This window comes from Giraffa tippelskirchi, chromosome 4, assembly GCF_054371585.1.
Source record: "Giraffa tippelskirchi isolate mGirTip1 chromosome 4, T2T-mGirTip1v1.2.pri, whole genome shotgun sequence".
Lineage (NCBI taxonomy): Eukaryota > Metazoa > Chordata > Mammalia > Artiodactyla > Giraffidae > Giraffa > Giraffa tippelskirchi.
This window is the reverse complement of record NC_137278.1, coordinates 92,571,372-92,643,460: the sequence shown is the minus strand read 5'-3', so window position 1 is coordinate 92,643,460 and position 72,089 is coordinate 92,571,372.

Below are 72,089 nucleotides of genomic sequence, written 5' to 3'. Positions count from 1 at the left end.
AACTGGGGACTTCATTTACATAAAAATTTGTAGACTGAAGAAACTCAAACTTGTGACCAAAACAACATGTTACACAAGTTAAGCAAAGTAGGAAGGAAACCAGGGAAATCTAATTTCACAGCACCGTTTTGTTAAACCAATCCAGCCCTGAGTTCTGTTTACCTCTGCTCTGCCTTCTCCTTGGCATCTCAGCGATGGGTTGTTTCGTGGGTTTGCACCCTCCTGAAGAATTCACGTTCCAGTCCAGCCTGGCCTCGGCTGTCAGGTCCAACCCGAGTGCTGGCGGTCTCCACCCTACCCACTGCCCAGTCTGAGGGGCAAGGCGCCCACCCCTTCCCACAGCACCGAGAAACCACTCCTTGTTGGTTCAGACAAATGTATCAATAGCCATCACACTCATAGCAAAAGGAAGGATTTTCTTTTTCACCCTGCTCTGTACACAGGCCAAGATTCAACACAAATCTCCATCTCACGGTCCCGTGTGAGTCCTGTCTCTTCTGAACAGTGTTCACTCTTAGGAGATTGAGATTAATGTGTACACACTGCTATACATAATGGGTAACTTCTAAGGACCTGCTGTATAGCACAGGGAACTCTACTCAACACTCTGTAACAACCTATACGGGATAAGAATCTGAAAAAGAATGCATATATATATATATATATATATATATATATATATATATGTATAACTGAATCACTTTGCTGTACACCTGAGACACAACATTGTACCTCAACTATACTCTAATAAAATTTTTTAAAAGAAAGCTATAAGAAAATTATATCAGTAATTCACCTGCACCTACTATGTGCCAAGCACTGAGAATGTAAAGATTTTCCCTTACCTCAGCTTTAGAATATTTGCTGAATAGCTTTAAAAAATATACACCAACAATTAACATTGAAAAAAACAGTATACACTCTTTCAAACAAACAAACAAAAAGCCCCAGCCGAATAAATGCACACTGTATTGGGTTGGCCAAAAATTTGTTTCTGATTTTTCCAGAACAACCCAATGAACTTTTTGGCCAACCCAATATATATTCATATAAAATGCACCATCACAATGGTGAATGTAACTTTTCATATTAGCCTGATCAGGTAAAGAGCAGGTGATCAGAGGGACTCAAAAATATCAGGGCATCTGTATAAGTAGCAAGTATAGCATCTTATGACAAGGGGCAGTGCTCCTCAATTCAACTACCCTATCTAACTCTATTACCAGCATCTTTTCTGCCATGGATTATTGGGAAGCACTGTAAATTTTTTAAAAAGAAGAAGAAGAAAGAAAAAAGAAAAAAAAAGATGTCATTTTTGATTCCTATTTAAATGTCAAGAGCAAATTCTTAGGCAAAGCCAATGGCATGGACCCAGAGTTGGTGTCCAAGCATGAGTGAGACTAAAAGGAGGTCTCCGTGTGGCAGAAAGCATGGCTCCCTAGTTCCTGGGGATGCATTGTCATCCTGCATGCGACAGGGAAGCTGGGACTCCTGGGGCCAAGGGGTGCAAATTAATCACCAAATGAACAATATTAGTTCAATAAACATTTAAAAATAATGAAAAAATAAAAAATAAGAATGCTGTTTATAAAATAATTGCAAACTGCATTTAATTTTTTCATATTTATATTTATAGACTTTTAAGTTCATTTTAGTACTCCAGAGTAATTTCCCAAAGGAAACATGTCCTGAAGGTCTAGTCTCCTGACATCACCCAAAAGTCACTCCTAGAACCAAAACTGACAAATGAAAAGTTCTATCGCGTCTCTTGTTATGAAGATGATGTGCGTGTGTTTAGTTGCTAAGCTGTATCCGACGTTTTGTGATGCCATGGTCTGTAACATGCCAGGCTCCTCTGCCCATGGAATTTTCCAGGCAAGAATACTGGAGTGGGTTGCCATTTCCTCCTCCAGGGGATCTCCCCTACCTAGGGATCAAATAGGCACCTCCTGCATTGGCAGGTGGCTTCTTTACTGCTGACCCACCAGGGCCTCCAAAATGAGATTCTGTCCATTGGTCATTAACGGTCAAGGTGTGATGAAATAAAAACTCCTCTGTCTTACTGCAGAGAATGTAAATTTAGGACAAACTTCCTGGAACTCAGATTGGCACATGGATCAAGATTCTTACAAATGTTCTGATCCTTTGACCTAATAATTACACTTCTTGGAATTTATCCCAAGGAAATTATCAGAGAAACAAAGAATTATGTACAAGGATGTTCACTGCGATGCTATTTATAATAGCAAAAAATTGTCACTGCCTAATTAACCAACAATAGAGACTGAGTTAAGGAAATTATACTAAATACATAGAATAGAATGCTATTCCACCATTAAAAGCCACGTGTTCAGAGAATATGAAATAGCTCAGGGAAATGCTGATAAGATAATATTGAGTTAAAAAGCAGGCTATAGCACATTCACTGCAATGTGACCCCTCTTTTGTAAATATGTACACATGTATATCATATGCAATATGCACACGTAAAAATTGGAAGAAATGATAAAAATAGCAGACTGAGTTTCCTAAGTGCCAAAGAACGCAATAAAACTTTGAAGGAATTATTTTAGTCATGAAAATAAGTCACAGGAGGGATGCTATTCTGCTTTTTATTTCAACAATGATGAAAGTCTAGCAAAGAGAGATTCAGTTGTCTAGCATCACACGGCTAAAGAGCAGTCAGTGTTGAATCCTAGGCAATCTAAGTCCTACATAACCTTCCCCACCCTGTATTCTAGTGCTGATTTTTTCCTTTCTATTATTTTTGTATCTGTCCAAATTTTCTCAATAAACATTTTACTTTTGTAACTAGATTTCAAAAGGTTTATAATGGTGTATAGAGAGTAATTGACAAAATGATTGAAATTAGGGCTTCCCAGGTAACACTAGTGGTAAAGAATCCACCTGCCAATGCAGGGGATGCAAAGAGTTGGACATGACTTAGCAACTGAACAACAACCAGTCACCAAGCAGACAGGGAAGTAGATGCAGTGAACACTGGGCCCTAATCCCACAGAGGGCAGACCTAGCCTCCTCCTCTCCTGAGTGCTATAACTTCAATCAAAATTTCTGGTGAAATATTTATTTTATTTCACTTTTAAACATTTTATTTTATATTGAGGTATATAACCTCTACCTCAATAGGACCCCACTGAGCGACTGATCTGAATTGAACTGATATAACCTATTAACAGTGTAGTGATAGTTTCAGGGGAACAGTGAAGGAACTCAACCATGCATATACATGTATCCATTCCCCCCAAACTCCCTTCCCATTCAGGCTGAAAATTTCTGGCAAAATATTTAAATCTAAAAACTTAGTTTTATTTCCCCGCAACCATTTCTTTAATCTGTTTTCTCCACAATCAGATCTTAACCAACCTGTAGCCAAGACAGTAGTGAAGATTTCCCAGGGGAGGAATTTCACAGAGCATCTTTTTTACCTAGGGCTTAAGGAGCTAACTCATTGGAAAAGACCATGATGCTTGGAAAGATTGAGGGCAGGAGGACAAGGAGGCAGCAGAGGATGAGATAGTTGGATGGCATCACTGACTCAATGGATATGAGTTTCAGCAGACTCCAGGGGATGGTGAAGGACAGGGAAGCCTAGTGTGCTGCAGTCCATGAGCTGCAAAGAGTCAGACACAGCTTAGCAACTGAACAACAACAAAAGCGTACAGATCCACACCCCTAACTACTCCATTCCAGCATCCTCCAGCTACTCTTGGGGAGGCTATTTAAACACAGGATATTTTCTAGAGAGCTACACTCTTAATGTGGGTCCTTCATCGTATTCATTACAGCCCATTTACACTCATGTAAACTGATGCTCCCAGAGTAACCAAACTTTAAAATGTTAATATAAACATGATACCTCTTTTAATTGCAATAGACACATTCTTAAGTCATTAAATCCACAGGACCCATTACCAGTAAACAAAAAGCACATTTCTGGCTGCTTCCCTGTAGAGTACAAAGGAAGGAGGAAAGTAAACGGTCTCCCCAGTGAGTGGCCTTGTCCCCTCTGTGTTTTGAGGGGAGATTTGTAGATGTAAACTCTAGTTCCAGGCCAGTGGCATAGGAGATGGAGAAATTCAGGTAAGTGTGTGAACTGGGCTAACTTCAGGCTTGTGGGTGAGGTGTGGGGAGGCACAAAGAAGCCCTTCTCCACATCATCGAGGTGTGGGAAAGACGCTTACTGAACTCGTGGCCCAGATAGCAAGCACCCAGGTAGCTTGCAGTGGAGCCAGCCCAGCAGGTAAATCCATCATCCTCCCGGCCCCCGGGGACCACCAAGCTTAGACTGAGCTGACTGCTGCTCGTTTGGAGGGCTTAAATAATGTGCAGTTTCAAGGGAATTTGTTTTTATTAACTAGCTGGATAATTTGATGTGACGGGACTGTGTTCACACATAGAAAACTGAGAGGCATTCTTGCCGTCCATTGAAGAGGCTGTGTGACTTTTTATTGCAATGGATTTCCTTTCTCGAAAGCTAAAAATCTTTTCAACGTACTCCTGTGTCTACATGATTCAATTTAGGTTTTAGTAAACTAATTACCAGACAGTTACCATTAAATTGGTTTCTTCCTTTCCAATCTTGGTAGAATTGTCATTCTCCACCCCCCTCCCCGCCCAGCCCACCCAGACTGTGATGTTGGCACAGGACACAGATCTTGAAAAATACAGGGCTTGATTAATATCATTTTTAAACTTTTAGTGGAGTATGATTGCTTTACAATGTTGTGTTACTTTCTGCTGTACAGCTAAGCAAATCAGTTACACTTATACATATATCCCCTCTTTTTTAAGGATTTCCTTCTGGTTTCCATGACCACAGAGCATTAGAGTTCCCTGAGCTATACAGCAGGTTCTCATTAGTTATTTATTTTATACATAGTATCAATAGTGTATATGTGTCAATTCCAATCTCCCAATTCATTCCACCCACCCCCTTCCCCTTTGATATCTATATATTTGTTCTCTATATCTGTGCATCTAATTCTGCTTTGCAAATAAGTTGATCTGTACCATTTGTCTAGATTTCACATAAATGTTTAACATATGATATTTGTTTTTCTCTTTCTGACTAATTTCACTCTGTATGACAGTCTCTAGGTCCATCCACGTCTCTGCCAATGGCACTATTTCCTTCCTTTTTATGGCTAAGTAATATTCCATGTAACTCTCATAATATGTGTACCACTTGGAGATCTGTATGCTTCCACCAGCACCTGGTTTCTGAGAGCAGGTTCACTTTCAGTTCTGGGGTGCTGGCTTTGGTTAATTTGTGTGTCCTCATTCTATTTCCAAATCCATCTCAGGAAGGCTCTCTTCTGCCCCAATAATGGATCAAATTCAATGATTGTCAGTATGACATTCACATCATTGCATTGAGTGACACTGAGCATAAACGAGGTTTGAACCTGCCTCTAAGCTTTGAGAAAAGAACAGCAAAAACTGTAAGCCATGATCCTATGGCTTTGGTGTTTCCAAAGTGTTCTTCCATCAACACTCTATGACAGCATATCTCGGTAGATGGGCAGGCTCCATTAAAATATAATTTTTAATGTCATACTAACTACAAAATTGAAAATGTTAATATAAAATGGCTTGTATATAAAATATAAACATTTTTAAAAGGATGCAAACTTTAAAGAGGGAAAATTCTAGCCAGCCTTTATGAAATTCATCAGATTACACAATCATATTGCCTCACTGAAGTATAAATCTTGTAAAAGCAGAGAGAGACATAGCAATAATGTCAGGGAGGGATTTAACAGAGAAGTAGTGCAGAGACAGGCAAGGCGTCGCTAGAATTTGTAACCATATATCCCTGAGGTTGCTCCAATGTTCTGGTGTTTGCCAAGAAGTGATTTTGTGATGAGGCAAAAACTAAGATCCAATCCCAAGTAATTCTCAGTCCAGAGAGCCATAGGAGCTAGTGAGAAGCAATGTGGAGATCCCTGAGTTCAAGCTCAGAAAACTGGTGTTCAGTTCCAATTGTCCATGTGGTGAATCCAACTCCTTCATCTCAACAAGTTGATACCGACTTAATAGCAAGAATTGGCGCTCAGACATAGACAGTCATCACGAGCAAGGAAGCTGAACCTCAGGCTCCTTGGCTGAGTCCTTGAAGCGCTACAAGCCCCTCGCTCAGTCCAACAGGCAGAGCGTAGTGGGAGGGCTCAGGGCTGTAAAAAAGAGGGTGACCTTAAAGGAACCAGATGGAGTGAGGAGACCCCTTTAGATCTTGAAGGAGATGCAAAGTTGATGGAAGAATTAGATACTGAAAATAAGGAGAGAAAACCTCCTTCAAAATCCAGGACCTTAGTGTCACCAAGCATCTCCGTGGTGAGAAAAACTTCCAGCAAAACAGTGGAAATCAAGACAGAACTCCTGACCTCGCTTTGTTGCCGTCTGCTAAGTGTCTGTATTTAAATATCCTTTGTGGTTGGTAATGATGACTTCAGTCCCTGTCAGTTTTCCTTATCCACAATCCATTCTCTTTAAGGGTGACTGTGAGAACAAATTTCACTATATCCATTAGCATTTGGACTTCCCTGGTGGTCCAGTGGTTAGGAGTCCACGTGCCATTGCAGGGGACACAGTTTCGATCCCTGGTCTGTGAAGATTCCACACACCAAATCTAAGATTTGTGTGCCCCAGCTCCCGAACCAAAGCACCCTAGAGCTTGTGTTAGGCAACAAGAGAAGCCCCGGCACTGCAACTAGAGAAAGCGTGCTCACAGCAAGGAAGATGCAGTGTAGCCAAAAATAAAGTAAGAGATTTAAATTCACCTGTATATTTTAATATACTATAGTAAAAATTACATTTTACATTTAAACATAATAACAGCAGGTGCTTATTGAGCACTTGCTATGTCCCAGGAATTGCTTTCAAAGCTTTCCAGGTATTCATCCTCACAACCCTATGTGTGAGCTCTCTCTCTAACCTCATCATGCAGAAGCACAGAGAGGGTCCGTAACTTGCCCAGCATTGCCCAACTGGTGAGTGAAAGAATCAAGATACAAACAGAAGCAGCTGGACCCTAGAGACTGAATTTGTTCACAACTACTTTGTTGTTTATTTTTTTTATAAGGTTGTGTTAGTTTCTGCCGTACAACAAAGTGAATCAGCTATATGTATACATACATCCCCTCCCTCTTGCGCCTCCCTCCCACCCCACCGCTCCCCCATCCCACCCCTCTAGGTTATCACAAAGCACTGAGCTGAACTCCCTGTGCTGTAGAGCAGCTTGCCACCAGCTATCTACTTTACACATGGTTCAGCTACATCCTTGCCACACATACCTGCTAATATTTGCTTTCTAACTGAATCCTGGGTGCAAGGAAAACTTTAACATCTGCAGATACTTTTGAATAATGCAAGAATTAAAAACATAGAACTTCACCTGTGAATCGATCCAGAAAAAAAAAAATGAGGAAGAAGTAAAGTACGTTTTTAAATGTGCTATGTGCTAAATTTGAAATCAAAGACATTTCTAAGAATGCTTTCCAAGGATATCACTCAGAATACAGGTAACCAAAGGTGATCAGCTGTTTCTTGAAGCCCATTGATTCTGGGCTTCTGGTGTGATTAGGTGTAAGTAGCAAAGACTTAGAGATTGAACTATATATAGCTCTTCAACCCATGGTGGTGTCTTGGTGCCATTTTTCATTAGCTTCTTGCAGTATCACGAGGTGTGCACTATAAAACACATACCAGAGCTCCCTCTAAAAGAACCACTTCTACAATTACAGAGTTTAATATTTTTTAAATAGCACTAGGTTACTGTCAGTAGTAGGCTTCATTGATGGTTCAGATGGTAAAGAATCTGCCTGCAATGCAGAAGACCTGTGTTCGATCTGTGGGTCGGGAAGATCCCCTGGAGGAGGGCATGGCAACCCACTTCAGTACTCTCTTGTGTGGAGAATCCCCATGAACAGAGAATCCTGGCAGGCTACAGTCCTTGGGATCTCAAAGAATCAGACACGGCTGAGCAACTAAAACTTCATTTCACTGTCAGTAGTAAGGCATGCACCATTTCCTGAAATGATATACAAAAGTATTTCATTCAGATGAATAGTTTTTCTTTTCCTTATCTATCACATAGTAGGCACTCAATAAAAATTGAATAAATTGAATTGATTTGAAAAGCAAATCCTAAGTCAAATACGAGGAATGATGGATTTCCTATAGGAATTATTACCCACAGACTTCAACGGAAATGTTTTTAAATGTTTTTCTATGGGATTAATTTTTTTCTTCTGTTTTCCAAAATTGTTATCTATGACTGATTATTCATAGGTATAACTCGAAGTATATCAAATTATAGAGATTTGGGGAGTAGCTCTTGGCAATTCAAGCCTACATTTTCAGCCCCTGAGAAAACTTTAGTTTATCTGCAAGTTTATAATCACCTCGTTCATTTTCAGGTCCACAAGAACCCTATAGGGAGGAACAAGGAAATATGCTTATTGAATAGGTGGCATCCTGAAAATAAAGAATGTTTGCTACCAATCCCGAAAAAGAACTTGACTAAAATGGTGGGTGTTGAACAAAGGTTACGCAGAACTAAGCAGATCAGAAATGGAATGCAGGAGAAAAGCTGAACCGCCCCCCTAGGAATTCCCATTGGTTAGAATGTTCCTTAGCTTAGCATCCCTCTGTATGGTCTCCAGAGTTAATGTACCATATTCTCCATGGTTTGATGAAGACTCCAGAGCCCTTAAGATATGAATTGCTATAATTCCTAAATCAAACAGCATTCAATTCAGTTCCAGACCACTGCAGGGTAATAAGACCGGTATTTCTTATTTTAATTAGTCATTTTCTACTTCTAACAATTTCTTTGACAATCTTGGATTACTTGTTTGTTTATATGTGATAAAAGCCATGTTTGGCTAAAAATATGAATGCCACATTTGAATGTCCATTTACATTTTAGTAGTTATAGAAATAAACTTTCTAGGCCTTTAGATTATAGCTTTTTATAGACACTGAATACAATCACCTCATCTATTTTAATATTATCCCTTTCAGCTGCCTCATGAGTATCTCCTAACACAGCAGAGAGATCAAGTTGATAATATAAATTCAAGACAAAATGCCTGAACACTCATCAGAAACTGTCTTTTAGTTTGCAGAGAAATTTGCTTGTGACATTTGGAATTTTCAAGACAAATTAAAAAGTCATGTGGCTACATAAAAGTATTGTGTGTTTTTACTGGATTGTATGCTCCTTAAGTGTGAAGACTATCTCAGATTCCTGAATCCTGTCTCCTGCTCAATAGATATTTATTGAAGGAAGGAAGGGAGTTCATACCATGTTTCTCAAAGAGTATATGCCAAATAGTGAGAGCACCCCTCAAGCACACAAAGCAGCTGCAACTGTCCGTCTGTATCCACAGAGCGTTGGTTCCAGGACTGGTGGCAGATACCAAACTCCACCTATGTTCTTGTTCCGTAGCCCACCCTCAGTTCTTGTGGTTCTGCATCCCACAGAACCTCATCATGGCCTTCAGGGGATGAGACGTTTTTGCCTTCACAGGACTTTTCCTCCAGAAAAATAAGACTAAAAAATTGCATTTTCCAACAGTTTTTTAATATAAAAACAAATATGCATGCATGCTAAGTCACTACAGTCGTGTCTGACTCTTTAGGATCCCATGGACTGCAGCCCGCCAGGTTCCTCTGTTTATGGGATACTCTAGGCAAGAATACTGGAGTGGATTGTCATGCCCTCCTCCAGAGGATCTTCCCAACCCAGGGATCTAACCCACATCTCCTGCATTGCAGGCAGATTCTTAACCCATTGAGACACCTGAGAAGCCCAAAAACAAATATATTAATATTGTATAGCCAAATACATTATTTGACTCAAAAGCTCATCATTTTTTCTTCTGAACTACCTTAAGAACTGAAAACATTTTTGTGAGCTCCTGAAAGCCCTGTGAGCCGTAGGCACAACTCCCCTTCCACACCCTCATCTCCACGTGCCTAGTGGGGTCCTCAGGCCTGGCCTCAGGAGGTTCCCGCTCTGGCCATATTCCCCATGGCTCTCGGCTGCTGTGTTTCCGTCCTCAAAACTGATAACTGATCGCAGGCATGCCATATGTAAGCTCAAAGAATAAAAACTTCCATTACTTCTCTATGATGTCAGAGAATTCTCAAACCTATAGCCATGATTTTAATCTCCCTGCTTTTTGTCACACATCCAACAGTTGAACTGTCACCAAATATGTTTGTATCACAAAATATCTTTAAATCAGCTGAGCTCACCCTTCCAGCTGTTGCAATAAATGAACAAACTGAAGGAAAACCAAAACCCCAAGTGATGAAGAATGATTGATTTCTATTTCTCTTTCCTCCTCCCTGCGTTTGGCTGCATATACTCCATTGCCTCCCCGGTGTTTTTGGACCTTGAGTAAGAGCGCACCCTTGCCAACGTGGAGAAATTGAGCTCCATTTTCATGCCTTGGAATGAAAAGTACTATGGGTACTATGTACTCAGCCCCCAAGCCTTCTGAGCTTCAGCCATAATTAGTTGCAATGTGTTTATGGGACTAGGAGAATTTAGAACATGCAAGACATGAGTCCAGAAATGATGATATCAAAATCCTTGTTTATTCTGGGTTTTAGTCTAATCTCATTGGGTTTTCAAATACATCATTGTTTTTCTTGAATATTAGCGACACAGGGAGGAAAAAATTCCCCACACAATTGATTCACTCAGGCCCGGTACCCAAATGAATCAGATTTAAAAGGGGAGGAGTTGATGTTGCTTTAAATTCACACCCTGGATGTGGGCTCAGCCCTGAAAGGCCCTGTTTTGTTTTCCTTCCATTTGGCGAATAACCTGGTAAATATTTGCTCTCATGACCAAAAATTGTCTTGAAATGTATGTAAGCACACTGAATGCCAACAAGAACAGGCATCCTTTGAAAAAGTGTGATGTCAGAAGCAAGTGTGACATCAAGAAGCTGGCTTCACTCTCTGCAGCCCTTAGAGCAGGCTGGCATGAACTCTGCACACAGCAGTCCTCAATCCATGCTTGTTTCAATGACCCCTTGTAAATTCTTCCATTTTCCATACCTCACAAATTCTATGAACTTTTTTCTGAAAACTAAGCCAGGGTTGGTTTCAGAAAGCAGCAAAATAAACCACTAATTCCACAGTGTAATTTGTGAACCTCCAAAAAACATACCCTTTCCCCAGGAGAGGCCATCCCACACTCCCCAAGTCTCCATCCCTCAGATTTAGCACCAGGTCAAGATTTCATCATTTAGTACATTACTCAATCTTAAAAAAGAATTCAATTCGGACATAGGCTACAACACAAATGAACCTTGAAGACATTATGTGTGTGTGCTAAGTTGCTTTCAGTTGTGTTCGACTCTTTGTGACCCTATAGACCATATCCTGCCAGGCTCCTCTGTCCATGGGATTCTCTAGACAGAATACTGGAGTGGGTTGCCGTGCCCTTCTCCAGGGGGAATCTTCCTGACCCAGGGATCGAACCTGAATCTTTTATGTCTCCAGCATTGGCAGGCAGGTTCTTTACCACTAGCACCACCTGGGAAGACATTATACTCAGTAAAATAAGCAAGTCATAAAAAGACAAATGCTGTAGAATTCCACTTATAGGAGGTCCCTAGAGCAGTCAGATTCACCCAGACAGAAGGAGAATGATGGTTATGAGGAAAAGAGAAGGCCTGGGGTTGTTGTCTAGCGGGGACGGAGTTTCAGTCTGGGAAGATGCAAATATTCTGGAGATGGATGGTGGTGATGTGACCAACAGTGTGAATATACTTAATTCTTTAGAACTGTATACTTAATCGTCATGAAGGTCAGTTTTATGATATATATATTTTGTTGTTGCTGTTTAGTCGATAAGCTGTGTCCAACTCTTTGCGACCCCATGGACTGTAGCCCAGCAGGCTCCTTTGTCCATGGGATTTCCCAGGCAAGAATACTGGCATGGGTTGCCATTTCCTTCACCAGGGGATCTTCCCAACACAGGAATTGAACCTGCACATCCTTCATTGGCAGGTGGATTCTTTACCACTGAGCCACCAGGGAAGCCCAATGTATATTTTACGGCAGTTTAAAAAAAGAAGAAAAAAAAGATTCCAGCATTGATGAAATCCAGAGCCCACATCAGTCATCAGTTTGTGCCTTGATCCACTTAATAAACGCAGAGACAGCAGGGCTGTCAAACACTGTCAGCTTGACACTGAATTCCTCTTCATACCCTAACAATATCCAACAAGCTTTTACAATTAACTAATTAAACAGCTAACACATAACACTGAAAACTATTAAAACAAGAATGAGCAATAGACAGCAAATAGCTATGTTGAAGAGGAAAGTCTTGGTTTTCTTATCCTGAGTGTCAATAGTAGCAGGTCTTTCTGGAAGCTCAGTTTCACTCAAATCTTTGGGGAAAAGCTCCAGGTTATTTCATTGGCAAAGTCACACTTCAAGATTAGAACGTGTACTGACATGTTTCAAGCTAGAATGCAAAAGATACGTGGATTTTTATGTTTTGTAGCTATTCGTTACATAAATTATATTGTGAAAATTTTTAAACATAAGCAAAAGTAGAGAGGCTTGCAATATAATAAATCCCTGTATATCCTTACCAGACTCGACTATTATCAAGACGTCTGGGGACTTGCCTGGTGGTCATTGTGGTTAAGACTCTGCATTTCTAATGCATGGGGTGCAGTTCAGTCCCTGGTCAGGGAAATAAGATCCCACATGCTGCTTTGCTTGGCCAAAATTTGTTAAAAATTAAGACGTTTCTATCATTTATTTCTTTCTCTCTTTCTTCCTCCTTTCCTGACTCCCTTTCTTCTTTTTTTAATTGGTAAAGAATTTCAAAATAAATTTCAATCCTTTTGTCATTTCATTCCTGCTCAGTTGCTCAGTTGTGTCCAACTCTTTGCAATCCCTTACACTATAGTCCACCAGGCTCCTCTGTCCATGGGATTCTCCAGGCAAGAATACTGGAGTGGGTTACCATTCCTTCGTCCAGGAGATCTTCCTGACCTGGGAATCGAACCCGGATCTTTTATGTCTCCTGCACTGGCATGCAGATCCTTTTACCACTACACAGTTAGCATACATCTGTTTTTAAAAAAAGGAAAACAGACACATCTTACGTAACTACCATGCCATTACCACAACCTCAAAAATTAAAAAGAATTTCTTGGTGTCATGAAACAATCCATACTCTGTCTCTCGGAGTGTCTCGGGTGTCTTTTGCCACGTGGCCTGTGTGAACCAGGGTTCCCGCAAGATCTGTACACAGCGTGACTCAGAGTCCTTCCAGTCTCTTTCCATTTAGAACTGCCCCTCATCTTTCTCTGTGGTTGGCTCTGTGAAGATCAGCCAGGTCTGTATGTTGTAGAAGTCTCTCTCTCCAAATTCACTTCATTTCTTCCCGTCTTTGAACTTGCAATTTCAGGGCTGTGTTTTCTCTGACTCAGAAACGGGCTCCAAAGAACTCTTCAGGTTCAGGTTCAACTCTGAACCTTTTTTTTTTTCTTAATGCAGTAAGATTTTATTAAACATCAGTGATAGAACCAGACAACCCTCCAAATATTTCTGAGCTCCTTAGAATTTTCGCTTATTTCTTTTTTTTTAACTTTTTATTTTGTACTGGGTTATAACCTGGTGGCTCAGTGGTAAAGAACCCATCGCAATGAAGGAGACCAAGAGAAACAGGTTTGATCCCTGGGTCAGGAAGATCCCCGGGAGGAGGAAGTGGCAACCCACTCCAGTAATTTTGCCTGGAGAATCCCATAGACAGAGGAGCCTGGCAGGCTACAGTCCATGGGGTTGCAAAGAGTTGGACACAACTGAAGCAACTTAGCACAGACATAACCGAATAACAGACAATGTTATGATAGTTTCAGGTGAACAGCAAAGGGACTCAGCCATACATATACACGTATCCATTCTCCCCTAGACTCCCCTCCCATCCAGGTCAACTCCGAATCTTTTGCATTTTCCATTTTTCACGGGAACATTTCATGGGTTGTTTCCTTCTTGTTGCCTCACACCTAGTTGCCTCCCACTCAATGATGTTCAGATGGTGACAGTCTGCTCTTTCTAGAGTGAAAATTCCTACCCAACTTTCATGTACATATTGATTTCCTCCTTGATAATCTGTGCCTGAACTGGATATTTCACGATAGACCACAAAACAGTGAGTTTCCAATTATGTTATTGCTACTGCATAACAAACATCCCCAAACTTAGTGGCCTTAAAACTGCAACCATTTTGTTTGCTCACATTGATATGAATGACGGTTTGGATGAGCTCAGGCAGGCAGTTTTTCCTGATCATTCTCGTGGCACTGGCTGGGGTCATTCATCCTACTGGATTCAGCTGGGCTGGGCTGGAGAGGTCAACACGCTGCTAGGGTCCTAGCTCTCATGCAGCTGGTGTCTCCTTCCACATGCCTGGCTTGGGCTTCCTATGGCACCCTGGTCTCTGGGGAGACTTACAAGTCTCCTGGTTTTACAAGACTACTGGTTTGGAAGACGGAGGGTTCCAGCTGACAAAGAAGCTGCAGGTCTCTGAAGGGTCAATATCAGAAGCCACATAGCATGACTGTCACCTCATCTATTGGTCAGCACCAGTCCTAAGCCCAGTCTAGATCAACAGGGTTGGAAAGAGCTTCTCTCACAAGGCCACACTGCCAAAGAGGCTGGGTGATGTTATTGCGGCCACCCTTGGAAGCACAATCTGTCACAGAAGTGTGTGGGTGGACCAGGTGGTGACAGCCTAATCCTTCCAGCATCAAGTTCCCATCACACTTTGACCGAGTGGTTTCCTCCACGGATGACCTTGGCCTGAGTCACATCATTCATTATACACTGCAAAATGGTGACATTCTAATTCAGGCCAGTATTCCACACTTTTTGTAGAGTGTTCCTCCATCCACAAAAGCCACTACATTTGTGCACGAAAAGCAGGATACGTGCATGATTCTTTTTCTTTAGTTGCCAGTGCTCAGATAGACGACTTAACTGGATAGACTAACTACCTGGAACGCTTACCAAGAAACTGTTGTGTTTTGTTGAACACGTATGCTTTTTCTTTTGTTCTGTTCTGTTGCTGTTTTTGGCTCCCACCCCTGTATTTAATATCACTGACAATTAACTCATTTTCATATTCCCTGTATGAATATATTTCCTGTCACCATTTTTGGATACTCCAACGGCTGTATCTTGGATCAGTGGTGCCCTTTCACAATATCTAGTGTGTCATTTTGCCATGAGTCCAGTAGTCTTCAAAAGCTTTCTTCCTGGCACACCAAAATGTCCTGCCTCGTTGGTGTACTCTCTGTCCCAGAACTGGTTCCTTCTGATGGGAAATCTCACTTTGAGACCACCATCTAGAGAAGCCTTTGCTTCTAGGCAGAGCCAGTCATTTTTCTTCTTTTTTCTAGTTGAATATATTTGACCTATAGAAAAGTGAAAGTGTTAGGTGCTCAGTCGTGTCCAACTCTTTGCGACCCCATGGACTATACATCCCGCCAGGTTCCTCTGTCCATGGGCTTCTCCAGGCAAGAATACTGGAGTGGGTTGCCATGCCCCTCTCCAGGTCATCTTCCAAACCCAGGGATTACAATAACCCAGGGTTATTTACAAGACATTGACTACAGTTCCCTGTGCCATGCTGTAACCCTTTGTGGGTTTTTGAGATGACACCAAGTGTCCTCCTCTGGCCAAGCCAGCACACCAACGAGGTTCTGCGCAAAAGTCTGAGAAACTGCCATAGACTCTGTTAAGCTACTACAGCTGACAACCAGGCTCAGCTCTTGGGCACTTGGCAATCTTTTGATTTCAGGAGCTGAAAACTCCACCCTTGGATCATGCTAACTGTTCCTGCTTTTTAACATGCTGAAGCCCAGTGACTAGCAGGAGTAGAGCCCTAGGATCATCGGCAGAAAGAATGTGTCATGGTTGTCCTTTCTGTTCCACAGGAAAGAGGTGTCATATTCAGGTGACCTGGAGCCCAGGGAGATGGAGGGGAACATTTAGGCCGGAAAAGGAAAGAACATGGATACGACTGTCATCACCTTGTCCATTTCCAGCCCTACACATGAGCCCACGATTCCTAAAGAGGCAGACGAACCTAGAGCCTATTGTATGGAGAAATAAGTCATAAAGAGAAAGACAAATATTGTATATTAACGCATGTGTATGGAATCTAGGGGCTTCCCTGGTGGCTCAAACAGTAAAGAATCCACCTGCAATGCAGGATACCCAGGTTCAATCCCTGGGTTGGGAAGACCCCCTGGAGAAGGGAATGGCAACCCACTCCAGTATTCTTGCCTGGAGAATCCCATGGACAGAGGGGCCGCGGGCTACAGTCCTTAGGGTTGCAAAGAGTCAGACACAATTGAGCAACTAAGCACGCATGCATCTAGAAAGGTGGTACTGATGAATCTATTTGCAGGACAGCAAAGGAGACGCAGACATGGAGAACAGACTTGTGGACATGGTGTGGGAAGGAGAGGGTGGAGTGAATGGAGAGAGTAGCATGGAAACATACATTACCAAGTGTGGAATAGATAGCCAGTGGAAATTTGCTGTGTGACTCAGGGAACTCAACCTAGTGCTCTGTGACAACCTAGAGGGGTGGGATGGGGTGGGAGATGGGATGGAGGTTCAAGAGGGAGGGGACATATGTGTATCTGCGGCTGATTCATTATTCTGTATGGCAGAAACTAGAACAATATTGTAATGTAAATATCTTGCAATAAAATGTTTTAAAAAAGAAATGAAATCACAAGACACAGGTTTGTACTGTGGTTCAAAATCCACGAAGCACTTTCACAGTTTTGCTCACGCCAAGGAGATGAGTGTGAGGGAGGCATGTGTAAAGGACACACAGGCAGGGTCTTCTCTGGCAGTCCAGGGGTTAGGAGCTCCCCTCTCAGTGCAGGGAGTGTGGGTTCAGGCCCGAGTTCGGGAGCTAAGATCCCACATGCCTTGCAGCCAAAACACAAAACAGAAGCAATATTGTAACAAATTCAATAAACACTTAAAAAAATTAGTTTGGATTATGGGGAAAGGGAGTAAATGTTTAAGGGGAAAAAATAAAGGATGCAGGGGACGATCAGAAAACCAAGGCCGGGGAAGTGTAATGAGGCCAGACATGACTACAGACACACCGGCCCACACTTAGAAGGACCCACGCTTGGTTCAGGACTCTGCTGTTTTGTTTTTGAGATTTTTTATTTTTGGAAAAAAAAGGCTCTACATTTCATTTTGCGCAAAGCCCCACCACAGAACCAGACCCATCCAAACTCCATGTTTTTTCTCCTAAGAATTAAAGTACCAAATCAAGATGTCCTGAAGCAAGATTTCTTGAACATACTTTGTTTCAAATACAATCGATAATTTAGTTCTGTTTAAAGACAATGGCCAGATTCCTTGAAAACCCTGACACCCACCCCAGGGAACTATGACTGTTTCTCCAAATTTAGCCCCCAGCACTGGGCCATGAGCAGGTGGGTACCTGATGATCCCCTTAGATAATATTCTTCAGTGTCTAAAACATACGGGAAATAGCTCCTTTGTAACTTAAATCAGGTCAGAAGACTTTTAAAAAACAACCAAGCCTAGTACAGGGTTTGTTTTAAAAAAAAAAAAGGAAAAAGGAAAATGTTTATTTGCCTGGAATTTTATTAACTTGGGTATTAATATGTAGCCTATGATACGGAGCTTCCCAGGTGGCATTAGTGGTAAAGAACCCACCTGCCAGTGCAGGAGACGCAAGAGACATGCGTTCGATCCCTGGGTGGGAAAGATCCCCTGGAGGAGGAAATGGCAACCCACTCCAGTATTCTTGCCTGGAGAATCTCCATGGGGTCGCAGAGTTGGACACAACTATGAGACTGAGCACAGACCATCATCAGTTCAGTTCAGTCACTCAGTCGTGTCCGGTTCTTTGCGACCCATGGACTGCAGCATGCCAGGCCTCCCTGTCCATCACCAGCTGCCAGAGTTTACCCAAACTCATGTGCATTGGTGATGCCATCCAACCATCTCATCCTCTATCGTCCCCTTCTCCTCCTGCCTTCAATCTTTCCCAGAATCAGGGTCTTTTCCAGTCAGTTCTTCGCATCATGTGGCAAAAGTATTAGAGTTTCAGCTTCAACATCAGTCCTTCCAATGAACACTCAGGACTGATCTCCTTTAGGACAGACTGGTTGGATCTCCTTGCAGTCCAAGGGACTCTCAACAGTATTCTCCAACACCACAGTTCAAAAGCATCAATTCTTCAGCGCTCAGCTTTCTTTATAGTCCAACTCTCACATCCATACATGACTCTGGAAAAACCATAGCCTTGACTAGATGGACCTTTGTTGGCAAAGTAATGTCTCTGCTTTTTAATATGCTGTCTAGGTTGGTCATAACTTTCCTTCCAAGGAATAAGAATCTTTTAATTTCATGGATGCACTCACCATCTTCAGTGATTTTGGAGCCCCCAAAAATAAAATCAGCCACTGTTTCCATTGTTTCCCCATCTATTTGCCATGAAGTGATGGGACCAGATGCCATGATCTTAAATTTCTGAATGCTGAGCGTTAAGCCAACTTTTTCACTCTCCTCTTTCACTTTCATCAAGAGGCTCTTTAGTTCTTCTTCACTTTCTGCCATAAGGGTGGTGTCATCTGCATATCTGAGGTTATTGATATTTCTCCCAGCAATCTTGATTCCAGCTTGTGCTTCATCCAGCCCAGTGTTTCTCATGATGTACCCTGCGTATAAGTTAAATAAGCAAGGTGACAATAAACAGCCTTAATGTACTCCTTTTCCTATTTGGAACCAGTCTGTTGTTCCATGTCCAGTTCTAACTGTTGCTTCCTGACCTGCATACAGATTTCTCAAGAGACAGGTCAGATGGTCTGGTATTCCCATCTCTTTCAGAATTTTCCACAGTTTATTGGGATCCACACAGTCAAAGGCTTTGGCATAATCAATAAAGCAGAAATAGATGTTTTTCTGGACCTCTCTTGCTTTTTCGATGATCCAGCAGATGTTGGCAGTTTGATCTCTGGTTCCTCTGCCTTTTCTAAAACCAGCTTGAACATCTGGACATTCACGGTTCACGTAGTGTTGAAGTCTGGCTTGGAGAATTTTGAGGATTACTTTGCTAGGATGTGACATGAGTACAATTGTGCAGTAGTTTGAGCATTCTTTGGCATTGCCTTTGTTTGGGATTGGAGTGAAAACTGACCTTTTCCAGTCCTGTGGCCACTGTTTCAAATTTGCTGGCATATTGAGTGCAGCACTTTCACAGCATCATCTTTTATTTGAAATAGCTCAACTGGAACTCCATCACCTTCACTAGCTTTGTTCCTAGTGACGCTTCCTAAGGCCCAGTTGACTTCATATTCCAGGATATCTGGCTCTAGGTGAGTGATCACACCATCGTGATTATCTGGGTCATGAAGATCTTTTCTGTAGCGTTCTTCTGTGTATTCTTGCCACTTCTTCTTAATATTTTCTGCTTCTGTTAGGTCCATACCATTTCTGTCCTTTATTGAGCCCATCTTTGCATGAATTGTTCCCTTGGTATTTCTAATTTTTTTGAAGAGATCTCTAGTCTTTCCCATTCTATTGTTTTCCTCTATTTCTTTGCGTTGATTGCTGAGGAAGGCTTTCTTATCTCTCCTTGCTATTCTTTGGAACTCTGCATTCAAATGGGCATAGCTTTCCTTTTCTCCTTTGCTTTTTGCTTCTCTTCTTTTCACAGGTATTTGTAAGGCCTCCTCAGACAGCCATTATGCTCTTTGCATTTCTTTTTCTTGGGGATGGTCTTGATCCCTCTCTCCTGTACAATGTCACGAACCTCCATCCATAGTTCATCAGGCACTTTGTCTATCAGATCTAGTCCCTTAAATCTATTTCTCACTTTCACTGTATATTCATAAGGGATTTGATTTAGGTCATACCTGAATGGTCTAGTGGTTTTCCATACTTTCTTCTATTTAAGTCTGAATTTGGCAATAAGGAGTTCACGATTTGAGCCACAGTCAGCTCCCGGTCTTGTTTTTGCTCACTATATAGAGCTTCTCCATCTTTGGCTGTAAAGAATATAATCAGTCTGATTTCGGTGTTGACCATCTGGTGATGTCCATGTGTAGAGTCTTCTCTTGTGTTGTTGGAACAGAATGATCTCCGTTCGTTTCCAAGGCAAACCATTCAATATCACGGTAATCCAAGTCTATGCCCCAACCAGTAATGCTGAAGAAGGTGAATTTGAATAGTTCTATAAAGACCTACAAGACCTTTTAAAACTAACACCCCAAAAAGATGTCTTTTTCATTATAGGGGACTCGAATGCAAAAGCAGGAAGTCAGGAAACATCTGGAGTAACAGGCAAATTTGGCCTTGGAGTACAGAATGAAGCAAGGCAAAGGCTAATAGAGTTTTGCCAAGAAAATGCACTGGCCATAGCAAAACGCTCTTCCAACAACACAAGAGAAGACTCTACACACAGGCAGATCATCATATGGAGCTCTAAAATCTTTTTTTAATAGAGAACCATATATGACAGCCATGTTTGTATTCATAAGATTTAATTAGCCACCCCTCAGCACCCCCCTCCCCCCACCTTGCCAGTGAGCTAGGAGAGTCCTTGCCACTTTGAAAGCTACCTGACATGACAGGGAGACCTAGAGAAGTCTGACTGTCATTTTAAGATCATAAAAACTTTCCACTTAGAGTGTAGCTCTAATTTTTCTCCAAAAATGTGTATAGGTTGCAATCTGACATTTGAAATTTCACTGAGTAATTAATTTAAAGATGGCAAGAGGAAAAAAAGAGAGAAAATGAACAGCATCAGCTAAAGATTTTAAAAGCCCAATCAATGGGTCAACTTAAAAAATAGTCGCAACCTACAAGCTGAGAGTTAGGCTCCAGGACTTCAAGGACAGGACACAGCATCTCAAGTGACCCTGAGAGGAGGTGAGGGGAGGAGCCAGGTTATATGGAAGTTTTGCAATAAACGGCAGGTAGTCTGAACATCAAAAAATTATTGTTATTTAAAGAAAACCAGAATTCCCAACTTAACGAGAATTTAGCTGTTTTCTATGTGTGGGAAGATGCAAGAGTCTGGGCTCACTGAAGTCATTCTTTTGACATGCACCTCAACTATCCTGGGCCAGTATCCCTTGTTTTTTTTACATCCTCACCTCCCTTGGGGCTCACTGTAGGGAGTGGCTGCAGTCTGATGGCTGCTAGATGACAGGTATTCCTCTCCTTCCTGAGTGCCCTTAGAGCTCACTCGCTCTCCGTGGAGGGCTGAAATAGCTGATGCCTGTGACATCCTTGTTTACTGATATGGCAGGAAATACACCATTTCTCAGATGTGTAGTTGCTTATTCCAAAAACATTTTGTATATTCTAGACCCTTAACTAAACACTGACATTCAGAAAGAAATAATATCAGTATAAAATATTTCCTAGTAAATATAATTGAATGGGTCCTAACAACCTACGGAATATATCAAGCGTCCATTTTTTTTCCTTTGCTATCCTGGGCGATATGCTAAAACAGTGTATAAATTTGAAAAGAGAGGAAAGGGCTTGCTAACAGCCATGAGTTGAAACAGTGTGATGACCAATTCAACCAGTTTCTTAAGTCGATTAGAGAAGATCTTTAAGATATCCAATTTGATGTATTATTCACTTGGGAATTAACAGAGAATGGATCTTGATATAAATTCCTCTAGGTTTTATTATATTGACATTTTGGTGGATAGATAATTTATAGAACCCCTGGGTATGTTACTATCAAGGATGCTATTGATCCTATCCAGCAGTATTAGCTTGCAATTTTCCCTCATAACTATTTATGCAGCGCACCATGATTTGTAATTCAGCAGGAATCATTGTCTGTGGCTGCTGCAATTTGCTTTCCATAGAGTACGGAGAATGTGTCCCGAAACGAGGCTTGATTTTAAGCCCAAAGATTTGGGGGTTTGTTTTAGGAAATCAGAGAGTTGATCAAGGAAGTTTTAGAATTAGAAGTCATCCTTAAGGATGAGAAGGAAACATTAGTTTTTTATTAGTTTTGTGAGATGGATCAGAGATAAGCAGTGGTAAAGTGGGAGAACACAGATAAAATCAGATCGTTTCCATGAGGGCAGAGTAAGAGGAAATGAGCAGCAACCTGATGCTTAAACAAAGTTGCCTCTTACTTTTCCTTGATCTCAAGGCTGCTGGCTCCTCTGGGAGCTGCTGCTGCGTTTTTGCAGATGAGGACACAGGGCCGGAATCTGGGAGCCAGGTTGAGGGAGAGGGTTGGCTTTCCAGGCTTAGTTAAAGGACGGCAACATTAAGGTGATGACACAAAACATGCTCGGTGACTTTTCTCTATCTCTGGTGAGGACAAATGAAAGGAAATGGGCTTAGAAGGATATTGAAGCTCCGAGTGATGCAGAATGGGAGAGGTGTGTTCACAGTTCAAGGTCCATGCCTAGGAAGCTTCATTAGGCTCTAGGGTAGGGGTCCCCAACCTCCAGGATCTAACACTTGATGATCTGAGGTGGGACTAATGTAATAATAATAGAGATGAAAGTGAAAGTGAAAGTGAAGTCGCTCAGTCGTGTCCGACTCTTTGCGACCCCATGGACTGTAGCCTACCAGGCTCCTCCGTCCATGGGATTCTCCAGGCAAGAATACTGGAGTGGGTTGCCATTTCCTTCTCCAGGGGATCTTCCCAACCCAGGGATCGAACCCGGGTCTAATAGAGAGATGAAGTGCACCATAAACGTACATGCTTGTATCATCCCCAAACCATCTTCTCCCCAACCCCGGTCTGTGGAAAAATTGTCTTCCGTTAAACCAGTCCTTGCTGCCAACAAGGTTGGGGACCAGTCCTCTTGGGGATTGGACAGGAATGCACTGACTTAGGTCTTCACGACTGAGGATAGCAAAAATCCCAGAGCTGTAACTCATGTTTTTGCTGGAAGTTCATCTCCAAGATAACAGGTTCCCACTCACAGAAGCCTATCAGTGTATTTAAAGCAAAGGTAATGTGTAAGTCTGCACCGCAGGGCAGCCAGCCACAAGCATACACAGTGGCCTTGTTCTCCTGCAGCTTGAATTGGTCCAAGAACATGACACCTCCTGGCTACATGGGACCAGTGCGTGTTTGCATCAGAGTCCACCTGGGCCAGGGCTCTCGGGTGCCTGCCCCTTGTATAGCGTGACTCAGTGGAGAGACTTCCGGCAAAGCCTCATCAGGGATGTTAGTTCCCTTCCCTGCACACTCCTGCTAGAACAGAGAGGCAAGACACCGTTAACATTTGCTTTCTTAATCTAAGGGATGCACGGAGCCCCTTGTCTTGTAATACACAGTCTGTCTCATTCATAAAGTCTTGTCCTGGGAAATGCCTCATTCATTTCCGCAGAAGCCCCACAGTTGGGCGAGCAGGGGCATTGAAAACCTCGGGAGCTGGAGGACAATAGTGGAGTCTTGGCAGCGGCCCCAGGGCTGCTCTAGCAACGTGCGCCGACGCCAGGGAGCAGATAAACGCCACGGTTGTTTACTGGTCTCTCTGGAGCAAAAGCATCTCTTTGCCTGGAATAAAGATGCCAGATGCTAGGGACCCCAGCTAGGAAATGATGAGCTTCACCACAGATGGGCACGAAGCTGTGGACTGCAGGACAGTGGGGCATTCTGCCTGAAAGCACTTGCTGTTCAGAGAGCAGACTGGGACTGTGGGACTCGGCTGTTGGTCAAGGGTGAGCCGTCTGCCTCTCCCATTGGGTATCACACGAGGGTGCCACCGCATGCTCCCAGGAGAGCTGACCTCCTCCTCCTCTGCCACCAAAGATACACGGCTCTTTCAGAATCTCATCATGGGCAACTTCTATCTTTCCAATGTGCCCATGTTAGTAATTGCAAAATAATAAACATGACAAAATTCAGATTGATAGAGCATCCGGCATCGGTACTGGGGTGGAGAGAGCCTTGTGGAATCTGAAGCCTAATAGATCTGTGTGTATTTCTCCCACGGCCACATAATGTGACTGATTTACAAGAGTTTAACTCAAGTGTTAATCTGACAGTGACGGAGAGCTCCTCGCCTGAGCGTCACTTGCACTGTCATATTAGTTCCCTCCTCTATTAAAGCAGCGCGGTCGATAATCGGGATGCTTGTACATCTAGTGGTTCTGACAAGTCTCTCCCCGAGTCGCAGATGGGCGGTCTGGCTCTCCGCTCAGCCCAACGGCGGCCCATCCTTTCCACTGAGAAAGGATTGTTCTCCTTGCATTGTGGAACAAGGGCAGTTCAAGGAAAGTGAGGCTGTGCGTGGCTACCTGCTGGTGTGGAGTAAAATAAGATGGACATGATACTGGGCTGGGAGGACAATTAAATCTATTTTGCACCAATGTGTGGCCGGACAGATGACTTTCCACATGGCAGAGCTTTATGATCTTTAAGGTAGACTGAACTAATAGATTGGTGTGGAACGCGCTGAAGTTACCAAGGATGAGAAAGCAGACAGGAGTGCATTTGAACTGCAGGTTTCTCATATGGTCCGCGCCCTGCTGAGTTTTTATAGTTCCTGGCTTTCAAAAAGCCTGTTTCAAAGAGGTTTGCGCTAGACTGGGCATGCAGTTTTGCTCTGCAGATATTGTCGCTACCGATTTAGTGGAATGCAATTAGGAAGCCTAAATTAAGTGGTAATGGAGAACCAGCTCTTGAAACTGGGGTTTCCACGGCAACCACTGCTTACAATACAGCCTTCAGTTAGTTTTCCCACTTTATCTGCAAAATGCACAATTGAGCTTTAAAACAGCTCGACGCTGGAAAACGCACTGTAAACAACTGTTTGCAATGAGAGTTTTACACTGTCTTTAAATACAACAAACTATCACATAAAATTGGCTTGTCCGCACTCATAAAGCAAAATCTGAGTTGCCAATTGGTGAGTGATTTTTTTTTTAAGGTATTATTCTTTTTTCCCATTGGGGGGGTTGTTTTTAATGCAAGACGTAACGAGTCATCAGGTCTCTTAACGGTGGTCATTCCTGCTCCCCTGACAATCTTCAGATCCCAACAGGCCCTCACTAAAATGCATTTTTCATGCCAGCAAATGCGGAGTCGACTTAAGTAAATGCACAATGTTCTCCTTCCCAAGTTTCCTTTCGTATTTTGATAACACTTCCAAGATTTTTCTTGTATTTCCTCTTTGCAACATGTAGCCTCTCAAGACTTTCATGTTTACTGACTTGTGTTTGGATTATTATTCTTTTGTAATTTTTTTAAAAAACTTAAAAAATATTTTTTTTAATTAAAAAGAATTTTTTTTAATTTTATTGGAGTATAGTTGCTTTACAGTGTTGAGTTAGTTTCTAAAGTACAGCAAAGAGAATCAGTTATACGTACATATATATCCCTCTCTTTTGTATTTCCTTCCCGTTTAGATCACCATAGAGCTCAGAGTAAAGTTCCTTGTGGTAGACAGTAGGCTCCTGTTAGTTATCTATTTCACACATAGTATCAATAGTGTGTAAGTGTCAATACCACTCTCCTAATTCATCCCATTTCCCCTCCCCCCTTGGTATTCATAGTTTGTTCTTTATATCTCTGTTTCTATTTCTGCTTTGCAAATATTTAATAAGATCGTCTATACCAATTTTCTCAGATTCCACATATATACATTAATATACGATATTTGTTTTCCTTTCAAGCCTCTTAAAGCTCATGCTCCGTCTCTCCATACATTCAAGGGTTAACCATCTTGGAACTTCTTGTGCCAACATAGGTAGCTAAGACAAGAGTTCAAAGAGAATATCAAAGTAGGTATATTTTTAAACACATGGGTGTTTAACCTTGGAGAATTTGTACTTTTGTAAACTCTCTTTTCTTTCAGAGTAAGGAATCCATGTTTTATTATCATAGGGCTGTCACATTTGTTCGGGTGTGTTAGGAATACACATAAACACACATAGATGGACGAATGAAGTATTTTAGTAGGAAAAAAAGTCAAACTGGGTTCCACAAAGAGGAAGAGAGTATGGAATGAAATTTGGGGTCTCCTAGCTGGAACCCTCTGTTTAATTGCCAGTCGTAACAAGATGAGCAATGGAACATGTCCGGACAGATCCAGACAGCTGGTGAAAACTCATGACTCCTGAGTGGCACAGTCTCATTTCTCCCAGCAGTTTAAGCTCTGTCCAGGTTGCCGTGTTACATGTGTGCTATTTTCACCATGAGAACACGCAGAGAGGGGCAGGAACCTTGTGTGTGTCATTAGAGTTCTTCCCATCTATGTGGCTTTAGGTGTCAGCGGTCGTTTCTAACTCTCTGTCTGATGTATTCACCACAGCCCTGCTTCTCCAGGTGGGGAGCGTGTCCTTCCCAGCCAGCCCAGACCTTCCCAGGTTCAGCCTGGCTCTTTGAATTCTGACTTATTGCGGTCTTCAGTGCTGACCTAAAGCTGATTTAGGTGGCACCAGTGCTTTATAGAAAACTCTATTTTTCTCACTACCCAGGACTACTGTGGAAACGGGTTCTACAATATCCACAGTTTTAGAATGTAACTGTTGAAGAAACCAAAGAATCCCCTAAAAAATGGGGGCTGATATTTTAACAAGGCTTGTAGTATTTTGAAAAGGGTTTTTGCTGCATATCCTGACATTTTTGTAAACTCAACCAGAGCTTTATTGTAGCTCTTTGTTATGAAAATATGTCTGTCAACTTAAATCTTTAAGAATCGAAACTGGAGAAATTGTATGTATCCTTTTGTTAAGTCACTGATAAACTTGAGAGATATTATGCAACTACCAATGAAACACTGTTTACCTTAAATCATGCCTTAAACTAAAAATGTTAATTCAATGAGCTTTAAATTAAAATCTTCCATGGAGAAGGAAATGGCAACCCACTCCAATATTCTTGCCTGGAAAATCCCATGGACAGGGGAGCCTTGCAGCTACAGTCCATGGAGTCACAAAAAAGTCAGTTGTTTGAGCAACTTCGCAAAAACACGTGGGGAAAACCCCGAAGTAGACCTGTTGTCACAACTCTTGGTCAGCATCTTACAACATGGCTGGTTCTTTCTCCAAAATCAAAAGAACACATGGAATTATCCTCCTCTGGCAACAATCTGCATGCTGATGTGTATGTGCTCAATTCTGACAAATCTTTGGAGCAAAGGGGAGGTTTCTGTGTAAGGAAATAGCTTGCATGCATGCTAAGTCGCTTCAGTCGTGTCTGACTCATGTGACCCTATGGACCATAGCCCACCAGGCTCCTCTGTCCATGCGATTCTCCAGACAAGAATACTGGAGTGGGTTGCCAAGCCCTCCTCCAGAGGATCTTCCCGACCCAGGGATGGAACCCCCGTCTTTTGTGTCTCCTGCATTGGCAGACCGAGTCCTTTACCACTAGCGCCACCTGGATTGATAAAGGAATAGCTTAGCATATGCCAAAACTATGTTTTTTGAAAACTGCATTTTTAAAGTAAACATAACTTCACTGATTTGCCCTTTCCAGGGAGCAGATTTTAATTCAGGTCTCAAAGGCTACATCACAGCAAAGGTCACATGAAATCAGAGGTCCCAGAGCATTTTACTACAGAGCTCTCCTCCTTACTGTGCAAAAAAAACCCCACACACCCTAGGATCAGGGTGCCAGGGACCCCCAGGGACCTACCTACACATGTCTGCCTATGAGCATATGCCCCTTCTTCCCTGGGAGGAATGATAACCACAACCGTTCAGCTCCTGCCCAGCTTCCAGCCCTAGCACATCATGCCCTGAAAAGAAAAGCATCACCACCAAATTCTTATAAAGTTACGATTATCCCCTTTAACTCTTTTAATTTCCTTCTTCTACTACTTAAACTTTAATTTCAGATATCTTCTATATAACACGAAAGTCATGTTCTGGACTGAATGAAAAGGAAAATTAACTTGAAGCATAGGATGGACGTTTTTTGCCTTATATTGCACCTTAATAAGTCAAAGTCAACCTGAATAATGGGGATATTATTAATCTATCTCCACTTTTCTACTTTAAATCACAACTTACATTTTGGTTCCGATTGGTGTTATTTTAATTAGGGTAATGAATATTTCACGTTTTATTATGAGGGCAGCAAGTATAAAAGTGTGCTGGGGAAGTTCTATTGGGTCTTTGTGGTTCTTTTCAGTTTTGAGGATTAACTGTGTGTTTCATCTTTTAATGAATATATAAGTGTTGAGTTTATTCTCCAAGGAAACTATGGCTAAGTTATTGTGTCAAATCATTGTATTTCATTCTGTCTCCACTGAGGGGGAAGGGGGTGGATGTGCGAATTTTTTCTTAAGCGATGTTCTTTTTATGTATATAAGGAGCCCAAAGGTTAAAGCATATAAAAATGCTGTCTGCCATGAACCTGAGAAATTGAAATAAATATGGTCGGTAAAAGAAGATGATCTCTGTTTTGATTACACAGAAATGCCTTTGTAGTCCTTTTCTTTCAGGTGAAATAAACATCTATGCAATAAGCATAATAAATATGTTTCTAAGCATGGTGTATTGTAATTGTAATTAGCTCTGCCTCTTACGAGGTGGCAGGCATCAGATTACGTCTAATTACTCCCAAGCAGTTCGCTGGTTTCCTATTTTTGTGCAAAGTCTCACAATACATCTTTACAACCACAAAGACACTTATGCCTTATACTGAGGGCTCTACGGGCAACTTGCATTCTTGTTCTTTATATGTGAGGGGAAAATGAGAGGAGAGCATCATCACAGATCTCCTTTCGCACCAGACAGTCTGTGCAGACTGGAGAATCCATGCCTGATAGACCGGCAGATTCATTCAGTAATAAATTCTTGTGTTTATAGACTTTTTCTTGACAAAGTAGCTGGTGATGCCATAGAAATTGATTATTTGTGATGTCCTTATCACTGCTTAAAATATCTAATTACTTTTACACTACAGATTTGAATTTGACTCTCTGAAAACAGAGAAACTAATAAAGTCTTTTAACTGGACAGACCATCCCAGGGCACAAGGTGGTGTTGATAGGGAATCTGACCTGAACAAATGGCGTCGTATGTTATTTCAATGAAATTTAAGATCTCAGGAAGTACGACACAGCTGAGTTTTCTATGCTTCAAAAGTTTCTTTTATTTTCTGGTCTTATTTAAATTTTTATTTTTAAAATTTTTAATTGGAGGATAACTGGGGTTTCCCTGGTGGCTCACTGGTAAAGAACCCATGGGCCAGTGCAGGAGATGGGGGCTCGATTCGGGGGTTGGAAAGATCCCCTGGAGAAGACAATAGCAACCCACTCCAGTATTCTTGCCTGGAGAATCCCAAGGACAGAGGAGCCTGGCATGCTACAGTCCGTGGGATCACAAACAGTAGGACATGACTTAGCAACTAAATAACAACAAAATTACTTTGCAATGTTGTGTTTGTTTCTGCTGTACAACAATGTGAATCAGCTATATGTATACATTTGCCCCTCCCTCTTGAGCCTCCCTCCCCCTTCACCCCCCAACCCTACCTCCCACCATCTAGGTCGTCACAGAACATTGAACTGAGCTTCCTGTGCTACAAAGCAAAAAGTTTCTTTTAATAAAGACTTTATACCCCATAGAAAGTGTTCACAGTGTGTAGCATTATTTAAAACACATGGACATTTCTAAATGTATTTTCCATAGATATAACATAACCTACAATGTTTATTTTAATTAGCACATGGTAAAGTGACTTGGGATTCTGTGGATGATCTTAAATGAATATAGAACTTAACACGATTAAAAACCTAATTAAAATGAAAGACAGAAATATAGGTGAAAAGGACTAATCTTCCAGAAAAAAATAACATGATCTTAGAGCAATAATCTAATATTAATCGTTGTTGTTTAGTTGCTAAGTCATGTCTGACTCTTTACAACCCTATGGACTAGACTATAGCCCATCAGGCTCCTGTGTCCATGGGATTTCCCAGGCAAGAATACTGGAGTGAGTTGCCATTTCCTTCTCCAGGGGATCTTCCCAACCCAGGGATCGAACCTGTGCCTCCTGCATTGGCAGGTGGATTATTTACCACAGAGTCACCAGGGAAGCCCAACCTAATTGTAACTACACTTAATTATCCAATTTAACAGTTCTAGATATCACTTGCTCTCTTGATTACATAGCAATATATCAATTCATAACTAAATATTACTTCAATACCTTTCAATACCTTTAGACAAGCCTTGTTTTTAGAGCAACATATTCTTGCCTGGAAAATCCCATGGACGGAGGAGCCTGGCGGGCTGCAGTCCATGGGGTCGCTGAGTCGGACACGACTGAGCGACTCCACTTTCAGTTTTCACTTTCATGCCCTGGAGAAGGAAATGGCAACCCACTCCAGTACTCTTGCCTGGAGAATCCCAGGGTCGGGGGAGCCTGGTGGGCTGCCGTCTATGGGGTTGCACAGAGTCGGACACGACTGATGTGACTTCGCAGCAGCATGCTAAAGACATTGGGTGCCCCAGTATTCTAAGTTGATGGCTTTGATGTACAGTGGTCTAACAATCAGGATATATCTTAACCATTCAGTCATGTACAGTTCTTTGCAGCCCCATAGACTGTAGTCTACCAGGCTCCTCTGTCCATGAGATTTTCCAGGCAAGAAATATTAGAGTGGGTAGCCATTCCCTTCTCCAGGGGATCTTCCCAACCCAGGTAACAAACCTGGGTCTCCTTCACTGCAGGAGGATTCTTTACTGTCTGAGCTACCAATTAGGGGTTGAGTTGAACCAACTGCCTTCTGTCCTAGTTGGAAATAGCTCTATTGATCCTTCAACCTGAGCATGTCTGCCTTGATAAGCTCAGAGGAAATTTTTATTCTTGCTTAAACTTCATAGATGAATTCCTTAGGTGAGCCTTCCTAAAACATAGTGCCAAGCTAAGCCTACCTGCACCTTCCTTACCTTTATTACTCTGCCAACCTAGGACCCTCTCAGCAAATCTTCTTCTCTTCTTTTGTCCTTAAGTAAAGTGTACTGATCTACAATGTTAATTTCTGCTGTACAGCAAAGTGATTCAGTTATCATATACATTCTTTTTTATATTCTTTTCCATTATGGTTTATCACATGATACTGAATATAGTTTCCTGTGCTCTCCAATGGGACCTTGTTGTTTATCCATCCTATATTAAAAAGTTTGCATCTGCTCACCCCAACCTCCCAGTCCATCCCTCCTTCACTCCCCTCCTCCTTGGCAACCACAAGTCAGTTCTCTAGGTCTGTGAGTCTGTTTCTGTTTTATAGATAAGTTCATTTTGTTATATTTTAGATTCCACAGATAAGCAACAGCATATGGTATTTATCTTTCGCTGACTCATTTCACTTAGTATGATAATCTCTAGGTGCATCCTTGTTGCTGCAAATGGCATTGTTTCATTTTTATGGTTGAGTAATATTTCATTGTATATATGTACTACATCTTTGTGCCACACCCAGTCCTCTGTCAATGGGCATTTAGGTTGCTTCCATTTCTTGGCTACTGTGAATAGTGCTGCTATGAACATAGAGGTGCAGGTATCTTTTCGAATTATGGTTTTGTCCCACAAACATTGATCAGCTCACAGTTTCTGAGGCTCAGGCATCCAGGGGTGAGTCGGCTAGCCAGGTCTGGCTCCAGATCTCTCATGACGACACAGTTGCTGTGTCCACTGACGGCTTGTCTGGGGCAGAGGACCAGCTCCCATGCACACGCAGGTGCTGTGGGCCCAAGTCGTCCCCTGGCTGTTCACAGAGGCCTCAGCGCCACACTGCCTGGCCTTCCCTACAGGATTGCTGGCACCAGAGCAGCTGGCTTCACACCCCATCCGATGATCCAAGAAAGAGCAGGTGACCATGATGGAAACCACAGTGTCTTAGACGCAAGTCTCAGAATTGGCCACCATCACTCTGCTGGAGTCTATTGCTCATGCAGACCCACCCTGACACCAACTCTCCACAAGCCTGAGGCACCACCAGTCCTAGAGTCTGGCGAGTGCACCAACTTTTCATTTTGCTGAACCTTTTATTACTATCTGATGTCACAACTGCTTCATAAATACAGATGAAACTAATTATAAAATGCTAAAATACAATACTGATATGTAGTATTTCATCTTAATTTCATACAGCTATGTGAAAAGCACACTACATTTTCCTTATTTTTCTAATTTTGCCAAGAACAAGTCTATATCTGCTGGCTTTATTTGCCATCACCTATTACCCCAGCTAGAACAGGTATTCTGTCTCTAACTGACTGCTAGATACCCTTGGCAACAACAGTCATGAATATAATGTAGGAGACATAGAAACCTTCCTCAAATGAAAGAATGATGAACACATTACCTTGGGTTGGTAATTAGCAACAGATGAAAGCTCAAAACAATGATCTTGGGCCTCAACCTGAAGCCATTCTTTTCTTTTTTTTAAGGATGATTATTCAAGTATGAAATTCTCATTCTATACATAAAATGGTGTAATTTTATTTTGTTTCTCCATCTCATTTTTTTAAAAATTTTATTGGAATATAATTGTTTTACAATGTTGTGTTAGTTTCTGCTGTACAACAAAGTGAATCAGCTGTAAGTATATATATAGGCCCTCTTTTTTTGGATTTCTTTCCTATTTAGGTCACCACAGAGCACTGAGTAGAGCTCCTTGTGCTACACAGCTGAAATCATTCTTTACAACCAAAAGGACAGAACTGGTCCAGCTGAATGGTGGACTAAATCCATGGTCTCACAGAGCCTCAACTTAGAAACACATCTCACAGGCACACCCAGGAACCATTTGCAAGGTACCGAGGGGAAGAATATGTCAAGACTGAGGAATAACGTTCATGGGATTTCATCTTTAAATGAAATGCACATCTAAGTTCACATATTGAGAAACACAATCTTAAAGGAAAGACTGTGGCTGAAATTCTCATCTTAGCTGAATTTCCATGTCATTTTGAAGGGTTATATAACCAAGATGGAGAAGACTCGAGAGTCCCTTGAACTGCAAGGAGATCAAAGCAGTCAATCCTAAAGGAAATTAACCCTGAATATTCACTGGAAGGACTGATGCTGAAGCTGAAGCTCCAATATTGTGGCCACCTGATGTGAAGAGCCAGCTCATTGGAAAAGACTCTGATGCTGGGAAAGATTGAGGGCAGGAGAAGAAGGGAGTGATATAGGATGAAATGGCTGGATGGCATCATCGACTCAACGGACATGAGTTTGAGCAAACTCTGAGAGATAGTGAAACACAGGGAAGCCAGGCGTGCTGCAGTCCACGGGGTTGCAAAGAGTCAGATACTACTGAGCGACTGAACAACAACCATACCACGGCCTGGCGGGGTGACATTTCTGTTCCAGGTGACAGAGGCAGATCCAATCAAGATTTCTCCTCCTTTTGCTCTTCACCATCTGGGATCACGCCCACCCGCACACTCCCTCCCACTCCAGGATGGAAAAGATCAGCCCGGGGTGGCCCTGGGGTCCACAGACATTCACCCTCCCTTCACCCCACTCCGAAGCAGGAAGTCAGGGCAGCCGCACCGCCCCGTATGTACCTGGAGGCCCCGCATATCCCCCCCCATCAATTCTAAGAAGCCAGAGTCAAGGTGAGCTCAGCTTTTACAGTTTATTGCTGAGAAATCCTCCCCTCCCAAAGGAAGCTTAGTAAAGTGAGTTATAACTCAGTCTACAAATGCTGTTCTTCATTCTGACACACCTTGTCTAATGCAACAGGTGTGTTCCTTTAAAAAAGGAAAAAGAACTTAATTTTAAAAAATACACTAGTAATTTAAATTCACTAGAGAGTTAGCTATTTAGAAGAACCCTGTTGTAAATCCTTTCACAAACTGAAGAACATTTAAGTAATTACCCTCTAATTTACGTGCTCTGCGAGGTCAACTATTTAAATGTCTGACTTTCTTAATTCGAGGAACACCCGCACTTACAGACCCTCTTTAAAACTCATTATGGCTAACAAAAGTATTTCCTTCTTTTCTTTAACAGAAAAAAAAAACAACAGTATTTTGGTGAAATAGGCAGAAGATATCTATTTTCCTAGTAACTCTTGTAACACCAGCAAAGAAGATTTCTAACTGATCTAGACAATATGATCTAAAATCAAATTATCTTATATCATATGTTTAATATCTTATATCTTTAAAATGTATTGTGAGCACATACATCTTAAGTTCCTACAATTTGTAGTTAATCTTTAAACTCCTATCATTTGTATTTAACCAGGTTCTCCCGTCCCATCACTTCATAGAAAATAGACGGGGAAACAGTGGAAACAGTGGCAGACTTTATTTTGGGGGGCTCCAAAATCACTGTTGATGGTGACTGCAGCCATAAAATTAAAAGACACTTGCTCCTTGGAAGGAAAGTTATGACCAACCTAGACAGCATATTAAAAAACAAAGACATTACTTTGCCAACAAAGGTCTGTCTAGTCAAGGCTATGGTTTTTCCTGTAGTCATGTATGGATTTGAGATTTGGACTATAAAGAAAGCTGAGTGCCGAAGAATTGATGCTTTTGAACTGTGGTGTTGGAGAAGACTCTTGAGAGTCCCTTGGGCTTCAGGGAGATCCAACCAGTCCATCCTAAAGGAGATCAGTCCTGGGTGTTCATTGGAAGGACTCATGTTGAAGCTGAAACTCCAATACTTTGGCCACCTGATAAGAAGAGCTGACTCATTTGAAAAGACCCTGATTCTGGGAAAGATTGAAGGTGGGAGGAGAAGGGGACGACAGAGGATGAGATGGTTGCATGGCATCACCAACTCAATGGACATGAGTTTGGGTAAACTCTGGGAGTTGGTGATGGATAGGGAGCCCTGGCGTGCTGCAGTCTGTGGGGTCACACAGAGTCGGACACGACTGAATGACTGAACTGAACTGAACTAATGTCTACAGTGGTAAACCATGACATGTTTTTATTTCTTCATAAACTTGATTTTAAAAAAGCAATCCACTAGATTAAGATGGCAATAAGAAAATTTGAAAATATTCTTTTAAAAGTTTTTACCAATAAGTTAGCTCCTGCATGTCATTAAGCCAAAATAAAAAGACACCAGTAATAATGTGGTTTTCCAATCTTGGTCTTTTTCTGATGAACAAAAACTTGCCACAGCACAGAATACCAGAATTCACACACCCAAAAGAAACAAAATACTGTCTATAATGAAGGGTTGGAGCTAGCTCCTTGGCCATCAAAGTGAAGACCTTGGAAGAGCAAAAACAACAGAGTCAGGGCTTCACTGATGGCTCAGTAGTAAAGAATCTGCCTGCCAATGTAGGAGGCTCCGGTTAAATCCCTGGTCTGGAGAGCTCCCGCATGCCAGGGAGCAACTAAGCCCATGTGCCACAACTACTGAGCTAGAGCCTGGGAGCTGCAACTACTGTGTCTGCATAGCAACTGCCAAAGCCCGCATGCCCCAGAGCCCGTGCTCCACAACAAGAGAAGCCACCACAATGAGAAGCCCACACACAGCAACTCAAGAGTAGCTCCTGCTCCGGACAACTAGAGAAATGCCCACACAGCAGTAGCCAAAAAAAAATCCACTGTCCTTCCCTTGAAATGGCAGCAGAAGCTTCTTTGGCTTCTGACAGAAAAACAAACAAACAAACAGAAGGCACAGGGTGCTGCTGAGTCCTGTGGGCAAGACCTAGGGGACCAAAAAAACGCAGGTCTCCCTGGGACCTGCCCAGGCCTGCCACCGCGGACCTCCCGAGACACCCTTCACCTGAAGTCTAGCGTGCATGGGGCCCCCTAGAGCACAGGTCGGGAACAGCTCCCCACCCAGGTGACCCAGACTCAGCTCAGAGGCTCTGGCCTAAACACAGGCTGGCAGAAGGGTGTTGTGGTGACGGCCCCAGTCTCCTGAGCTGCACTCAGAATCACGTGGTGTATGGGCAATCCCAGACAACGTGAGCTTCAACTCTTCTACACAACCAGCAACTACTGCGGACACCCAGTGTGATCTGTGGATGTGATCTGTGCACATGACCTTTAAGGGCAAACGAGTGAAGCATCCATAAGGCCAGAGAGCCTGATGAGCACCGTAGATAGGACCGTGCAGGTTCAGAGCCACATATTTCACAAATCTGACCTGTAGTGGGGATGGCACTCAGACTGGGGACTGCCCAACTGGCTGACATCGGGAAGCGGCACCCAGGATACTTCCAGAGTGTGTGACCACCTCCCAGGGGAGGGACACGCACAGTCTGTCCAGTGACACTTAGCTCTTTCTGCTCTGGGTATTAATAGTGACCACACCTTCATCATCACCATCACAGCTAACATTCCTGTAAAGCAGGGGTCCCCAACCCCCGGGATCTAGTGCCTGATAATCTGAGGTGGAGCTGATGTAATAATCATAGAAATAAAGAGCGCAGGAAATGTAGTGCACTTGAACCATCTCAAAACCATCCCCCCACCCCCCACCACATCCCTGTCCCAGACCATGGAAATACTGTCTTCCATGAAGCCCATCCCTGGTGCCAAACATGTTGGGGACTGCTGCTTTAGAGTCAGTGTTCTGAGCTTTGAGCATTTACCTGCTGACTCTACACCACCCTGTGAGCATCTGCAGCATCCCCACCCCAGCCCAACACTGCCATTCAACGTGGATGCATCACTTCACTCCTCACACCTCTGACCTCTGGCCCCAGGCCTTCCCTGAGGCTGCCAGGGGGGCCCACAGAACCCAGTTTAGCACTCACCATATGCAGCTGAGAAGCCGAGAGCACTGACCACCCCGGGTCAGAGGCATCCAGTTCTGAGATCCTTTATCTCCTAAGGTCCTGGAGCCTCAGCTGCTGGTGGGAGCTCTTCCTCCCCAACCAGGCCTCTCTCCCCACACCTCCCAATCCTGCTCCCAGAAAGAACTCGTATGTCAGCCTTGGCTTTGGCTTAGCTAGGATGGCCAGTGACAGAGCAGCCCTGGAGATCAGATGCTCAGAAGAAGACCTGGGAGCTGGATAACCAGCCAATCAGATGGCAGTAAGGATGCCTGTGCTGTCACAGGCCCTGGGATTCTGGTCTGTGATTGGTGGGGCTTCCGGGTATGTGGGCATGAAGCAGAGCTTAGCAAAGGCCATGGCACTGAAATGGCATAGGGCAAGCATCACTGTAAATATTGTGGAGGGGTTTTTTCCATTGCTTTGAAAATTTCAAAAAATAAAAACAGGTCACTATGCATCTTTCAAAATGTAAAGAATGAACAACACGAAGAGTGAACCCTGATGTAAACTATGGACTTTAGTTAATAATATCATTGATATTATCAATATTATTGAACCAATCAATATTGGTTCATCAATGGTAACAAATGCACCACATTAATGCAAGATGTTACTAGTGGAGGACACTAGTTGGGTAGACTGGGTGAGGTAGGGAGGGGAGGGGGTACAGGGGCGTTCTCTAAAATGTTAGGAAATCACAAACACTATCCCTCTTCAAGGTAACTAAAAAGTATCTGAAATTGGTGAATTTTTGACTTCCTCAAAAGCTGTTTTACCAACTTAATTTTTCTGAGATAACCACTTTCATAAGACTAAAATTTTTTATAAATTAAAACATATTATTTTATTAGTACTGTCATCAGATATCTGCTTCAGAAAAAAACAGACAGCTTAGTTATTTTTCTATCATAGATGACTTTTGAGGTTGTCTCTTGATCTTAGGATAAACACACACACTTCGTCAACATGGTATGCATAAAGGAAGATTGTGTGCAAGGGGTTAGATGTCCATTTATTTTTAATATTGTTTCACTATCTAGCTATATGACACTAGACAAGTCTTTAGTCTTATGTAATATTTAAGGTTACTCTGTATTTCCTAAAAACTGTATTAGTTTGGTCTGTGACTAAGCATGGAAGTGTCGGTCAAGTGGCACAAATTCCTAAAAGTTACCAAGAAGTGAAAACAGGAGTTCTGCTGCCTGTTACTTTAAATTTTTAAATATTAACCAAGCTTGAGCTTTTCTGAAAATTAACCTGAGAACCATAAGGGCAAGTTATTGCTGCAAACCCAACTCTAATTAAGCTCATCTGTGAAAAAGCAGGAACGGAGGCAGCGGGCCGTTCTGTGATTTGCCAGAATTAGAATTAAGAATTAGAATAATAATTGGAATTGAGATCCTTATTCCCAAATGTAACAAAGAATTTTGCCACTTCCATCTCACAGTCCCATCCCCATAACACATAGTCGGAGAACGCTGTCACACAGCCATGCTCTCAAGATGGGACAATTTGGGTCACAAATCACCCAGACCCTAAGGGGGGATGACTCACCTGGCTCCTTATCACAGCCTCCTCTACTGTGGCTGTGTATTTTTATCTGGGCTCCACCCTCACTCCCCTTCCAGCACTGATTACTTACCCTCACTCCTCACCCTTTCTTATTAATTTATGAAAGTAGGGGTCCTAGCAGAATTAGGAGAACCCTCTTAGGTTGAGACAATCTTTCCAAGACCCACTGACTCAAGGCGGCCACAAGTCTACACTAGCCTAACTCAGCTCCCTCTCAGGCAGAGCCCTCAGCCACCCGAGCACCAGGCGTCTTGCTAAGAGCCAGGCATCCGTCTGTTATTTACTTGGTAATGTGTTGATTGCCTATGCCTACTTTTTCCTAGACCTGGACTCCGCCCTCAAGCGTAAAGTGGGGAGAGAGACACATAACAGATCAAAATTATCCTCCAACGTACTGGTGCACATGTGAATTACGGTAGAGACACAAAGCAGGGTTGTGAAGCACCTTGGAAAGTCAAGAAAAGATTCCTGGAGGGTGACACTTAGGTAGACCTAGAAGACGTAGAGAAGGTTCTAAGGTTCTAAGACTCGGAGGGTTAGACAGGAAAGAGGTCAGCCACAAAAATAAAAGAAATGAGGCTGGAGCCACTGGTGGGCTCCAAACCATGAGAGGTTCAGACTCCACCATGCGCTGACGGATGATTCAGAAGGACAGGCCAAGCTTAGATGTGCTGCAAAAGCTCATTCTGTTTTGCAAAATGGCAAATGGGGTCAAGAAGAGCAAGACTCTCCTTGATAACAAAATTTTTTAATTAAAAGATTTTAAAAATTTAAAATTTAAAAAGAGAAAGACCCTCCTTTATAATGAAATTTTAAAAATTAAAAACAAATTAAAAATAATAAATTTAAAAAGAAGAGCAAGACCCTCCTTTATAACAAAATTTTTAAAATTAAAAAAAAAAGTTAATAAAAAAATTTAAAAAGACGAGCAAGACCCCAGAGAGAGATGGATTATTAGGCCATAGCAAGAAGTCAAACTGAGTCAATACTCCTCCAACAAATACAAAGTTAACTTCTACTCTATGCCAGATAGCCGGACAGTGAGAATCAAAATGTTCCCAGTTCCTGCTCTCGGGAGCCTACGTTTACAGAAAGAGATCAGCACCAAGTTTGTGATTATAAACCAAGGTAAATGTTATGGAGGGAAAGTCTGGGCAGGAGGATTGCTTAATCATCCAGCAAGAAGAAAAGTGGGGAACTTTAAGGAAAGGCCAGGTGGTAATGATGGTGGCCTGAAACAAACTGGTCTCAGGGAAGACCGGGATCTAACTGATACACGGCTGATCCATCAATTGATTGACTGTGGAGAGCTGAGAGAAGGGAACTCTTGGCTGCCTAGACAGAGAAGGAGCACTGTTGAAGGTGTGGATTTAGAAGGGAGAGGCGAAAATAAAGTGATAAAGTGAGATTCAGACCCTGAATCTGAGGGCTCATGAGACATTCAAATGAAGATCTTAATAAAGAAGGGAATCTGAAGATGCCCCTGAATTTTAGAGGAAAGCTCCCCACAAAAGGGAGCAGGTCTAGAATATAAGTGAAACAGAAACCACTGGAATGGATGAGATTTCCTAGGACAGGAGCCTAGTGAAAAAATTGTGATGGCCCGCAAGATATTAGAAGGAAATCCCACATTCCAGAGGCAAACAGACTCAGAAGAGTCTGGCAACAGTGATGAACCTCACCTCTCTCTTGCACTCCTGTTTGGCAGTAATTGAAATGAGCATGGGCTTTCCAGGTGGTGCTAGTGGTAAAGAACCCACCTGCCAATGCAGGAGACATAAGAGACTCAGGTTTGATCTCGGGGTCGGGAAGATACCCTGGAGAAGGGCATGGCAACCCACTCCAGCATTCTTGCCTGGAAAGTTCCATGGACAGAGGAACCTGGTGAGCTACAGTCCATGGGGTCGCAAAGAGTCAGACATGACTGACACACACACACAAAGAGAAAGGCTTTGTACAAGGCACAGACCTAGAAATGTCTCCCATCACTTCTGCTCACATTTCATTGGCAAGAACCTAAGAACCTAAACACAAGACTGAGACTTAAAATACAGTCCCCAGCCCAGAGGCCACACACACACCTACAGCTAGATTATCACCTTGGAAGAACAGGAAAATAGATTTGGTGAGCAGCCAACCACCTTCACACCAGAATATACCCACAATTCTTGGTTACAAGAATGTGGAGCAGGAGTCTGCCCTGCACAAAAGCTGCAAGAAATCAAGGAAAGAAGATCTAATGAGTTCAAATAAACAATAAACAAAATGCTATTTTACCCAAGTACAAGACTGTGAGCCTGAAGTTTTCACCTATTTACCACAAATCTCCATTGCACTTAGAACAACCTTTGAGAACGAAAGACCACACCTTTCTAAGCATATGGAAATGGGATTCATCTCAGAATAAAACTGTCGGATAATAAAAATATTGCTGCATGACACAGAGGGGTCAAGAATGTGGCCAGGTTGCCTCTGAATCTGCAAATGATGCTGAGCTGGGAATCAGAAAATGTCAAGACTCTCCAAACCCAAACATACGGGCCCTAGATGCACATATGGTTTCCATCTCCAGCTGATGGAGCTGGATCTAAATGGAGTTGCAAAGCACATACGCAGCTTCATAAACAGAACTAGGTAGATGAGGATACCTTCCAACCCAATGTCCTTTACACGACTCAAGATTGCTTCTCTGAAATCTAGTCTTTCTTAAAGTTTCCTGGCTGGTCTTGGAGCCTCATAAAATTTGGTTTTCACATGTGCTGGGAAGCTTTAAAGGGCTTGCTTTGTGAGCAGGATAATGAGAAGGCCAGAATTTTCGTTTGGGGATAAAGTATATAAAGTAAGCCATCCATAATTTGAACATGTGAAAAGCACCTCAATAACACAAAATTTGGGGATTGACCTTTCCATAAAGCATATTTTCCATCGAAAGAGGTTGACCAATGAAACGGTGATCAATGGAAAAACTAAGACATGTCTATGGTCAAGAAAAATTTGACAGAATTAGAATTGCAGGTTTTCCAGATCCTCTGTTAAAAAGCAGTATTCAGCCTCCCCTAAGGACCATAAACATGGAAATATAAAGAAAAATCTAAAATTATGAATCTAAACTGAGTAAGGCAGTTATGAGGTTGTACCCTGGGGACCTAATTGTCCATATTTGTTCTAAATTTAGCAAGCTGCTGGTCCATTCTCAGTTTTATCAAGGTGATGGAGACATACATAGGAAAAGCCCTTGCTGAGGGATGGAAATTTTACATCCTATTTTACTTCATAAATGTGCTATATTAACACATTATGTTCCAATAAGCCTCTGTTTGATTTGGGGATGGTTTTAATGGTTTAATTCTTAACTACTTTTGGACTGAGATTGGCTGACTTTACAAGTCCAGTTTCATGATATGATTCCTCTAATTGCTATGGAACTAGAAAGAAAAAAAAATAGGATGGCTAAAATGATGCTTCTCTTCCCATTGATAAATTGACAAACACAATAATTTTAATAGACTTCTACCCAACCAGCACTATCTAAATACAATAGCTAGCAAAATCCTTAATGAAAATATTCCACTGAGGTCTCTCATATTAACCATATGAGCTGTACAAAAACCAAATTTCTCAGAAAATTTCCAACCTCTCTCCTTTGCTTTGAGATGTGGAGGCCTGACAGTAATTATCTGGATTAATCAATCTGCTTTGTTGGGAGAAGGCTAGAGGCCGGCCAGTGTGCAGGTCTTATGGTCAAGTTATTGAAACTGTCTTTCTATGAAATAAAGATAGTGTAATTACTCAGTGAATTCAGAGCTCTTCCATGAGTCTACAAAATCATGCCTCAAGAGTGGACAAATGCACGTTTTCCCATATGCATGTTCTGCTCTCTTAGCATTTTTCCGATCTGGTAGGAGAGTGTTCAGTCTGCCTTCCTCTCTACGGTTGATGAGATTGAGATTCAGAGAGGTGAAGCACTTGCCCCAGTTTACGACATCTTTTGACTCCTCCTCCAGTGATCTTCCCCATCACAGAGCTCGCTGCCCACCATCCAGTACCCATTTGGAGGGAAACTCGTTGTGGGAACCACAAGACCACACAGTCAATGCTAGAATAGCTTTAGTTTCTAGTCAACCATTTCAAAAGCTGAGAGGAAGTCACACGAGTAGAAAATGTGGCCGTCACAAGATATTACAAAAAGAAGAGGAAATTTTCCAGGGTCACAGGCTCATGCACAGGCAGCTGCTCTTCCAAGTCAGGCACTTGGGACTCTTCCCAGGGAGAAAAAAGAAGAAAGATATTTTTTATTTGCTCTCTTTTCTCAGTAAGACAAGTAAATGTCTCATTTCCAGCCCGCCCATCCAGAAAATGAACGTCATAGCCCCTGGGTCCCATGAACGTTCATCTGCCAAAGACAGGGTCACCTAATCCACATACAGAGCCTGACACTCCTTGTCAAGGGGTGAAAATCAGCCTTTACCTCTCTACTAGGTGTCAGCTCAGGACAGTCTTCTCCTTTGAAAATGGAATTCCGAAAATCAGCTGAGAAAGGTGGCATTTAGTGAGACAGAGCCCCTGGCTGTTTGTCCAGCAGTTAGAAAGAGCTTTCCTTTTTAATGAAGAACATTCTCTAGCCCAGAGTTCCTTGGTGTTTCCCTCTCTATCAAGGGGGTTTCTAAACGCACCACAGATGGTACAAGTGAGTGGGCTGCCCACGTGTACCTTCACCAGCAGTTTGGATTCATCACTAGAGTGAATGCCTCCAAATGCAACCAGCTGCCCCTCTGTGGCTGGAATGTCCTTGTCCACAGGAACAGCATCAGAGAATGCAGGACAGAAAAGAGCTTCCCTGGTGGCTCAGTGGTAAAGAATCCACCTACTAGTGCAGGAGATATGGGTTTGATAACCTGATCCAGGAAGATTCCACATGCTGCAGAGCAATTAAGCCCATGTTGCTCAGTCATGTCTGATTCTTTTCACCCCCATGGACTATAGCCCACCAGGTTCCTCTGTCCATGGGATTCTCTGGGCAAGAATACTGGAGTGTGTTGCCATTTCCTTCTCTAGGGGATCTCCCCAGCCCAGGGATCAAACCCACAAATCCTGCATTGCAGGCAGATTCTTTACCACTGAGCCACCAGTAAGCCCCTGCACCACAACTACTGAGCCTGTGCTCCAGAGCCCAGGGGCTACAACCGTCGAGCCCATGTGCCTCGACTACTGAAGCCCGAGGGCCCTAGAGCCCATGCTCTGCAATAAGAGAGGCCGCTGCAACGAGAAGCATGCACAGCTCAACTGGAGAGTAGCTCCCATGCCCTGCAACTAGAGTAAAGCCTGCACAGCAGTGAAGACCCAGCACAGCCAAAAATAAATAAATAATATATTTTAAAAATTCCATTAAAAAAAATATATATATATATATATATATATATGACAGAGAGAAAAACCTGAGGCCCATGGGGTGGTCAAGCCTCTTTCCTCACCAGCCATCATGCCCTCTCTCTCTTACTGAAGATACAGATTCACTTCTCTGTAGCCCTCCAGCCACCAAAACTTCAAGAGAGATAGGAGCCAAGAGGGCAGGACCCGCCTCGCACTTTCATATGGTGCTCTGCCCAGGACTCCCGGGTCTAGAGATATGACTGCTGATGCACCCAGGCTAGCGAAGGAGAATGGAAAGAAGGGATGGCAAATAGCTCCAGCCAGGTGACCCTCGACACCCAGCTGGTCCACGTGCCATTATCCTCCGAGACTGATGGGAGGTCATCTGACAGGGGTCAGCCCCCCACTCCCTGTGACTACGGCTGCTGGGCACCCCAAGTTTGTCCAGGGATCCCAAATCATCTATTGTTTAATTGGCAGCGATTTTTGTAAATAGCTGTACAGTTACACTGTTTTCTTCTTTTACCAGCCTTAGCAGGTACTACTGAGTCTCCTCTTCATAACAGCTTGCAGAGAGCAGCCGTGAAAGATGGTATTCTTGGTGTTTCAGATGGAGGAGAATCGCCAACCACACCACAAGGGAAGCGTGTGTGTAGGAAGACTGGGTTTCACCTGAGACCTTGCCCAGGGGTAGTAGGACAGGTGAGCTTGGGGAGCTGTGATGCAAACCTGGGGAGAGGAGTCTTCAGGGGCTTTCCAGGGCACCCCCTCCACTCTGCCTTCCTCCTGCCTCCTGCCTTCTGACCTCGGGGTGGAGGCTCAGGGCTGGAGGCTCAGTCTTCACAGGTGGGCCAACCCCACACAAGACAGACCTGGGGCTGATGCATCACCTTCCTGCCCCTCTGAGGGCCCAGAAATTACTTGAAATTTGAATTCAATCTGCCTTACTTTGGTCATTTGATGGCTTTATCATTCAAGATGGAAAATAGGAAGAATTTCTTCTGTTCTTTCTCTACAGTGTAAGTGGTACCTGCCACAAATGGCCAAAATGTATGAGAGTCTGCTCTCTTTGCCTCTTACAGAATAAGAGAACATTTGCACTGAAATAGAAAGTGTATCATTTAGAAGTTATGAGAAAAGGGGTACCAAAAAAGCCTGGGCTGAAAGAATAAGTCAAATTTTTACTGTTTTCAAACACAAGACATTCCATCAGGGAATATAGTGTATCTCCAGGTAATGATCTTAATGGAGGGGTAGCTTGCAGAGTGTGGGATGGTGAGAACACCACAAAGGTAAGTGCTGTGGAGTCCAGGGCATCCTGGCTGCTCTTTCTAGGTGGGCATAAGCAAGCACCATGCGCCAAGCCGCATGCTTGCCTCTGCTGTGATGTCAGCACCAAAAAGCCAGGGGAAGGTTGTGATTAAGTGAACAGAATGGGGGACCTATGCTGGGGTTAACCCTTTAGAGCAGAGGCGGCTGTAAGTCAGCATCCTGGCCACACGTGCCAGCAGGAGGCACTCGTGCGAGGCACCTTTAAGTCAGCCAGATTAAGCAGCACGACCACATCTAGAAAGTATTTTCTAGAAACTCGAAAGGTCTTTAGTGACATATGGACTTTCAGTTTTCAAAAACTGTAAACCAGGGAGACAACGCAATATGCATGGACAATTGATGTCAGTTGTGTTTAGGCCTTTTTCTCTTCTGCCAAGAAACAGTAAATTCAGTCTTCTTATGGAATGAAGGCTATGCTCTGTTTTCTTTAAAGTCTAATAATTCTTTGAGTAACAAAGTAGGAAATATTGAATCTTCCTTGATCTTTTTAGAAAAGTGATCAGAGCTTATTTATGAACAGGCATTCGTTTATCATGATGTTAAGAAAGCAGAAGGCAATGGCAACCCACTCCAGTACTCTCGCCTGGAAAATCCCATGGATGGAGGAGCCTGGTAGGCTACAGTCCATGGGATTGCTAAGAGTCAGACCCGACTGAGCATCTTCACTTTCACTTTTCCCTTTCACGTACTGGAGGAAGAAATGGCAACCCACTCCAGTATTCTTGCCTGGAGAATCCCAGGGACGGCGGAGCCTGGTGGGCTGCCGTCTCTGGGGTCGCACAGAGTCGGACACGACTGAAGCGACTTAGCAGCAAGAAAGAAGAATTGGAGACTTCCCTGGTGGTCCAGTGGTTAAGACTCCGCGCTCCCAGTGCAGGGGGTACTGGTTCGATCCCTGGTAGAGGAACAAAGATCCCACAGGCCACTCAGGAGCAGTCAAATTAAAAAACAAAAAAGAATTGCTTGTTGAATTCCCACTCTGTGCCAGGAGTTGACTATGTTAGCATTCAATTTTTTTGCTAAACTCTCCCCAAGGTGGGTTTCATTGCAACCGTTTTACAGATGATGAAGCTGAAGTCTGAAAAAAAAAAAAAAAACAAATTTTCTGAAATCAGACAACTTGTAAGGGTTAGAGCTGAAATTCAAAAGTTAGAAGGACAAAGCCCAGGTCAGCATCTCTGAGAGCTGGGGTATTTTTAGTCTTCCTATGACCCATGTCAGTGTTGGGAAGACTCTTACATAGGGCAAAGATAACAGTATATAATAAACCTAATTGTTCTTTTTTTTTTTTTTTTGATGTGGACCATTTTTGTCTTTATTTAATTTGTTACAATACTGTTTCTGTTTTATGTTTTGCTTTGTTGACCACAAACTATGTGGGATCTTAGCTGCACAACCAGGGATTAAACCGGCACCCCCTGCATTGGAAGGCAAAGTCTTAACCACTAGAACCCAGGGAGGTCCCAAACCTAACTGTTCTGTAGGGTTAATTCGGTGCCAACTGCCATATTTGCACTGTTTGGGAGGGTCTAGACTAAATCCTTGGAGCACGATGTACCTTACTGTGCACACTCCCTGTGGCTGGTGGGGGTCTTTCTTTTGCATCCCCCCAACACCCTCCCACCCATCCATGTTCATACCCATTGTAGAGACAAGGAAAGTTGAACTGACAAGAGCACATAACTCACATAGTATCCTACACAAATCAACAAGTACCGGAGCCCAGGGAGACGCACCAAATTGTCTTAAATTCCAAAGCCTGTGTCCTTTACCCTATGTCTCATGATTCCATCCTTAAACATAGAAAAGACCTTGAAAATTGCAAGTGAAAAGCACTCAGTCATATCTGACTCTTGGCGACCCCATGGACTATACAGTCCTTGGAATTCTCCAGGCCAGAATACTGGAGTGGGTAGCCTTTCCCTTCTCCAGGGGATCTTCCCAACCCAGGGATTGAATCCAAGTCTCCTGCATTGCAGGTGGATTCTTTACCAGCTGAGCCACAAGGGAAGCCCGAGAATACTGGAGTGGGTAGCCTATCCCTTCTCCAGCAGATCTTGCCAATCCAGAAATCAAACCGGGGTCTCTTGCATTGCAGGAAGATTCTTTACCAACTGGGCTATCCGGGAAGTCCAGAAAAGACCTTGAGGTCTTCCAAATCCCTTTATTTACTTATTTAAAAGTGGAGCTCCCCCCCCCCTCAAAAAAAGTGGCTCTCCTAAGAGAGGGGCGGCCAAGGTCAGAGGCAGGTGGCTTCTGCTCCTGGGAATGAATCGTCAAGGCAGGCGTGCTCCACAAATGAGGAAGTCAAAGCATCACGTGCCACCAGGGCCTCAGAAGGAATTTACAGCATTTCATTTAGAAAACTACACAAGGACTCGACAAGAGGCATTGTGGATAAAAAGGGATGGAACTTTTACATGAGATATGGTCTCAGAAATGTTTGCAGGTGACCAGCGTTCCTGAATAATGAATCCAGAGCCCTCGGCCGTCGGTTTGAAATGTAAATGGATGAAGGCAGGTGTGGTGCTGTCATTCAGGAGCTGGTGATGTGATGCAGTGATGAACCCGCAGCTCCTGCCCCTGGAAAAGACTCGGACACACAGGTGGAGCCAGGCCACTGGACAAAGGACCCAAAACCCTCTTCCTGACTCTGATCTGCTTCTGGTTTCATGTTCGTGGCCCTGTTCCCAAAAAAAATGAAGACTGTCTTACAGAGTGAGGTTAGTTAGAATTTTCTCTTTCAAATATTGTATATTAACATATATATGTGGAATCTAGAAAAATGGTTCTCATGTGCAAAGCAGAAATAAAGACACAGACGTAGAAAACAAACACATGGACATCAAGCAGGGGATGAATTAGGAGTTTGGGGTTGACATATACACACTTTTGATACTATGTATAAAATAGATAACTCTACTCTGTGCTCTGTGGTGACCTAAATGGGAAGGAAATCCAGAAAGAGGGGATATAGGTATACATATGGCTAATTCACTTTCTGTACAGAACTAATACAACATTGTTACTATATTGGAGCAACTCAGTTCAGTTCAGTCGCTCAGTCATGTCCGACTCTTTGCAACCCCATGAATTGCAGCACACCAGCCCTCTCTGTCCATCACCAACTCCCGGAGTCTACCCAAACCCATGTCCATCGAGTCAGTGATGCCATCCAACCATCTCATCCTCTGTCGTCCCCTTCTCCTCTGCCCCCAATCCTACCCAGCATTAGGGTCTTTTCCAATGAGTCAACCCTTCACATGAGGTGGCCAAAGTATTGGAGTTTCAGCTTCAACATCAGTTCTTGATTGATCTCCTTTAGGATGGACTGGTTGGATCTCCTTGCAGTCCAAGTGACTCTCAAGTGTCTTCTCCAACACCACAGTTCAAAAGCATCAATTCTGCGGCGCTCAGCTTTCTTCTCCATCCAACTCTCACATCCATACGTGACCACTGGAAAAACCATAGCCTTGACTAGACGGACTTTTGTTGGCAAAGTAATGTCTCTACTTTTTAATATGCTATCTAGGTTGGCCATAACCTTCCTTCCAAGGAGTAAGCGTCTTTTAATTTCATGGCTGCAATCACCATCTGCAGTGATCCTGGAGCCCAAAAAAATAAAGTCTGACACTGTTTCCACTGTTTCCCCATCTATTTCCCATGAAGTGATGGGACCAGATGCCATGATCTTAGTTTTCTGAACGCTGAGCTTTAAACCAACTTTTTCACTCTCCTCTTTCACTTTCATCAAGAGGCTCTCTAGTTCTTCTTCACTTTCTGCCATCAGGGTGGTGTCATCTGCATATCTGAGGTTATTGATATTTCTCCCGGCAATCTTGATTCCAGCTTGTGTTTCTCCCAACCCAGCATTTCTCATGATGTACTCTGCATATAAGTTAAATAAGCAGGGTGACAATATACAGCCTTGACGTACTCCTTTTCCTATTTGGAACCAGTCTGTTCCCTGTCCAGTTCTAACTGTTGCTTCCTGACCTGCATACAGGTTTCTCAAGAGACAGGTCAAATGGTCTGGTATTCCCATCTCTTTCAGAATTTCCCACAGTTTATTGTGATCCACACAGTCAAAGGCTTTGGCATAGTCAATAAAGCAGAAATAGATGTTTTTCTGGAACTCTCTTGCTTTTTCGATGATCCATTGGATGTTGGCAATTTGATCTCTGGTTCCTCTGCCTTATCTAAAACCAGCTTGAACATCTGGAAGTTCACGGTTCACGTATTGCTGAAGCCTGGCTTGGAGAATTTTGAGCATTACTTTACTAGCATGTGAGATGAGTGCAATTGTGCGGTAGTTTGAGCATTCTTTGACATTGCCTTTCTTTGGGATTGGAATGAAAACTGATCTTTTCCAGTCCTGTGGCCACTGCTGAGTTTTCCAAATGTGCTGGCATATCGAGTGCAGCACTTTCACAGCATCATCTTTCAGGATTTGAAATAGCTCAACTGGAATTCCATCACTTCCACTAGCTTTGTTCGTAGTGATGCTTTCTAAGGCCCATTTGACTTCACATTCCAGGATGTCTGGCTCTAGGTGAGTGATCACACCATCGTGATTATCTGGGTCATGAAGATCTTTTTTGTACAGTTCTTCTGTGTATTCTTGCCACCTCTTCTCAATATCTTCTGCTTCTATTAGGTCCCTACCGTTTCTGTCCTTTATCGAGCCTATCTTTGCATGAAATGTTCCTTTGGTATCTCTAATTTTCTTGAAGAGATCTCTAGTCTTTCCCAATCTGTTGTTTTCCTCTATTTCTTTGCATTGATCGCTGAGGAAGGCTTTCTTATCTCTCCTTGCTATTCTTTGAAACTCTGCATTAAGATGGGAATATCTTTCCCTTTCTCCTTTGCTTTTCACTTCTCTTCTCTTCCCAGCTATCTGTAAGGCCTCCTCAGACAGCCATTTTGCTTTTTTGCATTTTTTGCATTTCTTTTCCATGGGGATGGTCTTGATCCCTGTCTCCTGTACAATGTCACGAACCTCTGTCCATAGTTCATCAGGCACTCTGTCTATCAGATCCAGTCCCTTAAATCTATTTGTCACTTCCACGGTATACTCATAAGGGATTTGATCTAGGTCATACCTGAATGGACTAGTGGTTTTCCCTACTTTCTTCAATTTAAGTCTCAATTTGGCAATAAGCAGTTCATGATCTGAGCCACAGTCCGCTCCTATACTCCAATAAAAGTTGATTTAAAAAAAAAAAAAGATGAGGAACGAGTGAGCTTGAGGGAGCCAAACCACCCAGGGAAACGGCACCTGACAAAGAGCGGAGGACACACCTGGGAAAGCCTTTGTTTTCCTTATGCTTTCTTGCTTCTTGAAAGCAAACATATCTCTTATCTCTCCTCCCTCCCTTCTTCCCTAAATTCTCTGGAGCTCTTCTTGCAAGTGGTTCTGTGTGACTCAAAGACAAGCAAGCGCCTCACAAACTCGATGGAGCAAAAACAGCCAACAACTCGGCGGGGAGAGGCCGGTGAGGGGACCACCTGTACCTTACCTGCATGGGAAACGCAGCAGCCGAAAACACAAGTACAGTCTGCACAAGACAAGATGCTTCTCCTCCAGCAAAACACAGATCAGAAATGTCTGTTCGAGAAAAACGTGACAGCTTGGCATTCACATCACAGTATCTTAGACCTGGAACACCTATCTGCGCCTGGCACAGCCTGGTACAGGTGTGTGCTCAGTCACTCAGTCGTGTCTGACTCTTGGTGACCCCGTAGCTGTAGCCCGCCAGGCTCCTCTGTCCGTGGGATTTCCCAGGCAAGAATACTGGAGTGGGCTGCCATTTCCTTCTCGAGGTATGTTTCCAACCCAGGGATCAAACCTGCATCTCCTTCATTGCAGGCAGATTCTTTACGGACTGAGCCACCAGGGAAGTCCATATGAATAGAATCTCCTAAAAATGCACAAAAGTAATCCACAATGGAAATAAAAATCGCACAATCATGGAAGCCTCTTCTCTTAGGTGGTAGAAACTGCGATGGGGCCTACATTTTCCCAAGTTTAAAAATCTAGATCTTGGACTTCCCTGGTGGTCAGTGGTTAAGACTTGGTGCTTCCACTGCTGGGGGTTGTAGGTTTGATCCCAGGTCAGGGAACTAAGATCCTGCATGTCCAGTGGCAGGACTAAATAAATAAATAAATACATAAAATGCATTTTAAAAATAAAAAATAAAACCTAGGTCCTGATGCCTTAAGATTAGAGAGACAATATCACATAACTCTTCAGTTCACAGACGCTTTCTTTCCAAAAAACATATCATCCACAGCATATATTTCTATAAGAAGAAGCTCTAGTTTGTAACCTCAAAAGTTTATTGGCAAAACTCCATAATTTTTATGGTTATTAAGTTTTTTTTAATTTTTAATTTTGTATTGGAGTGTAGCTGATTAACAGTGTTGGATAGTTTCAGGTGGACAGCAAAAGGACTCAGCCATACTACACACGTATCCATTCTCCCCCAAACTCCCCTCCCATCCAGGCTGCTACATAACATGAGCAGAGTTCCCTGTGCTGTACGGTAGGTCCCTGTTGGTCATCCACTTTAAATATAGCAGAGTGTGCATGTCCATCCCAAACTCAGTGACTATCCCTGCCCCTTGAACTTCCCACCTGGCAACCAATAAGTTCATAAAACTCCTTAATTTAAGGACCCACTATTTCATTGTAAAATGTACTTGTGGAAATGGTATCAACTAAGAAAAATTACTGTAGAGAAATGGAAGATTAATTTATAATTAACCTGGGGGATGTTTTCCAAAGGAAAAAAAAAATAATCCTAAAGGCAGAACTCTGAGCTTTGGATGGTTGCTGTGAAGGCGCATAGAGGAACTGGGTTGGTTGGGATCTGTATGGGTGTGTCTGGGTGTGTGGGTGTGTGTTCATCCCTCAAAGAACTGAGGATTTATATACAGAACATTGCAACCAGCTGCTCTTCACCAACATCTAGGAGGAAGTGAGAAGCCAGTGGCTTAAACTTGAGTGAGAAGGGTGTGAGTTCAATAGGAAGAAAGTGGCCTGACAATGAGGATGGTTAGGATGGTGGTGTGGAGGCTGCTAAGGAGGGAGGCGTGTCCTTCCTGGAAGGCATCACCATTCCTGCAGATCCTCGTCTGTCTTGGCCGGCTGACCCACCTCAGCCTCTCCAAGGAGTCCACCCAAGAGGAGAGTAAACAGTTCCTCCAGTCCCCACCTCCCACATCTTCCCAGGAGGACAGTGCCTTAAGGGAGTGCCCTCAGGGGCCCGGGGCCAGCTCAGCCTCTTGCCAGCTGTGAAATCTTGGGACAGTCACATATTTGCCCTCAGTCTCAACCTTTCAGCCTCACAATAAACATGGTTATAATGTACATCCCTCCCAGGCTTACAGTGAAGGGAAATGTAAACCTAAAATGCCCATGAGTGTGGCCCTCCTGTGGGGCTTCCCAGGTGGCTCAGTGGTAAAGAAACTGCCTGCCAAGGCAGGAGATGCAGGAGACTTGGGTTCAATCCCTGGGTTGGGAAGATCCCCTGGAGAAGGAAATGGAAACCCTCTCCAGTTTTTTTCCCTGGGAAATTCCCAGGGACGGAGGAGCCTGGTGGACTACAATCCGTGGGGTCACAAAGAGTCAGACAGGACTGAGCGATTGAGCTCACAAGCATGTGGGCCTCCTGTAGGTCTTGGTCCTTACCAGATGCTGTGGGAAACACCCAGATTGAAGGTCACAATCCCTGACCCCCAGGAGAATAACAACCTGAACAGTTACTGATAATAAAGTGTCCAGGTCTTTAGGTCTAAATTGCAGTTTTTTTCCATATATGAGAAATGGGTTAAGTTGTTCAAATATGCAATTCAAAGGCCAAAGTAGCACTGGCTCATTGTGAATAACTGAGGGTCTAGGAAAGGCCACCGTGTCCTTGAGCAGTGATCTCAGGCAGTGTGGACTCAGTGTCCATCCACTAAGACCCTCACAAGCCCTTCACGCTAACCATGTCAGTGAGTCCCCCTTCCTGGCTTCCTGAGTCAAGCCCCTTGGCACCCTCTCTTCAGAGAAGCCTGGCAGAGCCATCAAGGTCTTCATTAGAGTGAGCCCCTGGCAAATTCTTTTCAAAAAAAAATATTTATTTAATTACTACTCTGCACCAGGTCTCAGTTGCAGCATGCAGGATCTAGTTCCCTGACCGGGGATCGAACCCGGGCCTCCTGCATTGGGAGCCCAGAATCTTAGCCCCTGGGCCACCAGGGAAGTCCCTCGACAGGCAAATTGTGATGCAAGCACCTCTCAAACCCAAGACAAGCCCAAGCCAGCCCCCCAGACCTCACCACCCACTTCCCTTTGAACACTTTCTGCATTTCTTCTCAACAACCCCTCAGATCACTGCCTGAAAGGTACAACCGTGATGACAAAAATATCTGTGTATCTTTCGTCATCTGTGATTTTCCTTTGAACTTGACTTCATGGCCTCGGGCCAGGATAATTCACCTGAAGTTGTCAGAAGTGGGAGAAGGTGGCAGGAGTCAGTTCTATAAGAATGATTTTCAGGATCTAATCTCAGAGCTAGGATGATGTCTGGAGGAGAACTGACTGAATCCCAGCGGGGAAGGGGGAAGAAACTGGCTCTTGAGGGTGGACCCAGGGAGGAAGCTGATCAAGGTCACCCCTGTCAACTACACACTGGCACTTGCCATGGGTGCTTGCCATCTACCTCTACAAGGATTGAATCCGGTGCTGCTGCAGCTGCTGACTTTCAACACCCCCTGAAAGGAGTTCAGGGTGGATAGCAGAAACGAGGCACTCTGTCCTCTGGTAGAACAGGCCTTTAGATAGCTAGATATTTCCAAAAGACAATTTTATGAGCCAAATTCTTGTACCTCCTTATATCTAGAAAAGCAGTAAAATACTTCATGGTGATGACTGCAGAAACCTGCAAAAAAGTATGATGGCCTGTATCCCCCCTTCTCCAAAATCATCTATATACTGGCTGTCCCCTCTGCCCCTTTGAAGCAGTTTCTCAGAGCTATCTGAAATGCTGTTTCCTAGGCTGCTGTCCTCATTTTGCCCCAAGTAAAACTTAACTCACAGCTCTCACGTTGTGCATCTTTTTTAAGTCAGCACCTCTGTTCAATTCAGTTCAGTTCAGTCGCTGTCGTGTCCGACTCTTTGAGACCCCATGGACTGCAGCACACCAGGCCTCCTTGCCCATCATCAGCTCCTGGAGTTTACTCAAACTCATGTCCACTGAGTCGGTGATGCCATCCAACCATCTCATCCTCTGTCGTCCCCTTCTCCTCCCCTCTTCACTCTTTCCCAGCATCAGTGTCTTTTCGAATGAGTCAGCTCTTCACATCAGGTGGCCAAAGTATTGGAGTTTCAGCTTCAACATTAGTCCTTTCAATGAATATTCAGGACTGATTTCCTCTAGGATGGACTGGTTGGATCTTCTTGCTGTCCAAGGGACTCTCAAGAGTCTTCTCCAACACCACAGTTCAAACATGAATTCTTCGGCACTCAGCTTTCTTTATAGTCCAACTCTCACATCCATGCATGGCTACTGGCAAAACCATAGCCCTGACTAGATGGACCTATACCATCACTATCACAATCACTGGTGTCTTCCAGCCACATGAAACCCAGGACCCTGAGATGACAAAGAACCTTCTCCCATCAGCAGGAGGCACAGGACACAGCTCCTGTGCCAGGGGTGGGGGGAGGATGGATGGGGACAGCCCTCCACAGCCCCTTAATCCATAGCTGCAGGCCCGCCACGGTGTCTAAGATCCAAGTATAATCGTCCACCTCCTGCCAGGGCTGGGGGCCGTGTGAAGTAAGGTTTCTTCGCCAGTTACTCTTCTAACTCTTGTCATTAAGAACTTAAAGTATAATGTGCTTCTGCACAAAATACACTTCAGGAAAAATAAAAACGTTTGTGGTCTACATACTTTATGAGTTATGTACATCATACACATAGAGCATTTTTCAGTATCTACAAATATCCTTGAATCTCAAGTCTTCTTTTACTATCGCCGCATTCATAAAGGATTTGTGGGCTGCTTTTGCAAGGGGGGAAGGAAATTTGGCTAAAGGTAGCATGAAAAACAGAATCTGAAAAATTCCATGTTTTGAACATATCCGTGTGCACAAAAAGTTAGTGAAGCGGATGGGTAGACAGAAGGATGTTGGAGAGGAATGGCCTGTCTCTTGATAAATACTAAAGAAGAAACAAATTAGAGATAAATAAGTACCACAACCCACCTCTAGGGCAGGGACACAGAGACACAGAGGGATGATGGTTTCTAGTTCCTGGGGAAGCGGAGGAAACAGAGGGGGCCCATCAGTTAGGAGCACTCCAAGGGCTTGGACAGCACAGGGATGGAAGGGCGCAAAATGCTCCCTAGATGGGGTTTCCTTCTCCATCAACTATTTGTAAAATAATGAAAAGGAAACATCTTGCTGGACCCTTCCTTAGACAAATGTATTGAAGTGAGAAAGGTCTGTGTCTCTTTGACTCTTTATCCCAAACTAGGAAATGGCAACCCACTCCAGTATTCTTGCCTGGAGAATCCCAGGGACGGGGGAGCCTGATGGGCTGCCGTCTATGGGGTCGCACAGAGTCGGACACGACTGAAGCGACTTAGCAGCAGCAGCAGCAGGGCAAACACTACCTGCACTTAGCCTTGATGTCCCATCTCTGGGTTAGTTCCTGTCCAGAGCTCGCCGGGGCTGGTGGTAGATTCCCAGGCCCCAGGCTGCTGGGGTCAGCACCGCTGGAGGGCTGGCTGCTCCAGCATGAATGGGTGAGTGTGCATAAGGACCAACAATCTGATCTAAGTTCTTTTTCCTGAAATTACTCCACCGAGAGTGTCTTGTTCCAGCTTGAGGGCTGTGTGCTGCTCCTCACTGTTTAGAGGACAGCGGTGCAGGTGCACGGAGGAATGGAACTTCACCCTGAGAAGAGGGCTTACGTGATCTACAAATAGCCTGCGAATCTAGGACTAGCCTCTGTGCACCTAGTACCTCTTCCCTATGTGTCAGTCTCTCGGTCATGTCTGACTCTTTGCAACCCTGTGGACTGTAGCCAACCAGGCTCCTCTGTCCATGGAATTCTCCAGGCAAGAATTTTGGAGTGGGTAGCCATTCCCTTCTCCAGGAGATCTTCCCAAACCAGGCATCAAATCCAGGTCTCCTGCATTTCCTGGCAGATTCTTTACCATCTGAGCCACCAGGGGAGGCCCTATTCCATTGCCTGTGTGCCCAGCAAGAGTAGAAAAGAAAATCTTTGCAAATCAGGAAGCCTGGAAGGGGCAACAGGCCATAATATAATGAGCTCTGTCATCAGAATCCAAAGATCAAGGTTTAAGAGCCCCTCCCCCTGCCATGCCCAGAGTGCTGGAGGATGCTGATCACAGAAGACAAAGGGGCACCTCCTGAGTCACACCACAGACTCCAGAGAGCACTGGTCTCCACTCTGAGGCACGTACCAGCCAGATCACGACATGCTGGGGACTTGTCTCATCTCTGAGGCCGCACTCAGGAAGGTGTGGGAGCTCAGAGGGATGCAGGATTGGGGGCAAGAGTGGCAGCCATCTGGGCAGCAGCTGTCGGCCTGGGGCAAAGGGGGTAGCCCCTCTTCACGCCTTCCCACCCTGTTTGCTCCTTGCCTTCCTCTTCATCTCACTCAACGTCATCACCATTAACCTCATCACGAAAATCCCCCCATCTCTCCTCCTCTGCCTTTGTCTCTCTGTGTCTGTCTCCCTCTCTTCTTCTCTCTCCGTCTGTTTTCTCAACCTGATCTGTTTCACTTTTCAAACACATCTCCAATCCATTTCTTCCCCGCCCCATCCCTGGCACAGAGTGGCTTTGTGAGCATGTGTCCAGTGGCCTCAGCATCCCTTCCTGCTCTTGCAGCCTCAGCTCATGCCCTCCATGCCTCTCTTTCCTAATCCAGGTCATAAATGACCCCCAAGCATCCTTCACAAAACAAAGATCTCAGAGGGTCTTCCTTATGCTGAAGACCTTCCAGGACCCCACACCCCCGGGGGCTCCTTTTCCACCAGTAACACCAACTACCACCATCTGCATCCACCACCACTGGGGCCCCACGTAGCTCTTTGCACAAAGTTCCCCACTGAAGCTCCAGAACATCCCCAGGAAGAAGAATCACCATCTTGGATTTACAAGCGAGGAAGCCAAGATTTGAAGGGGGGGGGTCCCTCATTTGGGGGCAGATAGGAAGCGTCCTAACCTGAGGGCTCAGCCAGGTGGGCCCTGACCAAGAGACATGGCCCTCTCCACCTCCATTCGGCCTCACTCAGAAGGTTTAAGTGCTCCCTGACTTCCCAGGTTGGGAGGAAGCCTCCCAATCTCAAAAGGTTTCTCACTCCCTCTAAGGACTCCACAAAAATGGCTCACGCATCACCTGGTGGCTCTGCAGTGTCTGTCCTCCCCACAAGACTGATCCCTGGACTTCCTGGTGGCTCAGTGGGAAAGAATCCACCTACCAATGCAGGGGGACACGTGTTCGACCCCTGGTCTAAGAAGATCCCATGTGCCGCAGAGCAACTAAGCCCGTGCGCCACAACTACCGAATCTATGCTCTGGAGCCCGGGAGCCACAACTCCTGAGCCCACATGCCACAACTACTGAGGCCCACGTGCAGCATGCAGTGAGAAGCCTGCACACCACAACTAGAGAAGAGCGCCCAATCTCCACAGCTAGAGAAAACCCACGCAGCAACCAAGACCCAGCACAGCCATAAATAAATAAATAGATTATTTTTTAAGACTGAATCCTTAAAGACGAAGGTCATTCTGCATCCCCATGGTGAGGACAGAACTAGCTTGCAGGAAGGTTTCAGTGACCCAAGTGCAGCTCAGATAAATGAGCGAGCGAATGGATGAGCACCCTGACCTCCGGTGGCCACGTGCCCCTGTCTCTCCCAAAACAAAACCCCAAGTGTTTGCTTGGCCACGTTAGACATTTCGGAGGTGTGTTTACATGGGCTATGGAATATTATCAGAACAAGATCAAATTTCCATCCTCGGAGATTGGAAGCAGCCCCAGGACAAAAGCGTTTTTGTGCTTTTGTGTTGTTGTCACCATTCTTGTTTACTAGGGCCCGTCACCGCACTTGAATGTTAAGCAGATGGGTTTGGGCTCCATTCATAATTTCCCTGATTTAGGAAAAATCATTATCACAGACGGGGATGGTGGCACCTGCCAACTGCCGGTGCCCACAGCAGCCTGGTCTTGGCACGCGTGGATGCGATTTTATTTCTCCGGTGATCTAGCCACAGGCTGCCTGTGCTGTGGGTCCCAGAGACAACGGGGTGAAGGAGGAAGCCTGGGCTCACCCTTCTTGGGCGGAGGGGGTGGGGGGGAATATTGAGATTCCTGGGCATGGTACCAAGTCAGCCATATGTCAGCACAGAAAGTAACTGCTTTTCCCATATATGCTCATAACTAATGTTGCAAAGCCTGTTTTGCCTGGATCCTTTTACAGAACCTGTGTAAAATATGCTGTGAGCTTTCACTCCAGATTTCTTTCTTAGGATGAATGGCTCTCCGCACACGGGAACCAGCTCTTAGTGTGTTCATCCGGGGTGATAATTATTCCACGGGCTAATTCCCTGAGCGTCGAGTTCTGCGGGGTGACGGTCTGGCATGTGCACGGGAGCTGATGGCAACAGGGATCCTAATGGCCAAGTACATCCTAGTGTACTCCTTACAATTCTTTCATTTCTTCTGTCTTTACCTTTTAGAAAATGTTAATGTATTCCTGATGAATTCAGTGTGAAAAAAAATATGTTTATCAGCTTGGGTTTAAAATTTTTATTCATAATAAGAATATAGTCACATTGCCAACCCTTTCCAAAGTCAGGCCCAGAAGCTTGGGCGGCTCTTTGGGGCATCTCAAACAAGAGGACGCAAGGAAGGGCAGCAGGTGAGGGCTTGGGACACCCAAATACCAGACAAGCGTATGGGCCTCGGGTCCTGGCACCTGATTCTTGCCAGGCGTGGGGTTCAGGAAAGCCGGTTCTGGCGGCAGATCACCCTGCAAGTTGTCATTTGGTAACTACATAAGTTGTGCCTTTCGCCAGGGCCAAGCGGATGATAAGCTTGTCACTGTTAACAGGTGCTCGTTCTTTGGAGCAAACCATGCTTTCTCTTGTGAAATCGAGCCACTGAATCTCTTGTCTGCGTGCCCCCATCCCTAAAATGTGGGGGGGCAGGGAAGGAAAAGTGGGCTCTGGGGGCCTGCCCCATGCAGCCTCCCATCCTGGGGGCTCAGATTTCTAGCAAGCCCTCTCCCTTCTCCCTCTCCTCGGAGGCCCATTGGTACCCACCCATGAGCAGCATCCCGGCCACCCAGGTACCTCACACCACATTGGACACAGCAAGCCCACCTGGGTGGCCAAGCCGCCCCCAGAAACTGCAGTGCCGCAAGAGGCTTGCATCTCTGCAGGCTGATCCAGAGCCACAGCTGGGTTCTTCAGTTTGTGTGAAAAGATTCCAGCCTGACGCAGCTCTGCTCAGTACAAAGAAGTACCGAAGCACTGAGGGGAAAAAAAAGAAAGAATGCCTCTGAAAGCAAGTGGCAGAGAGAGAGGCAGGGTCAAGCCAGCCTCCCTTCCCCTAGGGCTCTGCCTGCTCCTCTGTCTCCGCTGTAAACAGAGTGGGAGCACCACGCCTGGAGCGCAGGTTACCATCCCTGGGCACCTCCATCGCCCCCTGGGCGTCGGGAGCAAACAGCGCCGCCCCCTCTGTGGTCAGACAGGGACAGGCAGGCCTCCCGTTGTTTGATTTCTCAACTTGCCTCCACCTCCCCGGGGCCTCTGAGAGCTCAGGGCTTGCAAATCAACACAACATTTAATTAACTGCACATTAAAGTTTCTGTCTTTCCAAGAAGGGAATCAGGGACACTATGTTTTCTGAAGCGCTCAGTAACGAAGGAATAAACGCTAGCGCTTCCCAAGGCTGAGGTGGTTCTCCCCGTGCTAAAGAGCCCTAAATCTCAGGGTCAGGCTGGGTCCTTCCTGGGAGCCGTCTCAGGGTCAGGCTGGGTCCTTCCTGGGAGCCGCTGTGTCGGGGTCCCCTTCCAGGCCAGCGCTGTTAACCCTCTGAGACCCACTCATGGTTTCAGCAAATCCCAAAGCCCTCTGAATTATCCTCCACAGTTTTCAGGAATACTAAGAAAAGGTCCCCATTATACCAAATTGTGAATGTTTCCTTATTGAAACAAAAGGTATATACACAGCCCCGTTAAGAGAGGCATGGCTAATATAGTTGAATACTGGCTGGGCAGCCTCTGGACTGGGTGTCAATGACTGTCACTCCCTTGGGAATGACAGGCGTGTGGGTCCCCATCGAGAAGGACACAGCACAGTCAGCTTGATTTCAAGGAGGAACAGATGGGACAGAAGCAGGAGACAGACCAGAAGATACGAGGGCAACCCACCAACAGGCTAGCACCTGCCCACGACACCAAAGTCACCTGCTACTCCAGGCCCAGGGCACACACACACACACACTCGCATGCAGGCACACACGCAAACACATGCACACACGTACACATGTGCACGTGCATGCACACACATACACATGCATGCACATATGTACACACAACATAACTGGGGTCAGAATACAGGGCAGGCAGAGCATCTCTCAGCTGTGGGTAGAGACTGGTCCTCTTTCTGTTAACACCACTAACTGGCCCTGCTTCTCCGCTAGCCCTTCTCACCTGAGGAAGAGCAGACCCTCCCCACACACCAGCCCATGCCTTGCAGCCCTTTCTGCAAGTGCTCTGCGGTATCACTCAAGATAGGAACTGTCCTGCCATGTCCTGATCCTTATCTGCTTGTGTGGCTCCTCCCGATATTCTGAAGTCTTGGAGAAAAGGAATGGATCTTCCTCAGCTTTGTACGATGCACTGTGATATCCACTCAGCTGTGTTCGTGCACCGGTTCCATTAAACACCAGGCTCGGTGCTACCTTTCAGAGCATCACCCTGTCCTCCTGGAGGAGGCAAGCAAATAATGAAACAGGGACGTGAGCTTATTACAAACTATAATTCGTGTTAGCAGGGAACATAGCAGGAGCCTAAGATAGGACATGATAGAAGGGAGAGACCAACTTCAAACTGGATCTCCAAGGACAGCCTCCAGGAAGGGGGTTTCCATGGGTGGGAGAGACCAACTTCAAACTGGATCTCCAAGGACAGCCTCCAGGAAGGGGGTTTCCATGGGTGTGGGGGTGCAGAAAGAAAAGGGGGACAGTCAGCAGGGAGGAAGGTGATCCTGGAAGGGGTCTCTTGCACACAGGAGATACAACCAACCTTGCCTCTCCAAGAGTCAATGAACTAGATCTGATAAATTCAAATCGAATAGATTCTGTGTGCTGTGCTTAGTTGCTTCAGCCATGTCCAACTCTTTGTGATCCCATGGACTGTAATCCATCAGGTTCCTCTGTCCATGGGATTCTCCAGGAAAGACTACTGGAGTGAGTTGCCATGCCTTCCTCCAGGGGACCTTTCTGAGACAGGGATTGAACAGGTGACTCCTGTGTCTCCTGTGCTGCAGGCAAGTTCTTTACCTGCTGAGCCATTGGGGAAGCCCCTAGTAGATTCTACTAACTTTGAATCAAATCTAGCCAAAATATGCTTGTGTATAAAGGAAGCAGGCAGTAGGTGTGTTCCTTACTTCGTAGGAGGATGGAGGGCCTCTGGTCCCTCACAGGTCACCTGGGACAGGGCCACACCCCAGGCTCTGCACGTTCCCATCCTCCACCACCCCCTTGACACCTCCTTTCCTATCTCTGCTCAGTGCCCAGCACAACAACCAAAACACTAGAGAATACTAGCTTCTCACCCACGATTTCTTTACAGTCATCATCTCTCTCCAGGCTGTGAGTTTTCTTACCCCTGAGGCATCACAGTAAAGCTGGCACCTCAATTTCTTACATTTTCTTCCTTGGGGTCCCCGTTGAGGTCATCCCAAAGCACGAGAATACAGGGCGAGGCAGACATAGCCATCAGAGCCCGTAGCTCGTGCGTCCAGCTGTGGGTCACTTGAAAATGTGCTCTCACGGTCACCAGGCCAGTATACCTGCCCTTGTCTCTCTGCTCCAGGGCCATGGGACTGGGACTCAGACCATCCTCCTGCCCCCTTTAGTATCTATCCAAGGTGATCTTAGGTGGACCCTGAAAGATAAGAGATGTCTAGGTAGGGGGTTTTCCTGGCTGGACTCTGACGGAGACCCACGAAGACCCACAACATAAGTGCAGCTCTTATTTCTCAATAACTCCTGCCCATGTGCCAGGAGGCTGGAATGTGTGCCTAGAGGTGGAGGAGGGGGCAGCAAGGGGCTGAACATCTGTATCTATGTCTCCTGATGTGGACGTGTGCCCACCCCCAGAAGCCCCCTTCTTCCTTCCTTTCTCCCCTCTGCTCTCACCAGGTTTCAGAACCAGCCCTGCATCACACCATCAGGGCTACACACGTGATGACCCCAGTCTTCACTCCACAAATTCCAGTCTAGCAGGGATGCCAGATAGACACGCCTGAGCAGAGTCATCACAACAGTGATAGCAGTCGAGGTGGACCAGGGTTCCACAGAGAGAGCACAGCCAGTGGCCCTTACCCAGCCCACACAGTTTGGTTTTTGTTGTTTTTTTTTTTTTTTTGCCCCAAAATGTTTTATTAATAAAGTTTTATAGAAAAAACAAAAGACAGATATGTCACACTGTATGATGCATTGAAAGCACATGTATTATGCGGTTTCTAATTTCTCTGCAAAATTAACCAGCCATGATGGAGTTAAGAGGTTAAATACAGTCGTATTTTGGGGAATACTTCAAAGTACAAAGAGCCATGTTCGTTTTTAACTGCAAAGAAAGCTTATAGTAAAATAGACTTTCAAAATTGCGAATAAAAATCTGTACCTCAAGGATGTGTTCTGGGCCTTTTTGTATGCACAGCAAGATGAAGAAAGAGAGGAAGTGCCAAGAGAGAGGACCCATCGCATCAGGTGTTACGGATCTGGCCCATTTCAGCTGGCAGGACGCTCTCATCTTATCTCAAGGGAAAAGACTTCTCAGAGGAGCAAAACCCAGGGTCAACTTTTGAGCTGGTCCAAAGTTAAGACTGACACCTAGGGACTTCCTTGGTGGTCCAATTGTTTAAGAATCTGCCTGTCAGTGCAGGAGACACAGGTTTGATCCCCAGTCTGGGAGGATTCAACATGCTGTGGAGCGACTAAGCCCAAGCACCGCAGCTACTGAAGCCTGAGGGCCTAGGGTCCATCCTCCACAAAAAGAGAAGTCATTGCAATGAGAAGCTCACTCACCACAACCAGAGGAAGCCCATGCGCAGCATCGAAGATCCAGCACAATCAAACATTTAAGAAAAAGACTGACAGTTAGAAAACAAGAAATTTAAGAGGCATTAACTGGCAAAGTGGTAAAGAACCCGCCTGCCAGTGCAGGAAATGCAAGAAATTCAGGTTCGATCCCTGGGTCGGGAAGATCCCCTGGAGAAGGAAATGGCAATGCACTCCATTGTTCTTGACTGGAGGATCCCATGGACAGAGGAGCCGGTGGGCTACAGTCCATGCGTGCGTGCCTAGTTTCTCAATCTTATTCGATTCTTTTCGACCCTATGGACTGTAGCCCACCAGGCTCCTCTGTCTGTGGGATTTTTCAGACAAGAATACTGGAGTGGTTGACATCTCCTTCTCCAGGGATACAGTCCATGGCCTCACAAAGAGTCAGACACAAGTGAACACACACACACACACACACACACACACACAACTGCATCAGGAAGCACATTAGTGAGCACACAGTCCTTTACACTGGTTTGCATGCAGGCCCATGGGAACCTGTAATCAGAAGGGAATTCTGATGACCACACCAAGATCGCTGGACCCAGGGAGTCCAGTTTAGTCAGTGTGTGCAATGCTCCCAGAATCCATTCCTTTGGCTTTCTTCTCTCATGGGGTATGCAATAGGTGTGTGATGATTTCATTCTCATAACACTTCTTCGAGAGTCAAGGAACCACTGGGCCCATTGAACCATTATCAGGGATCAGCCAGGTCCATGAACATGGAGCCTCTGGGTCATGGAGACTCAGAAGCAACACAATCGCACTTGGCCTACTGCTTGGCCAAATGGCTCCTGCTGCAGATTTTTGATGAATGATGATGCTTTTTTTTGCTCAGGCTGAGGTTTAATTTGTGTTGCAAGGGAACACTTTCAATTGTCAACAACAAAAGGTGAAATTTCCTATATTCCTTGAGAATCAGCTTCAAAGGGTTCAGCTCCTTTTTTAAACGCTCTTCAGCTTTATTTTGACGTGGCAGAAAAGTTTTGCATGTATCCTTGCATCCCGTGTTGTGACAGCTGCATTTAATGAGTGCAAAATGATCAGAAAAACATCCTTTGCTGCGGGTTGCCAGTTAGTGACAGGGAAGAGGAGGTGCTGTCATCAGAGCAGGGGAGTCGCACGCACAGCCGCTGAGGTGGGATTTCTGCCCGGCCAGATTCCTGCCTGGCCGGTCTGCACTCTACAGCTCCATGCACTGCCATGAGCCGAGTAAGGCCTGCACGCCCACATCCCAACAGCAGGATGCAGAGTCAGCCATATTACCCCAGGCCACTGTTGCTGGAGGTTGGCCCATGTTTCTTTCTAAATTCTCTGTCCTACTGAAAGCAGGTCTTTCTGACTAGTCTCACGCAGTTATAACTAACAAACTCATCAAAGGAGCAAACTTTAAGCAGTTTCTGTGGAAAGAACTCAATTGGAAAATGAAGGTCTTCTTTTACATACAGGTATTCATGACAGGTTCGCTTCCCAGATGGCTCAGTGGTAAAGAATCTGCCTGCCAATGCAAGAGATGCAGCTTCCGTCCCTGGGTTGGGAAAATCTCCTGGAGGAGGGCATGGCAACCCACTCCAGTATTCTTGCCTTGGAAATTCCATCGACAGAGGAACCTGGCAGGCTGTAGTCCATGGGGTCACAAAGAGTCGGACACGACTAAGCATGTGTGTAGTCATGGTAGATTAAATTACTGTTTAGCAAGCATACACTGCATGCCCCAAACACATACAATACTGACTTCCATGGCATGAATTTACTTTCTTTTTTAAAATATTTATTTTTATTTATTTATTTGTTTGGCTGCACCAGGTCTTATTTATAGCACACAGGATCTTCAATCTTCAGTACAACACTCAGAATCTTTAGTTGTGGCATGTGAGATCTAGCTCCCTGACCAGGGAACTAGATGGAACCCAAGTCCCGTGCATTGGTAGCTCAGAGTCTTAGCCACTGGACCACAAAAGAAGTCCTGAATTTACTTCCTTATCCCACAGATGTTGAGCTCGACCACAGGACCTCCTTTAGCAGATAAAATGTGGGCAGATTTATCACATGTAGATTTGGAGTCTGGGCCTTAATGCATGCGTGTTTACACTCACTCCTCTGAGAGCATCTGCCTCCACCTTGGAAAGATCACAGTCCATATAGTTCTAAGCCCTCAGACAATCCTTGCAGAATGAAAGGCAGGTGAAATAGACTTGAGCTCCAGCTGCAGCCTGAAGCAGGGTTGTCCCAGCTGGCCCCCAAACCTGGAGGAGAGCCACCAAACCGAACCCAGCCCACATTGGCCCAGCCATAGCTGACCCGAAGCCCCAGAACTGGGGCTTAATGAAGTAAGTCATTGAAATTTGGAGCTCTTTGTTGTTTAGCATCATTGTGCTGCTTCCTAAGCTTTTGAGAGAGGTCATCGATAATATATGCCTAATTATGCAACAGCAAGAAATATTCCAGCCAAAGCCAGAAACCTCTAGCTCTATGGACACAGTGTTCCAGAAAGCCGATAGAGCCGGCACTCCAACCGTTCAATCTATTTATGTCGTCAGGATGAATACAGCTCCACACTAACTGCATCTTCAACCTTTTAGTTCCAAGTTGGGGTGGTGGAGTCCCACTTAATAGTAATATTTCAAAGCTGCTCCTGGTCCCACCATGCTGCACTGGTTGCAGTCTATCCACAATTTACAGGGAAAAACTACGAGTGTCCACCTGCATCTGTCTTCTTCTCTGGTGGTGCTGGTGGTGGTGGTTTAGTCGTTCAGTCGTGTCCGACTCTTTGCAACCCCGCGGACTCTAGCCCACCAGGCTCCTCTGTCCCTGGGATTTCCCAGCCAAGAATACTAGAGTAGGTTGTCATTTCCTTCTCCAGGGGATCTTCCCCAGCCAGGGATTGAACCCACGTCTCCTGCATTGGCAGGCAGATTCTTTACGGACTGAGCCACCTGGGAAGTATCTGTCTCCTTCTATGGAGTCTGTTTCATTTCATTCCATTTCAACCTCTGTCTTCCCTCCATCACAGGAAGACAGCAGAAGGAAACCCTCACACCGAACCATTATGACAATTTCCTCTAGAGGGGAGAGTCCTGTAGGTGTCGAAAACCTTCCTCTAAGTTATATTTGCTTAATTTATGCTTCTACCAGCAAGTAATTAGGGCAACAATTAATTTCCAAATGCAAATGTGCAATGGGTCTCACTTGTTTTGTTTTGTTTTCAATGTCCCTTGTCCTCAGCCCTAGTTGTGTTAGCATCTTAATGGGTTTAGTTTAGCAAAAGGAAGGAAATTATTTTTTCTAATGTTTTATTTACTTGATCGAATCAGGTTTTTGATCAAACATTGACTACAAATGTTTGTTCAAGATCACATGCCATAGCATTTAATAGAAATGAAAACCTGTAGTACAGAGCCATCATTTTCCACGTATCTGGTGGGCAATCGACATAAACGGTGGGTCATCGGCAGACAAAAGACATTTATAGGGATGTGCCTGTCTGTATGAACCAACATTGATTTTCCAATCAGAGGGAAGATTTCATTTCATCTCTGAAAATGCCACTGAGATGTTCTTCAAGGAGAGAAAACTTTCCATCCGGAAAGACAAGTAAAATTAGCTCTTATCCCTTTTATATCCTCCAGTGCTGGAAAGAATGGGATGATGGTTAGACGTCCAGTGAACACCCCTTGTAACTGTTCATTCCTTCACAATCTACCGCCTTGAGAATACTCTGTGCTGGGTCCCCCAGGACCTGTTCTCAGGATTCACAGAGTGCTGGGAAAGTCAGACAGGAAAACTCCTGCATATTTTTGTAACCACTCCACCTGGTATCCTTTTATATGAGTGATTGTTACTTTCTCCTCCACTAGAATTTGAGCCCCACGAGGGCTGGGACTGTGTTTTCTCACCATCCCACCAGGGACCAATCACAGTTGAGGCTCTCTGTGAATATCTGTGCCCTTGAAAGAAAAAGGTGGTCTTTTAGAGACGTGAAGAGGAGGAAATGATAGCCCAAAGGAGAGATGCCCTTCTCAGCACAGGATAGGGTAGAAGGTGGATGACTCGGAAAGGAAGCACGGAGATGAGGATGGAGGAGGTGCCCGTGAGGACACAGGAAGGCTGCTGTCAGCGGAGCAGAGTCAGGAGAGAGTCAGGAGCTCATAGTTGATGAGCTCCAGGAGGAGGAGGGGGAGGAGGCGGTGATCCAGCCGGGTTTAAGAACACAGAGGAAGTTTCCCTGCAGCATGGGGTCCCTTGGGGAATGGAGGTACTGGGACTGGACAGGTAGAGAGGCCCGAAAACAGGAGTCACTTTATACCCAGATGGGGACCTCCATCTTTGTCTGTGATCAGCGTGGAGAGTGATGGATCGAAACGTGTAAATACCAATTACTCACTACTGTGAACACCAAGAAAAACATTTGTCCACTTTGGGCTGAAAGCTGAGGCCCATTTTTATAACAAATAATGAATGTGTTTCCACTGATGGGCAACTTGGCTTGAGGGTAAGGCCAAAAGAGTATTCCAAATACACACGGCAGATGTAGCTACACTTTTCTCCCACTGTCTACACATCTAAAGGAAAATCAGCATTTGTGTCTGAATTATCTGAATAATTCCACAATTCTTCCTTTGCTTTTAGTAGATGCTCAAAAGAATTAAGAAACAAGCATCTTTAAGATTAAACATGATTATTATAAAAAGTCTTCTTGAAAATAGCAAAGATGGGACTTTGCTGGTGGCCCAGAGGTTAAGAATCCACCTGCCAATGCAGAGGACATATATTCAATCCCTGGTCCGGGAAGATCCCACATGCTGCAGAGCAACTAAGCCCATGCATGACAACTATTTAGCCTGTGCTCTGGAGCCCATGCTCCACAACAAGAGAAGCCACTGCAATGAGAAGCCCAGGTACCACAAGTAGAGAGTAGCCCCCGCTGGCCACAACTAGAGGAATCCTGTGTGCAGCAAAGAAGGCCCACTGCAGCCCCCAAACAAAATTTTATAAATAAAAATTAAAAAATAAGTAAAACAGCAAAGTTGTTTGTTTCTGTTTTCACCCACGTGAGAAAATATTTCATACGCCAAACACTAACGAGAGCCCACCGAACAGGTGAGTTTTTTGGATTGCTTGCTTTTGTTTCCCAGCCTTTCTGTTTTATTAGGGAAAAAACCACTCGACAGAGCATGTAGGCAGAGATCACCACTTGCCTTCTGCCTGCTGCATGCCAAGGTCATCAGTAAGTGGAAGTAGGGCCCCTCTGATTAAGAATTCCTCTCATGTCCACAGACTTCAGCCTAGGCATGACAAGGTCTTTTGAACTTCAAAAAAATAAATATTTCAATGTCTCGTCAGCCCAGTGTGCTAAGCCTGATGGTCTCACCCAGCCTCCAGAGAACCCTCCTCAGCTGTTCCCTTCCAGCGGAGCAGAGGGAGTGGCCCAACATCTGTATTCGGGGAGCCCAGCTGCCAGGAAAGAGATGAAGGAGTTGCCTGGCTGTCCACTCACCAGTCCCTCCAGGACACTCAACCAGTTTCTGAATTGGGTGAGTTGACAGGTGATGGAGCAAGCCTTCCTCTACTGGCTTTATGCTCTCTTCCAGACAGTAATGGTCAGGGGACGTGTGGACAGAGTGTTCCAGAGGCAGCAGGGAGCTGACCACCCTCACTGACCACCCTCACTCACTCCACCCTCTGTATACAGAAATCCTTAAGGATGGTGCTGATTGAACGGATATTGGGCAAGAGCATGACAAGGACTTCCAGGGTTCTCCATGTGGGCCCACACATCCCCCTGCTTCCTCTTTCTGAGCAGCATGACCCCGAAGTCATCAGGAACAACAAACCTGTGTTACTACCTTTCAGTGTAACTTTTTTAATTCATGTTACTCTTATAATACTTCATATACTGGCTTGTTTTTCTCCCCTCTGGATCACACCTATCTATTTTAGTTTGTCCTTCTACTTCTCTTTTTTTTAACTTCCTATTTTATATTCTGCATGCATGCTAAGTTGCTTCAGTCGTGTCTGACTCTTTGTGACCCTATGGACGGTAGTCCACCAGGTTCCTCTGTCCAAGGGATTCTCCAGGTAAGAATACTGGAGTCAGGTACCATGTCCTCCTCCAGGGAATCTTCACAATAGAAACTGCGTCTCTTTAGTCTTCTGTATTGACCTCTAGTGCCACCTGGGAAACCCACTGGAGTGTAGCCAATTAACAATATTGTGGTAGTTTCAGGTGGACAGCAAAGGGACTCAGCCATACATACACATGTATCCATTCTCTCCCAAACTCCCCTCCCAACCAGGCTGCCACACAACATTGAGCAGTGTTCCCACTGCTCTACAGTAGGTCCTTGCTGGTTATCCATTTTAAACATAGCAATGAGTACCCCCCTCACCACCCCCCCACATATGGTTGCTTATGGTAACCATAAGTTCTTTCTCTAAGTCTGTGAGTCTGTTTCTGTTTCATAAATAAGTTCATTTGTATCATTTCTTTTTAGATTCTGCATATGAGTGATGTCATGTGGGTGATCATACTTACAGAGTTTGCCCTTCTACTTCTCTTACATCCCATCTATTCCTTTAAGGAGATCACAGTGGCGATGATCACACCATCTGTTGTCAGGGAAAACTTGAACCTAAAGTGAAGTAAGACAGAACCTCTCACCCTCAGAGAGGTGGACCAGCCACAAATAGCCCTGGGGAATCAGAGAGCCCAAGCTTAGACTCTTGACACATCTATTCCAGAAGAATTCTTGTTTGGGGTTTTTAAAACCACAAAGCAAAGATGTTAGAGGTAAATGTGATACTCTGATGGCTTAACTGCATAAAAGAAGGCATACAGTAATATTCTGACAGGGGATGTCATGCTTGAAGCTCCTCAGAGGTCTCAGGAGACCTCAAACATGGTCTAAGGACAGAAGACCTGGGGGACTAGAATGGATTCAGTGGGATGCCTCAAAGGTTTGGGCAATTCCTATTTGCTTGGCAGTTTCAGAAAAGAAAACATTGAGGGCTGCCCTACATATTTAAGGAGTTTTTAGTTTTGTGCTGCTGCTGCTTATGGCTTCAGCTTAGTCCAGCTCTGTGAGATCCTATGGACTGTAGTTCACCAGGCTCCTCTGTCCATGGGATTCTCCAGGCAAGAATACTGGAGTGGGTTGCCATGCCCTCCTCCAGGGGATCTTCCCAACCCAGAGATCAAATCCATGTCTCTTGCATTGCAGGCAGATTCTTTACCACTGAGCCACCAGGGAAGCCCTTCTAATGCTGTGGATAATAATAACTTACTTATTACCTCCTGACCAAGGCTTCACGGTACCAGCTGTATCTACTAACATTCAAGTTTTACTAAAAGTAGGATTAAAACATGAATGAAAGCTAAATCATTTTGCAAGATTCTAGATTTCTGTGTGTTTCTCATAAGAAATTCTAGATAGGCCCCATAACTTTGAATTATTAAAACCAGAATTTTATGATACTGGTACAAAGATGGAGCTATTTGACCCATAAAATAATAGCTTTAGGCAGATACTTGTTTATCCAAACTGGTTTTTTTTCAACTGTCTTCATGGCCCTCCAATAGAAAGCTTTATGTAAATCTTTCCTTTTCAATGTGTCATTTTCATTAAAATCTCTGTAATATATAACTAAAATAGGGGCTTCCCCAGTGACTCAGCAGGTAAAGAATCCTCCTGCAACACAGGAAATGCAGGAAACCTGGGTTCAATCCCTGGGTAGGGAAGATCCCCTAGAAGAGGAAATGGCAACCCATTCCAGTATTCTTGTCTGGGAAATCCCATGGATAGGGGAGCCTGGTGGGCTACAGTTAGTGGGGTCACAAAGAGTCAGACACGACTGAGTGACTGAACAGCAACAGCAGCAAGAGGTAGAAGAAACCCAAATGTCCATGAAAAAATGAACAGATAAAGAAAATACAGTGTGTACATACAGTTATATATTATTCAACTCTAAAGAGCAAGTAAATCCTATAAGATACTCTACAATGTAGATGAAACTTGAAGACATTACACTAAGTGAAATAAGCCAGTCACAAAAAGACAAATACTGTATGGCTCCACTCGTATGAGGCATCTAGAATAACCGAACTCATAACAAGAGAAAGTGGTACCAGACGTCTGAGGAAGGGAGAAAAGTGGAGTTGTCCTTTCATGGGGATAGACTTTCAGATTTGCAAGTTCTGAAGCTCTTTTTGACAACAATATGAATATACTCAATGCTACTGAACTGTACAATTAAAAATGGTAAAGATGATAAATTGTATGTTGCGCTTTTTTACTACATTAAAAGAATTGTTAAACAACAAGACCCCACTGTACAGCAAAGAGAACTGTATTCAATAAGCTACACTAAGGGCTTCTCTGGTGGTCCCGTGGTTAAGACTTTGCCTTTCAAAGCAGAGGGTGAGGGTTCGATCCCTGGTCAGGGAGCAAAGATCCCACATGCCCAAGGCCAAAAACCAAAACATAAAACAGAAACGATATTGTAACAAATTCAGTAAAGACTTTTAAAAAATCCTATGATAAACCATGATGGAAAAGAATATTGAAAAAAAAGAATGTATATATATATATAGATAGATAGATAGATATTCAGATATATACATTTGAATCCATTTGCTGTATAG